This window comes from Mytilus edulis, chromosome 7 (genome assembly GCF_963676685.1).
Source record: "Mytilus edulis chromosome 7, xbMytEdul2.2, whole genome shotgun sequence".
Taxonomy (NCBI): domain Eukaryota; kingdom Metazoa; phylum Mollusca; class Bivalvia; order Mytilida; family Mytilidae; genus Mytilus; species Mytilus edulis.
The window spans coordinates 69,786,441-69,858,529 of NC_092350.1; the positions used below are offsets into that span (position 1 = coordinate 69,786,441).

General features: G+C 31.3%; 3 protein-coding genes and 1 long non-coding RNA gene across 4 annotated transcripts; 3 read left to right on the forward strand and 1 right to left on the reverse strand.

Moving 5' to 3' along the window:
- The first annotated feature begins 6,145 nt into the window (after positions 1 to 6,145).
- On the forward strand, positions 6,146 to 11,719 carry LOC139482079 (dual specificity protein phosphatase 3-like). The gene is made up of 4 exons (XM_071265732.1): positions 6,146 to 6,253; positions 7,514 to 7,629; positions 10,282 to 10,493; positions 11,150 to 11,719. The coding sequence occupies exons 1-4, from the start codon at positions 6,251 to 6,253 to the stop codon at positions 11,350 to 11,352; spliced, it is 534 nt and encodes a 177-aa protein (XP_071121833.1). The 5' UTR covers positions 6,146 to 6,250; the 3' UTR covers positions 11,353 to 11,719.
- Positions 11,720 to 15,144: 3,425 nt separating this feature from the next.
- LOC139482080 (BET1-like protein) lies at positions 15,145 to 22,210 on the forward strand. Its single transcript, XM_071265733.1, has 4 exons — positions 15,145 to 15,219; positions 17,218 to 17,303; positions 17,847 to 17,903; positions 19,609 to 22,210. The coding sequence occupies exons 1-4, from the start codon at positions 15,192 to 15,194 to the stop codon at positions 19,774 to 19,776; spliced, it is 339 nt and encodes a 112-aa protein (XP_071121834.1). The 5' UTR covers positions 15,145 to 15,191; the 3' UTR covers positions 19,777 to 22,210.
- Positions 22,211 to 24,920: 2,710 nt separating this feature from the next.
- Positions 24,921 to 26,850, reverse strand: LOC139483608 (complement C1q-like protein 3). The gene is made up of 3 exons (XM_071267603.1): positions 26,751 to 26,850; positions 26,278 to 26,361; positions 24,921 to 25,320 (listed from the first exon to the last, which is right to left on the reverse strand). Exons 1-3 carry the CDS (start codon positions 26,824 to 26,826, stop codon positions 24,941 to 24,943), a joined length of 540 nt encoding a protein of 179 aa, XP_071123704.1. The 5' UTR covers positions 26,827 to 26,850; the 3' UTR covers positions 24,921 to 24,940.
- A 7,609-nt stretch (positions 26,851 to 34,459) lies between these two features.
- Positions 34,460 to 52,119, forward strand: LOC139482081 (uncharacterized). The gene is made up of 17 exons (XR_011654765.1): positions 34,460 to 34,899; positions 35,644 to 35,712; positions 36,475 to 37,098; positions 37,843 to 37,911; positions 38,674 to 39,297; positions 40,042 to 40,110; positions 40,873 to 41,496; positions 42,241 to 42,309; positions 43,072 to 43,695; positions 44,440 to 44,508; positions 45,271 to 45,894; positions 46,639 to 46,707; positions 47,470 to 48,093; positions 48,838 to 48,906; positions 49,669 to 50,292; positions 51,037 to 51,105; positions 51,868 to 52,119. It is a non-coding gene; the product is annotated as an uncharacterized lncRNA (long non-coding RNA).
- The last annotated feature ends 19,970 nt before the right edge of the window (positions 52,120 to 72,089 follow it).

The window sequence follows — 72,089 nt, forward strand, 5'->3', positions numbered from 1 at the left end:
TTTATAAATTAATATTATATGATTTCATCTGTTTTACTACATAATTTTACAAATTTTAATTCGCAAATTCCTATGCTAGAAAATCGTGATATGTCTTGAATAAGGCTTATTGCTAGAAATTCCGGAAACATACTTATTATATGCACTATATATAATGTTTTTGTCGGGTTGTTGTCCCTTTGACACATTCTCCATTTCCATTAAGATCAATTCAAATAGAAATAAGTTCGAATATGTCTTATTTTGTAAAAACAGATAACGTTCGTATGCCTGATCATATGAAGATCTTCAAGGGCAGACGTGTTGTCTTATAATATATTTGTATTTTTTTAAATATTTAATTGTGATATCTTATTTATTGTAATGGATCGTTTGACACAATATCATGGTTAATTAAACTCACTTACAATACCTTCTAATTAAGAATAGACTTTAATTTTCAAAAGGCATTATCACAATAGTTTAAGTGATAGATACAATGGATAAGCGTTGATTCATGAAAAACAAACCATTCGCCCTGCGGGCTCATGGTTTCTTTTTCAACAATCAACGCTTATCCATTGTATCTATATCACAGAGCATACATGTAGACCTACAAACGATAAGTTGTTTTCAAGATAGGGTTCGAATCTCGCTCAGACTTTTTGCATTTTTTGTGTTGTTATATTATATTTTATTGTTTCTGTCATGTTTTGTCGGATGCTTGCTTAATTCATAGAGTCATTCTGGTTCATTTTGACTTTAGTTACAGTATAAATCATTTTATCAAAAAAAAAATACTGTATCGCTTATTGTGTGCATTCCTATGACTGTCAATACTCTTGACTTACTTTCTATTCATGTGTTTATATTGATAACATATATGCAAGGAACAACTGCCGTCAAACTGAAGTAGGTGCCTATACATAATAAATAAAAAGAGAATTGATTTTATAGCAATGAATCCCAAATGTTGCGTGTGTAATATACACATAACATAAAAATAAGGCCATTGTATACAAGTTTCAAAACAACACAAACAATTTTTCGAAACTTTTTTTGAACATGGTGTAATATGTAACAAATGCAGTCAACAGCAATCAGTTTTGTCGCCAATTCACTAACTGCGTAGATACTAGTGCTGAAATTCTTACTACCGTCCCTACACCGGTACCTTAGTCATCAGAAAATAAGACAACACCACAGAACAAATCAATTACACTACAAATCGTGATTGTAGGTAAAACATCAAGAAGCTGTTGCATCTGTATCACAACGAAGGGCCGATTTGTTAAAATGCCAGAAAAGGCCATATAACATGTGTTAGTAACACAATGTGTTCTATGGCCAGCTGATGTAAGATGTTCTCCGGTTAAAATATAAATTATCTTATCTTATTTTATAGACGATATACCTTAAAAAACTAGGACAAATATAGATATAGATACGTGTATATTCAGAATGAGAAAAACAACATCCCATTTGAATTTGTTCAATATTATTTGGCTTCTTGACAAGTTACGTGGTATATATGGTACCTTATGCGCATAAAGGGTGTTAACAAATAGATAAAATCAATATAAAATTAGCATCATATTATATGTAAAACTTGGCTATTTAAAACATGATTTACCTATCTTATCGAATAAAAAGAATTGAGGGGAAATTGGCCATATCTCAAATTTCAAAAATGTTATAGTTTATTCAAAGTAAACTGATATGATTCATTTAACATCACAATCATACTGATGAAGGATATCTGTGTATCCGAAATATTTATAAATATTTACATTTATAGTTTCCTTTTTTTACCGACGTAGTCGGTATAGTTTCGGTTTGTGCCCTTTGAACTTAAGGACGCTTAACTATGGCAACAGAATACGCATGCTCGAAAATCCTTTCTGTGATTGGACAAAATGCTGTCATGGTGATTTGGTTGTGTTTGAAAAAACGTCTCGTTAATTATATCGTGATGGAAAGCAAGTGAAAAACTATAAATATTTGAACTAGATCTTACAAAGATTTATATTTTAATTTCTCCAATAGCTCTTTGCATCTGTGGCAGCTGTTTATTTGGGACAATTATATAATTTTTAATGTAAACTTTGTTGTACGAACGTACATGACTTTTAGAACGCACCTACGCATGTGAGATTTCCGCGAGGTTTTGGTGAATGTAAACAGAAAGATACGAGGACCGAGAATACTGAACACAAACAGAGAAAACGTTATTTAAATGGTATCTTCGTGCTTCTGAAGGTTATCGAAATGATAGTTTTAAACATATACTCAAATTTATTTATAAATACGTCGGATATCTTTTTTAAAGATAGTTCTTGTTGTTATTGGTGTTGCTTTGTACACTTTTTAGGCATTTATATCACTTATTTGTACATTATATATATATTCTCATATATCAAATTTTTATTCTCAATATGTGTGCTTTACTCTATAATTGAGATTTACGATGATAGTAAACATGCATATTAAGAGTAAAAATATGATATATTAGTAGTGGCCTGTGTAGGCAAGAACAAAATGCATTGCTAACGAATTGCCTCCAGAAATGGTTCACTCCTCTCACTAAATGTGTTTCATCGTTCAGAAACGAATAAATTTATTATATGGTGATCGATGATACGAATCGAATTGTGTTAGACATAAGGTAAACTCGGAACTCGAGAAAATGCATGGTGTTCTTGTGTAAACGTACAAATCATTTGGAATATGGTTAAGATTGACTTTTTTGCGATTGGCAGTTGTTCTATTCACACGAACCTGAGTAAAAGGTTTTATAACAAATTTTCAAGTAAAAGACATAAAAACAAAACATAAACTTGACATCTTATAGGTTTCTCCTCCATAAAATTGTCGTTGGAGAATAAAATCCTTATTATTGCACAGAGTACAGATAGTAAAACAAAGTGGAAAGCAAGATTGAACTCATCAATTCTGCAAGATGAAAATACTAGGAATCAAGATTTTTGCACATTGTAACAAGAATTGCTTATAATTGATTGATTGTTTGTTTGTTTTTTAACGTCCAGCGACAAATAGTTCATGTATGTCTAGGACAAGAACAAATTTACAATAAGTAGAATAGATTGGTGCTGTAACAAAAATGCCGATGTTGGATGAAGATCCTGGAAATTTGGAATGCAACTGTACAATAAAGATAAATTGATAGATACCGAAGCACTCTCTTTACAAGAGGCATCAGCTTTAGAGTCCCAATTTAATTGTACGTGGCTGCGTACTTATACATCCTAGAGCGCTAAATGCAAGCCCAACAGTGGCAAGAGTTATACTACCGTCGCAAGAAAACCCAAGCATTCATATTTATAATCCCATCACAAATTGAAAGAACTGTAAATTGTGTATTATTTAGAATAATCTACATAATATGTTAAAGATTTATAATAAGAGATGGATTTAGAGGGGCCACCCATAATTGGCTTTTCCTGGAAAAAAATAGGGAATTACTAAAGCATGACCGGAGCGGGCCCCCTCTTATGCAGTCAGTGGGCCCCCACTTATGACAACTGCTGAATCCGCCACTGATAATGGTTGCATTTTTATATCCTTGTATCTATGGTAAACGGAAAAGCGAAAGTAGAATTTTAAATTGAACTTACATTTTGCTGAATGCATACGACACGTTTAAGTTATATTTTATCATGTTTCACCTCACCATATGCATGTATTACTTATTACTTATACTTTATAAATGATTAAGCTTAAAATACGTTCGTTATACCTGATATATTGAGCAAAATAATTGTCAACAAACTAACAAAACTTCATATTTGCAATGTCCCATAATTCCTTTATTTACCGGTATCTTTTGTGGATTTTACCTGGTCGGCCAAGTTAAATTGTCATCTATATCAGATCATAATCATATACATACGTTTTGAACCTTAGACTATTTAAATTTAAGTAATATGTATTTCGTCACGCAGTGCATCAAAGTTAAAAAAAAAAATGAATAAATATGCAGCAAATTGTTCGTAATGCAGTTTACCTTGTTTTGAACCACATAAACACAATTTTTTAAATAACGTTCAAATGTCTCATTAAAAAATTAAAACTGCTATATTTTCAAAGTAAACAAATGCTCAATTTCCATTCTCAATCTTATTCTGTGATTGTTTTTTTATACATAAGACCTCCCATTTTTGGGGGGAGACAACTATTTGTTTCTCTTCCTTTGTAATAACTTGTGCTATCATATTTAGCACTTCGTCAATTTTGTGCATACTTTAAATGCATTTTTTAACTAGACCAAGTGCAAAAAATTGTTAAAATTGGGATTTTCACTTTTGACTTCTTTTCTCAACGTTTGAAAAAGGAATAACTGTCTAATTTGATCAACATATCTGTAAGTTTTGTAAAACATAAATTATTATCTTTGTATCTTCATGCTTGTCTTGAAGTTCCATCCCCATTTTGGCAGTATTGGAATTTTATTTTACCTTGAAAATACGACAATTGCCGCTGTAGTAGAGCAGATTTCTCTTCCAAGACTATAGAGTTTGCCTAAACTATGTTTATGATCTTGTTTAAGTATTCAGTTTTGAATGGTGATAATTGCCGCAAGAGATTAGCAGATTACCCTTCTATAGCAAATGAGTTTGCCCCAACCATTTTTATGTTCTTGTTCAAATCTTCAGTTTGAAAAACGACAGTTGCCACTATAGTAGAGCAGATTACCATTCTGAGCAATTGAGTTTTCCCTAACTATTTTTATGTTCTTGTTTAAATCTTCGGTTTTGAATGACGACACCTGCCACAATAGTAGATAAAATTGAGAATGGAAATGGGGAATGTGCCAAAGAGACAACAACCCGACCATAGAAAAAAACAACAGCAAAAGGTCACCAACAGGTCTTCAATGTAGCGAGAAATTCCCGCACCCGGAGGCGTCCTTCAACTGGCCACTAAACAAATATATACTAGTTCAGTGATAATGAACGCCATACTAATTTCCAAATTGTACACAAGAAACTAAAATTAAAATAATACAAGACTAACAAAGGCCAGATGCTCCTGACTTGGGACAGGCGCAAAAATGCGGCGGGGTTAAACATGTTTGTGAGATCTCAACCCTCCCCCTATACCTCTAGCCAATGTAGAAAAGCAAACGAACTTTACCCTTCCAGAGGAATTGAGTTTGCCCAAACCATATTTATGTTCTTGTTTAAATCTCATTTTAAACAATGGGCACTATAGCAGAGCAGACTACCCTTTAAGAGCACCTGAGTGTGCCCCGAACTATTTCTATATTTTTGTTTAAATCTTTAATTTTGAATGACGACAATTGTCACTAAAGTGGCACATTACTCTCCCGGGGTACACTCAACCCAGGGCAATTGAGTTTGCCCAAACTAAGTTCATGCTTTTGTTTAAATATAAACTGTTCTATGTTTTTGTTTGCTATTTTCTTACTTTGTATTCTTTTATATTTTTCCGAAATAAAGTTTTGACAGCATCATTTGGTATAATATAACTTTAAAAAGCAAAATCTGGATTTTTTAAAACTGAACTAAAACTAATGGGTTTAAAGAAATCAGATAAGCAAAGGCAAACAAAAGACAGCTATCTTAAGGAACGAAATTAATTCAATGAACGTGCGCCTGAAAGTTGAAAACAGCTCTATTTTGTCTATAATACATGACCATAGTTTATATTTATTTCATATCATCAAAGCCAAATCTGCAAAGTTTCTACTGTCATTGGTAAGTCATTATGCGAAGTTTCTACTGTCATTGGTAAGTCATTATGCGAAGTTTCTTTTATATTATTTCATATCATATCGATCACAAGTGCAAAATGACCGACTTTTGTTAAATTTTCTGTGTGAAAGAAATGTTTTGTCCGAATCGTATACCCAATATGTAGAGTTGTATCGCGTAATAATTAATGTGTTTCCGTTTTATTACGAACACTCTCGATTAAATCATGTAATGTTGTATTTATTTTTAAATACCATTTTTAAATGGTAAATTAAGAATATTAAATATCGCCAATATAGAGTAAACAGGCTATCGATTTCAAATTTAAATTTTTTCATGGTTTTCATTTTTCAATTAACTTCATTGAAAATTAATGATCCAGTCATGGAGATAAACATTTTATTCAAATTAAAACAATAGGCTTGTTTATACCTTCTTTCTAACTTGAAAGGAACTGGTTTATTTTTGGACCTATCTACAAATTTAAACACTGACCGAATTCTTGTGGACCAAATGAGAAGGATTAATAGAACAAAATGGTGAGTAGGAATATATATACGTGTTAAATTTTACATTTTAAGTGTTAACAGAAGCTGACGTTTTTATCGAAATTGTGATTGTGAGTTAAATTGAAAGTCATGATATTATGTCTCATTCTTAAGGAATCATTTTATCATGGTGTTTTTTTAGTTTTATGTATTTATTGCAGGTGTATAGCTCTGCTCGTTTGGAATTTTGATCTTAATAACCTTTTAATATATTTTTTTTATCCATTTTCATTTCATTTTTTTTTTTCACTTTTTGGAAATCGTTAGCAAGTATTGTCTTCTTTGTCCTTTAGAAATTAATAAGTGTCTTCAAATGTTAAATTTTAAAGGTTTGTGTTATTATAATTTGAAAAGGAAAAACAAATACATTTATCAATTGTATCCCACCAGTTATTTCGAACACAAAAATGGCACAACTCTGTTATTGACGTGTCTATAAATGTTACTTCAAAGAACTACTATTTAATACGACTAATTACCAAAATCAGTCATATTGATTGTTCTGATTTGTAAGCACCATTTTGCATAATTCCGGAGTAATGATACGCGAGGAAGGAGAAAAAGATGGGGGGAAAGGGCTCCGGGCTAGATATAAGTTGTATCGTTGAGCGCCAGGCTCAAAAGTATGAACTGCACCGGAACGTTCCTTTTCAGCAATTTAGGGAACAAGTTCGGGGCAAAACTTTAAGTACTTCGGTTTTCTCTGAGCTGTCTCTTCGCTCCACTAATAGGCTTCGAGCTTCAGGGGATTGCCAGAAAAGTAAAGCGGTTGTACTTTTTTACACCACATACATGTAGCAATGAATCCATTCATTATTTATAACCACACTATAGAAGAATATCAAAATGACCTTGGTAAATGACAAAAAATAACCAAGATACGGGAAAATATGTAACAGCACGAATTCAAATTCCCAATAGCATTTCTTTACATTTGTACTAGTATACTAAATCAAACAAAGTATATAAAAGGTAAAGAGAATTGTCTCATTAGCAATCTTCTTATTTTTATATTAAGATTGCCAACAAATTTAACAAAATTTGACATAAAGATGTGAATACAGAGTAAATCATGATGTACATTTGTGTACACCATGCGGGGATTAATGGTTGCTAACTTCCGCCACATTCGGTCTCTTCTAAATAGCTGTCATTCTCATTGGTATAATATTTATATTGACTTAAAATATGCATGATGATTTTTCATATATTGATAATTTACAAATAAACATTTTTACGTTACACTTGTAGGAATCGTACGATGTCCAACTTTGTAACGAAGTTTTAATGTATTTTATGGACAGGAAAGCTGATGGCGCAGACTCAAACATAAATGAAGTCTACAAAAATCTATTTGTAGGAAACGAGTAAGTAAAAATAGTGTCCTTTGGTTATTTTTCTATTTTCCTTCTTCTTTTTTTTTGGGGGGGGGGGGGGGGGGTGCTTAAGTAATAAAAAGAAATGCGACGTAATAGTATGTGCCGGGGGGTGGTGCTTAAGTAATAAAAAGAAATGCGACGTAATAGTATGTGCCGGGGGGGTGGTGCTTAAGTAATAAAAAGAAATGCGACGTAATAGTATGTGCCGGGGGGGGGGGGGTGCTTAAGTAATAAAAAGAAATGCGACGTAATAGTATGTGCCGGGGGGTGGTGCTTAAGTTATAAAAAGAAATGCGACGTAATAGTATGTGCCGGGGGGTGGTGCTTAAGTAATAAAAAGAAATGCGACGTAATAGTATGTGCCGTCGTTGCGACACCAATAAAACAACACAATTACGTCAAAAAAGACATCTAGTCAAAATTCAATATTCATTGTTCTACTAAAGGTAACTGCCCATATGTCAAGCTCTAAACTCTACTAGTGTAGTACATATAAGTTGTCAGTGCATTGAACTGATTCTTAGAATAAAACAATGTTTTGACAATTTAACACTGCAAAATACGTGCAGGGACTATGTACTTCATTTGTGGTTTAGATCATGATAGTCATGGACGCATTGATTACTAAAATTCCGCCAGCACATCTTCAAACTCATTGCTATAGACGGATACAAATGGTAATGATGTCAGTGACGCTTTTTCATGCCCGTAGCTACGTTTACGTCAAAACGCCCGGGCGTACACTTGAATTTTGAAATAAAACAAATAAATAATCGACATAGAATAAGAAAAACTGGTCAAAAGCACATCAGCCTTGTGCTTCTTTTTTCAATGGATTGTAATTTTGAACAAAAAGGGACTAAATTTACTCAAATAGATCATTAAATATATTTGTTCGAATCTTTTGTAAAAGTCTTAATCTACTATGAATTCTACGTACTTTTCTTATATTTAAAGCAATTCACTATCTGCTCAGATTCGATATGCTGTTTTTATTTTTGTCAAGCCTGTGATTTATGTCCCAAAAGCGAGACAAAGCTGCGTCAATATTTAGGTTCCGAATGTGGATAAAGTCTTTTGTATGACTTTCCGTGAAATTTTACGAAAGTTGGACAGAAACTGTTTATGATCAAAAGAGTTTTCAGAGCAATATAATAATACAATAATATCTTTAATTTTCCCGCATTTTAAGGACAAAATGTATTTCTTTCTGCAATTAATAAGTGGTCGCAGTTTGGGCTTACATTTTGTTATTTCTCAATTACATGAACTACTTGTCGAACCTTCATCGAATTTTATGAAAATGCCGAAGAAGCCTTTTCTATGACTAATGTCTAAAGCAGTAAAATTTTCAAAGCATTTGTTTTCGTTCATTTTTCTGTTCTTCTCTGATAGACAGATAGCTATAGCTGGACTCTTTTTTACGCAATTAATTGTTTTACATGCTCAATTTATAAACCTTCATAAATATTTCGGATCAAGAAAAAATTAACAAAAGAAAATTTTAGATTTTTTTTAAAAATCCCTATAAAGGAATGATAAATTGATTCACTCTTTGTGGGAAGAAATCCTAGGTGTTCCAGAATTTTTTTATATTGCACCTCTTAGAATTATTTTTTTGTGTTCATTAAAAGGTGCTTTTTTCGATTATATGCTCGCTCTCGGCACCCTTTAAACTTATTTAAAGTAATATTTGTTTGGACATTTTCTCTAAAACCAATGACCATTAGGCTAGCATCCAGTTTAACACGATGAATAAGTTAACATATTACAAAATTTAAGCAAAACAAATAAACCATTTAGATTCAAAATAAAATTGAGAATGGAAATGGGGAATGTGCCAAAGAGACAACAACCCGACCATAGAAAAAAAACACAACAGCAGAAGGTCACCAACAGGTCTTCAATGTAGCGAGAAATTCCCGCACCCGGGGGCGTCCTTCAGCTGGCCCCTAAACAAATATATACTAGTTCAGTGATAATGAACGCCATACTAATTTCCAAATTGTACACAAGAAACTAAAATTAAAATAATACAAGACTAACAAAGGCCAGAGGCTCCTGACTTGGGACAGGCGCAAATATGCGGCGGGGTTAAACATGTTTGTGAGATCTCAACCCTCCCCCTATACCTCTAGCCAATGTAGAAAAGTAAACGCATAACAATACGCGCATTAAAATTCAGTTCAAGAGAAGTCCTAGTCTGATGTCAGAAGATGTAACCAAAGAAAACAAACAAATTGACAATAATACATAAATAACAACAGATTACTAGCAGTTAACTGACATGCCAGCTCCAGACTTCAATTAAACTGACTGAAAGATTATGATTTCATCATAAAAGTATGTTGTTATCAATGATTTTTTACTGACAGGAATCATTACGGTATCTCATTCTCGATAGCTTTCAGGGGCTACGTTCCTTTCGAACCCACTACCAGCAGGTGCTTTAACATTGAGCGGTTGGCTACCCTCATATTCCTCGCCAAGGTTCGGGCGTACACGTAAAAATGACCCAGCTACGCCACTGTTTTTCGGTGGATACCAAACAGGGGATGTTTATAATCAAGTAAACAGAACAGCCAAAACAAAATACAATTTATCTCACAATGTTTTATAACTCCATATTCCTTTTTTCAGGGTTATTGCACGGGATGCGACAAAACTAAAGGAACTTGGGATAAATCTAGTTATAAATCTATCTCCAAATGAAGTGAAAACGAACCCATTAATTTATGAACCTTATGACATAAAATACTGTCCACTAAGTTCGGATGATAACGTATACACATGCTTATTGAATATTGTTGAAGATGGTGCGGACCTGATAGAGGACACAATAAAAGATGGAGGTAAGCTAATCTACTCAGACTTTTTTCCTACTGTGTCGTACACTATTCAGGTACTCTATCAAGTGAGAGCTATAAATGAAAGTAAAAACCAAGCTAAAAATAGATGCAATTTACTTATCATTCAGGGTATAACGGTATCTGTTTCTCTATATATACACGAGCAAAATTATCGACAGCTAGTTAATTGTTTTCTTTATTATTTTAAATAAAATCTAAAAATTAGCATTGGCTGTTCCAGCCCCCCTTTTTTGTGGGGAACATTTGTTGATTATATAGGTGACCACAGAAGCATGTCTGTAGGGGGCTCCTATTATGGCAGTCAGTGCCTCCTTTTCTATTTCAAATTTGTGATCATTCATTTTGAGTTACATATAAATGAAAAGTCTGGAAAACCAAATTCAGCAAGTTTGCAAAAGTTGTGAACAAAATTAGTACGATGTTATAATCATATTTACCTGTGGAAGATAAAAGCGGGTGTTAGAAATGGAAAACAAAGGTTTCGTCATCAAAAAATTCTTCCTGGACCCCATTGCCCCCTGATATCAAATAGCGACCCTTTATATTTTATAACTAAACAAACTTACACTTTATACGATATTTTTTGTTTCATATACTGTATCTAAGGGGAAAAATACAATACCATTTTATTATTGCAGGTAAAGTCTTGGTTCACTGTTCAGGCGGAGTCCGAAAATCGCCCGCAATGGCAATTGCCTATCTCATGCTAAAGGAACAGTTGCCTATCTGGAATGCCGTAAAGTGTATCAGAAGATGTCGTAAAGTGTGTCCTAGCAACGGTCTCATTATGCAATTGTGTATTCTGAATAAAGAAATATTTGACAAAGTTACGCACAAATAGATAACATATACAATGTATATTGGAAGAAAACATACAAAACATATGGCTGCATTTACATTTTACTTTAGTGCGCATGCAGGCATGCAGTATGGTAAAAAGAACAGTTCAATACATTGCCATTGCATACCTAAACGTTTGGAGTTCTTGTTCAAACAAGTCGTTTGGGCAGGTACATATAATATACATGTATGTATTACATGTCTCTAGTTTGAGAATGTAGAACATAAGATTTTATTCTTATGTATGAATTAGTTGTGCTACTATTTGTATAAGCTACCTCAATTTTATGTGACACTATTTTAATTGGAGTTTGACCAAAACATACTTGTTGCTTTAAGTATGTAAATAAATAAAAATATGACTCAAACGCATGTGTTTCATAGTATAATAAGCCATATATATATATATATATATATATATATATATATACTTAAGAATTATGGTCGATGGTCTTATTATTGATTTATTAGATGTCTATAGGTACAGGAGCAGCTTTTGTAAAATTACTACCAACGAACATGTATACAATCATTTGTGTATCAAATGTATGTTTTATAAACAATTGTTAAAGAAATTCATTCCATATTTCCTGAGTGTAATATATGATAGACAATTTTAGTTGATTGATTGGTTGGTTGGTTTGTTGGTTATAAAATGTTTGCAATGTATCAAGTGACAAGTTCTTTATATCGAGTGGTTGGAACCGCTGTATTGGTCGATTTGTTGTTACGTTTAATGGTTGATGGATTGAATTTATAAATATTGACTGTTTTCTAGGTTAAAAATACGCATATTTTATATTGTCTATTTATTGATTAATGATTTATGTACGTGACGTCCAGTGAAAAATAGTTGACGATTTTTTTTTTACTCGGAGAAATAGGCAAGGTGTTTTCCTCATGAATAAGAGAAATAGGACGGCGACAACTTCCTCGATTCAATGAATAGGCGAAAATCTAAAATTCAATGCTATTTTCAGATTCACACCAACACGTAAATAACAAATACGAAAGTTCTGATACGGGTTCGATATAAATTGCAATTAAAAACATACACTACAAATAAATTGTAAAGTCTGATGAGTTTAGAAAAGGGAATACAATGTATAAAACAAGATTCAATGATATTTCATGACGAGTGTTAAGCCTAGCATGTCCAAATGCAATTTATGATATTCAAACTAAATTTGGTGTTTGCGCATGGCCTGGGAGAGATAGATTTTCTCTATTATTTGTAGTTGCCATTTTATGGACTTTCATAAAACATTTTGACCTTTTTAGCATTGTTTATAGCCTGGTTGAACGGAATATTAGCGTAATACAGTTAAAGCATAATTTTATTTATCTATCATAACATAATAGTAAAGATTACAGGCAAAAAACGGAAAAAAAATTATATAAAAACAAACCGTCATTCAAGGACATAATTCCTATCAGGAGTTGATTAAGATTTCGACTAAGTGATAACCAAAAGTTCCAAGTGGTGAAGTTATAAAGTCATGCCCACGAAAAAATAACAGACACCATCACGAGTTGGATGACCAATATGGCATATCAGTTTCACAGACCGACAACGAATATGTTCCGATCATCGTAAACACAACCCCGGTCTCATTTTCCATCAATGTAAATACCCAATTAGACTTATCATGCGTAGATATTGAACTTAGAGCAACATGACTGGAACTACATGTAGAGAAAGATCAGTTTATTCTTCCGGAGAACCTGCGATCACCCCGGTTTTAGTGGGTGTTAGTGGTGCTCATTCTTTAGATTCATCGATTCTGCGTTTTGTGTGCTGCTGTAATGAGACTGATGTGGTGTGATTGCCAATGAGACAACTATCATAAAAAGTTTAAATAAAGTAAAATGAGCAACTATGTGCAAATGTACGGGCTTCATCAATGAGAAAAACCCTTACCTTAATGTATTGCTATAAAGATCCCGACAGAAAATAAAATTAATTTGGAACAATTCAATTTAGAAATCTTAGTTTATTTTCGACTTGATATCGATCACTACTCTTCTTTTTTTTAGCCTTGCTGAACAGATGATTAGCTCAAAACAGTGAAAGCATAATTTTCTTTATCCATCATATCATAATACAATTATTAAGATAACGTACAAGCCATCATATTACAATTATTAAAATATCAGACAAAAAAAATGAGAAAATTTTTGAAAAAAAACGTAATTCAAGACTCAATTCGACAATGTGTTAACCAATAGTTCCAAATGGTGAAGTTAAAGTCATGCCTACAAAAAAATTACGAAGATCATAATGAGTTGGATGACCGTTATGGAGTATCTGTTTCACAGATGACGAACACCATGAACACTGAATATGCAAAACACAGAACAGCGCTAAGATAACTCGAAAGGCAGGATTTAAACGTGCATGCTTCGATGGTCTTAGCCAGAGTGTAATTATGTCTCCATTCATTGAAAAATCGCAGATCTCAGAAAGAAAAAAATCCGAACAGATCTTAGAATCATATTCAAAACAGTGTGGCTGTGGACATTGATTGACGACCTAAATTATCCCATTGACTAGGACAGATTAGGTGAACGTTTGTCTGTAACGACCACTGCTCACTACTTGCTTATTATAGAATTTAAACTGTGGGATCACCAAAGGTTCTTAAAGTTTTTAATATTAAAATAATTCGAAAAATTAACCAGAAATAACCTTTATGTTTTGATTTATATTATTGATATAAATCAAAACATCGTGTTATTCCTGATTAGCTTTTCGAATTACTTTATTCAGGCATTGAGAACCTTTGGTGACCCCACAGTTTAAGTGTCTTTAACAAGTACACAGTGAGCAGTGGTCGTTACAGACAAACGTTCACATAATCTGTCCCAGTCAATGGGATAATTTAGGTCGTCAATCAATAGTCACAGCCACACTGTTTTGAATATGATTCTATTTAAATTATTGATATCAGAGGTATCTTTTTTTGAGATACCAGATCAATCGCCAACCATTCTAACATTTGCAAAGAAAGAAAAATGGATATGAAAATTTCACAAGATAATGAATGTAAGCATTGTCATTCAGATAAATCGCCAATAAAATTGTGTTCAGTACAAAACATTATGGACCCTTAACTTAAATATTCCAATTTATTATTCTATTTTAGATCAAAACTACCGTAAACTGTATGTAAGGACATAGTTAATTATATTGGCTTCATTAGCTGGTAAAGTTAAGATAACGCCTTAATTCCTCCTGAGAATCTGAGACTGTTTTAACACAGTAGTCTCAGCTTCCTCATATTATAAATAAAACTTTTAAGGACCCGTCAGCTGAGTGTCCGATTGAGGGCTCTTTTTCTTGTTATTTAAGGAGATTATGTTTCATATTTCTTTTTGATTATAAATCTAATGAAAAAGATCTTAAATAAACGAAAAGTGCAAAACTCGTCAGCAATTAAGTACCCTCTTGGTAAATAGTCAGTTTACTGAGTAAAACTTTATACCGTGAATGCCAATCGGTTATATGACAGTCTTCACTATACCTACACAATAATTTATATTTTATTTGCGATCTTGTTTTTATAGGGGGAAATGTGGTCCATCTTTAGAATAAAGGTGTATAAAACATGTAAAAGGCATATAAAAACACACTGTAATATTTGGTGTCTAATCAATGTTATTCTTTTCCGGAAATTTTTCAACCTTTTATCCGAGAACGGATAAAGTATTAAAAATGAAAAAGTTATGTCATTGAAACGTTTTATTAATCGCAATCTATCACTCTTTGTTTAGAATAATTTTTGACATTGTACAAATGTTTTGCTGGAGATTTTGACACATCAACACTCCGAAAAAAAAATGACAGATAACAGGAACAACCGGAATGGTAATAGTTATCTGCGTCTCTGTCTGTATCTGTATGGTTACGTCGTAGCTACCAATTCTGGCTTTAATACAACGGGGTGAAGGCGCCGTCGATTTACTGACGTCTCGTGAGAGCAGCTTTAAAGCTCTCAACGCTCGTTTCGCGCACAATAGTGTACCCATAGTTATCTGCGTCATTTTTTTTATTTCGTTTCTTCAATCAAAACATTGTGACTTGGATTGAGAGTTGTCTTATTGTCATTCATACCACATCTTCCTATATCATGTACATGTATGCTGAGACTACTATAGCATTTGTATCACACAGTGTTATAGTAGTCTCAGATGTATGTATCCAGATCATGTTTGCATGAAAGTGTTAAAGCCTGATATGTCATAATTGTCTATAACCCTTACTCTAAGAGGGCGGTTAAGAGTTATTTCGTACAACGTTTTCCGCCTTTTTATTTGTGTTTTGATGTTTTATTTCCCGTTTACTCATGTTTGGTTTCGTGTGCGTGCTAATGTTCCCCCAATACACCATATCACTATTCCTGGCTGGCCCTTAGAATCTGTACTACTTAAACTATTGACGTCACACAACAATCACTTTTCCATTGTGGAGTCGGATATTTTGTATTATGGCGTCAAAATTTTACAGGAACCTGTGTGATGACATGTAATGGCGGACAAAACAAATACATGTAACTACATGTATAAGATCTATAAGGTGTATTCATATCATACTATTATGACCATTACATTTGGGACCCATTGAAGAAAAATATAATTACAGAATAACTAATCGAAGAATTCAAGTGGAGAAAAATATTCAACAGGTGACTGAACAACTGTAATTCACAAATGAGTGTAGCGCATGAGTTAATTATCAATGTTGTTCCGTCAAGAGTTGAATATTTTTCCGATATTTGAATTCTTTTATTAGTTAAATAGATACACATGTAACTCTATAGCATGTACCAGGTCATTACAGATAATACCTTTCTGAATTTACAAAAAATGATCATGTACTCATCAAAGTGAGAGGGTTAGCGCTATAAAACCAGGTTTAATCCACCATTTTCTACATTTTCTACATTTAAAAATGCCTGTACCAAGTCAGAAATATGACAGTTCTTGTACATTCGGTTTTGATGCGTTTTGTCATTTGATTTTGCAATGTGATTATCATGATTATGGACTTTTCAAATTGATTTTCCTCTATAGCTAAGTTTTGTATTTTTGTGATTTTACTTTTTGCATATGGTTTCTTCATTCAGATGATTCTAAAATTTGTACAAGCTTTTAGAAATGTATATACTTGCACTATGTATAAAATGATGTACATGTATGTTTATTATGGTTTTATTTCTAAATTTTTAATTTCTCTTTGATAACTAGATTTAAGGAAATTTTGATATCTTTCTTAAATCATGTAAATAGTATTATTAATATAGCTTAACAAATGCTTGGAAAGTAAATTTAATATGTATTTCAGGCAATCAATTTTTATAAATTTCCTTTGTATTTTACTACAGTTACTCATATAAAATGGTAGTATACAAAAAAATGAGTTAACTCTCCTAATAAATATATAAGTCTAGACATTGCTAGAGTGCCTGCCAAGAAATAAATATATTTCAAAAAGTATTTCTACATGTACAAATGTAGGTATACCCTTGATTAATAATGGGGTAGAATGGAATACATACATTCATGTAGATTTAGAAACCATTTTAACTAGGCCATAAAAAAGAATAGGTGTGTTTGCCCTAACCCTACCTACATGTACCCAGAAAATAGCTGCCTTCTCATAATCTTTTATTGTCCTGATGTGAAAATATTTTTTCATTCTGATAGCCATGAAGAATTATAAACATCTGATAAATTCTCTTTTCCAAAAAAAAAAGAAAATGCCTACCTACATGTTTGGGTAGGGTTTGGGCAAACCAAAATAATTGTGGCCCTAGGCAATGACATGTAATTTTTTTTAAATTGACCATATACTTTTACATTTCAGGATTGTCTAGATCAGAAGAAATGCTTGATTCTGAAAACCAAAGACGAGTTGATGGATTATCAGACAAAGTATCAAGACTGAAATCAGTATGTGCTAACCTGACTTAATACAGAATACTGTAAATTCAGAAATTATTGCAATGTTTTCATTATTGCGAAAAATTGGACAGTGTTATACATGTACATGTTATAATTGCAATAATTCAAACTTCAAATTCAAATTTCTGAATTTACTGTAACTTGTGCAAGGTGCATGAATCTAATATCTGTTCTAAAATATCATATTTTTGTCATTGTTGAAGATAGCTTTACAATTGAAGTTTAACCTTCCTCACTCCAAATAATTGTAGTTGAATCAACTAAATTCAATTCTTTATAAAATGTAATATTTAATTTCGCTTCCCACTGATAAATTTAAGCAATTTGTACCCATCAGTGCATACAAGCACTTAATTATTGAATGAAACTGATAATATATATAGCAAGCAAGTAAAGCAAAACTGGAAGATTATATGCATAACATGATAAAAAAATATGTTTTTCAAACAGAGGAGTTGTAGGCCCTCTAATCTGTTACTGATTCAATTTTTATATACCGGTAGTTCTCTTTCATAATTTTACTATTTTCAGCTTGCGTTTGATATAGAAACAGAATCAAAAGACTCTAACAGATACTTGGATGACATGGTAGGTTCTAAATCTTCTGGGGCGGATCCAGCCATTTTAAAAAAATGCTACAACTGCTGGAACCCCAAATCTGGATCTCCAACTAATCTTCTTGTTTTCTCACAATTTTTATCATGTTGATTAAAAACGTCATTTTGTCTTTTGCTGTTAAAATAAAAATAAGAAGATGGGATATGATTGCCAATGAGACAACTCTCCTACAGAGACAAAATGACATGGAAGTGTACGGCCTTCAACAATGAGCAAAACCCACAATACCACATAGCAAGCAATAGACTGGCATTGTTTTCTCTAGTAGAAAGATGATAAATTTCCATAATCTAAAACCATGTTGTTATATCTTTTATTTTCTTACTAGTATTTTGTTTTAGAATTTTTCATCATTGAACCACTACTAGCATATTGGTATGCAGTTATATTAGCCTTGCTCATTTCCTAACAGATTATTTAGCCCTGCACCTTCAGTCATGATTTATTGACTTTAGATGTCTTGCATAGACTACATGTTAAAAGTATTGCAGCCATTTTGATATCAACAATTGCATTTTACTACATATATGTATCAAAATTACATTTTAAAAGGCAAGACATATATCTGTGTCAACAATTTATTGCATAAATATTTGTTGCATATTTTATTTTTACCAAGTTTAATATTGGTTAAGCCTAACCATGTGCTTATCAACCTTCTGTTGTCCTATCAATGTGAGGCCAAATAAAAAAGTATGTGTGGTTCAAGTTGCATCTAAAAAAAAGTTAGGGTAGGTAGGCATGGTAGGTAGGGATTTTTTTTTTATTTTATGTTTTTTTTTTACATTGAATCTATGGGAGCAACATTCTGACTTTAACAGTGCTTAATGAAAAATGACAATAAAATCTTTAGGGTAGGCTATTTTTAAGCAGAAAAAGTAGGGAAGGTATGGTTACTGGAACCACACATATATTTTTATTTGGCCTGAATATCTCTTTAGTATCTTCTGCCCTTTTTGTGAAAGATTTATTTTGCTCATGCCATATCTTTTGCTATATACACGATACCATATAGTGGGTTATTTACGCAGGTGTAAAATTTGGCAATTTTCAATGAATAAGGTATACTAAATATTTTGGCGGTTATTATTTTGGCAGATTCAAAACTTTTATCAATACATTTGCATGTGCATTTTTAAAATCGGCTGAAAATTTTTTGGAGATTTTGTTCTATCCTCGAAATTACATCCCGCAAAAAATCACCCGCTATACAGTATAAATATATACTTTGCAAGAGACAAATTTAAATAAAATTTAAAAACTTGTTTCAGATTGACTACTACAATGTAATATATGTCAACTTGTACTGTTCAATTGTTATAATTTTAAATAATAAATACTGTTTAAGGTGGTACCAAACACCTTGACTAAAATTCATTTTGGCTCGTTTAATTTTCATAAAACTAAATGTCAAAATATTTACTTCATAAAATTACCTTTTGACAAAAATAAATAAATTTCAAAAAACTTGAACCTGGCGCTCTCTCAGAAAAATTTTATTGACATTTAGCAGTTTGACAAACACTAATTTTGATAATTGAGCAGCTTAATATTTCCTTAACAGTACAATTTGATTAAAATGGTTAGCTTATTTTACAGAGTTATTTCCCTGAAGTGTTATGTACCACTTTAAACTAAAAAAATGTTAATAACTGATAATGATTTTACATTGCAGGGTAATGACTTTGAGAGTACACATGGATTATTAGGAGGAACAGTTAATAGACTTTCTCATATGGTGTCCGCCAACAAGGGAAACAGGAAGTTAATGTGTTATATGATTATAGGACTTGTGCTGTTGTTTTTCTTGGCATATTATCTCATTACAAAAGTGACTAGTTGAGAAATTTTGTTTATATTGTTTTGCAATGAGTTTTAAAATTCCACTGAATGTTGATTATTTAATAACACCTCTGCAGTTTCTCCCTGTAATCTGTAGGATTTCTTGTCTGTAGATATTTGACAGAGGCCATACAAGCTTGACTTCTATCATGGAGTGGCTCATGTGATTTATTTTGACAATAGAGAATCATTCTATGTAATGTTCTTTCATGTGGAGCATCTGAAAATTTGAGATGTTTTATGTACAGCTCGTGAGGGAATTTATTTGGATGGTGGGTATGGGTACATGGGTATATATTGGAAAAAGCTCTAGTATGATATCCCCATTGTTCATCCTGTGTTGAGGATACACTCCTTTTATCAATCATAAGAGTTGACACATAAAACGTCTTTAAAAAATATTCAAGCTTTTGTTAAGATGTGCTCCAAAATTTAAATGTTAATTTTTTTACCTCAGGAAGGGGCTTGATCAGGAAAAATTGTCAAAATTCACATTAACTGTAGTGTAGTTGTTCATTAATTTTGATAAAGAACATTCAATGGTATTTTTAAATGCTGTGTAATTAATTAATATTTATTGTGCATTATTGTTATGTAAATGGGGTAATCTTTTTTAAAGATTCATGCATTTTCTTCAGTGCAGGACACTGTTGATATCAATCTGATTTCGATAAAATCATGTGTATGGACTCCCTAGGTTGGTTCCCTCCATGCAATATTCATTATGCTTCGGAATATACAAATGTTTGTTATTAGGAAGAATTTCAATAACAGACTGGTACCAGTCTAGCACTTCCCTTACTAAGCTTTGACATTTCAATCTGTTTACCAATGAAATAATATTTGAAGATTTACTGTGTACCATTACAATGAAACTGGAGGAATCAGAAACAAAGAGGATACCAGACTATTGTCAGATCCTTTAAAGGGAACAACCATTTAATTGCAAGGGGGGTTGATTTTTTTCCTAAAACAATTATTCTGATCCCCAATTTGATGAAAAAAATATATTATTGTCAAGCAGATGACAAAATAAGAACATTCTGAATCCAAAATTTCCCCATAACTTATAGTGTTAAATATTGAAAAAATAACAATTTTATAGCATTGAAGAACTAAAAAGCAACCCCCTTGAAATTAAATGGTTTCTCCCTAAGTTAAACATTGTCACATGTACATGATCAGCATTACAATCAGGTTGTTGTCTCATTGTTGGGGTGCACAAGAAGCTTCTGTATGCCAGAATAAATCAAGATGGGGTGAATAATAAATTATTAATAATATTGTTACATATACAAATGTAATGTTTATGTTTTTTGTTCAAAATTTACAAACCCTTATCATGGTTAAGCATAAAAAGCAATTGAATATTATATTGTGTCTTTTATTTATTATTGTGCTTGGGGTGCTGATATATTGATGGGATATTCAAACCTCCTTTTATTCATTACTACTACAGTACTGTTACTTTCAACTCAGAAAGTATAGTAAGAATTTAATATTTCAAAGGAGTAGGTTCAGTAAGACCCCTTTTTGGCCCCAAAATATAGCAGTTTTAGGAAGTTGTAAAAATGTAATCTTTAAGTTATATTTTGGAAAGTAAAATGCTTCTGCTACATACATATGAGCTGTTTTTGACATACAATGCACGTGCACACATATCGCGTTCTAGCATCATTAAGTCATGCTAAATTACTGAAATCTTCAAACTTTTAGCAATTTGGGTAATTTTTAGACAGTTTACGTCTAAAATGAAAGTGGCCGCATTCGTGTTCATTCATGATATTGCATGATATTGAAATGTCAGTTGTATTTGATGATAATACAAAACATATATAAAGGTTGAGGATGAACACGGATGCGGCCACTTTCATTTTTGACAAAAACCATCTGAAAAGTGACATTTTTTGGCATATTGATAGATTTTTCATATTTAAGCTTGAATCAGAGCGTTTTTAATGTCAGACCAAATCAGTTAAAATCTTTCACATAAACTAATCAAATCAATTGAAATAGACACTTAAGTGTTTAAAAAGTGTCCAAAAACTTTCGTTAGATGAACCTGAAATTTGAGGCCAAAATCAGCCCTTACCGGACCTACTCCTTTGACATATTACCGACTGAAATTTTTGATTGATTATTGCAATTTCGGGAAAAGCTAACTGCATATAGATATATGTATCATATATCATATTCAAGCTTTTGATATTGTGATATTTTTGCAGTTGCAATATTTGCATGAATATAAAATCTTGCAATTGTTTATGAATTTATAGTAATAAATTTGAATGCCAATCAATTAATTGTGATAGTAGAAGATTGGGAAGCCATTTCAAAAACATGAAATATTGTTTTAAAGTTGCATGTATATTTTGTTGTAATATGTGCTAAACATCTTGTATAAAACAATCAGTGTATTTTATATTTGTAGTAAAGTCGACCAATTAAATATCATTAAACATATGTTTTGTTATCACTTGCAGTATTATTGCACATTTTCATTTCTCTTCTTTTTTCACCATTTTGTGAATGGACAAGGAGTTGGTAATTTTTAATTGAAATGAAAGGGAAAATAAAGATGTAATGAAAGAGTGTTTCAACAGTAGTACTGTGCTCATCACATTCATAATCAATTCCATTTTCAATTGTAATGTTTTTTATTTTTTCTCTCAGTTTGGTTGAATATGCTGCTTCCCATTAATAAGATTCAGCAATAAGCCCCTTTTAAAAAATTCTTCAATTGCCCCTGGTCAAAAATACAATTGAAGAGTAAAAAATGATATGCAATCAGATGACGAATTTTCAATGGTGTTTTTAAAAACTACTAGAACACACCCGTGATATCGCGGGTCCGTGACTGAATTAAAGTATATAACTATGCGCAAGCCTTATTTTAGTATTACTTTTTATTTGATAAAGTCATGCCGATTATAAGATACACAGTTTTCTCTGCTTTCAAATCTTTCTGTTTGAACCCGTCGAACTGTAACTTATCAATTATTGGTAATATTAATTATTTAAATAACAAAAGGTCCTGGAATGGAGTATTTTTTAATCAACAGCATTGTCCTATGTTAGTTATAAATAAAGTTGAATTCTTTGATTCACTGTTTTATGTCAAGCCCGCTAACAAATTGAAAACGGTTCCTTATTTTTAGTCCAGATTTTTAGTATTCGTATTGTTATCTTAGAAAGTCTTACCATGGAAGTAATATTACTTCCATGGTCTTACTGATTAAAATACTACAATAGGTAACAATTTGACAATGATTGAATTCAGTAGTGTCAAAATTAACCCTGTGATTATGATCCGTGTATATAGCATAATCCTAAATACACCGTTTGGTGGTGCACCTGTTAGATGCGGAACGTACAGATAAGGTAATAGGTAACAGGTGAATATACTTTTGGTATCGGTATCGGATCTGACCCGGAACTTCTTAATTATTGGCAATATTAATTACGTGCAAAACAAAAGGGCCTGGAGTGGTGTAATTTTTAATCTACACCTTTGTACTATATTAGTTATATATAAAGCTGAATTCTTTGATTCGTCGTTTTTACGTGATGACGGCTGACAAATTGGACCTCGTAATTTTAGTATTATAGATACAATCTTGGGAGTACATAACACAATTCATGTACTTTTGTTACAATCTCTAAGAAAATCGGAAATGTAATTTATATTAAAGGAGATGTGGTATAATTGCAAATAAGACCTCTATCCACCATAGTTCAAATGACGAATGTAAGCAATGATCGGTCACTTTACGGCTATAACAATGACCAGTCTTTACTCTTATTCCTACATGCAGCATCCTTAGCAGTAGTAGTAGCAAATTTCCGAGTTATTTGTTTGATAAATTAAAATGAGAATTGACACTCGAAATACTAGATATCGTTGCCAGATTTGCTAACTTTCTTGTTCGATGGATCAGATACCAATAACTAACAGTCAAGAAAACCCAAATCTTACTTTCTTTTAAATGTATAACCATATTTCCGTGTTACAAATGTTTTTTCAAACGCATTGTAATTATGTCACCTAAGGTGTTTTAAGGCTTCTTCATCATCCTACTAGACTCCCTTTTCTAAGCATTTTATTTTCTTTTTAGCTCCCCTGGTCAGAAGGTACAAATGAGCTATTCTAATCTCTTGGTGTCCGTCGTCGTTTACTTTTTAAATTTTTGAACTTCTAGAGAACTACTGAATAGAAATGAAACCCAACATGGCATAGATGTTCCTTATGAGGATTCAGGTGCTAACCAAGGGTTGTTACTTTGAAGCCACCGGGGCATTTAATTAATCAAAGACACTAAGGAAACATACACATGTCTTCTTGAAGAGAATCACGGAATAAAATGAAACTAAACATTTCACGAATGTTTCTGAGGAGGTGCTGACAAAGTGTTGTTACTTTGAAGCCGATCAATCATCCAAGATTGCCGCCAGCAGGGGGACTTCATTTTACATAGGACACTATAGACAATACATACAAATGTCTTTTCAAGAAAACCACTGAATAGAATGGAACCAATTGAAACATGGCATGATACTCCATCTAAAGTGCTGACCAAAAGCTGTAACTTTGAAACAGATCCATTATATCCAAGAAGGCCGCCAGCAGAGGACTTAGTTTAACAAGGGACAATATGGGAAATACATAAAAAATGTCTTATTTTAGAGAACCACTGAATGGATTGAAATCAAACATGGCATGAATGTTCCTTATAAGGGGCTGATCAAGTGTTGGTACTTTGAAGCATATTTACTGTTCAAGATGGCAACCAAATTTTTTTTCCTAGATTACAGGGCCAATATTTCACCAACTTTTGCCTCAATCATCATTTGCATGATTTCCAAAACGAAAGTAGAATCAGGTGACACATGCTCTTGAGAACCTCTAGTTTACATAATACTGAATCCGCTATAATTGTATATGTCATAATAATTATCATAGATTGAGGGAACGAGTCGTTAACTTTTACAGCCGTACGATCATCTATTATGTGACAATGTTGGGCGATTTCGTTATTGATCGAACGATATTTATTTTAGTGAAAAAAAGACATATTTATTTAAACATGTACTATGCAGTTAAAGCACACTTGGAAGTTGGCACTTAAAAAAATAGCAAAAACTTAGTAACGACTTTACTTTATTTATTACAAAAGATATCCAGAAATGTAGGAGTAACGACCACCATGTAAAAGACCTCCACTCACTAACTTGATGTGCATTCGGTCTCCTTTTTTCAAATATACAACTATGTTTTGTGTCTGCGAGTTTGCATGTTCTGTTTTAGCGGCATACCCATTTGAGAAAAAAGCATCATTCTTCATCCATTGGAAGTGAACATAGTAATTTCCGGCAGACATGATCATACAACCCAAACTATAAAGTCCATTATGTGGTACTGTAAATACCCCGGTTGAGGGACTGTAGTGTTTTCCTACGTTCGTGGCTACATCTTCAAACAAAATGACACTGCCAAGTTTTGGAGAAGTTTTAGCATATGCCAAGAATGCAGGTCTGTCGACTGAAACTAATAAAATACATTTTAAATTATATCTTAATTCTTCAGAAGCCGAATAGTGTAAGGCAGTATTTTAATTTCAAGCCGTTTTTATGACTTAGTCATTACTACGACTAAGCTTACGCACTATATCTACTAAGCTCCGATTCGTTATCACGACTAAACTAACTTAAGTCGTTTTAAAGATCAAGCAAAATCGTTATGGAGAGATTTTTAGTTGTTAAACTAAATCGACGTTACTAGTGACTATGTACTGTAACAGGGTACATGGTTTTTTTCCCCGAATGCCGGTTTTTATGTTGTTATGGCCATGTATAATTATAGATTCAACGTCGTACTTGATATCAATTTGCGTTTAAAAAAACATTGATTTGGTTAGAGAACGGGCAGAGGCGAGTTGAATTCGAGTTCGTTAAGAGGCCAAGTACGCTGAACTGGTTACATTTAACCACAATCATACAATCAATAACTTGGAACTTATATAGAGATCATTATTGATGAAGGTTGCAAAAGTTGAATTGATTTTGTCAAATTTTGTTAACTAAGTAACGAAGGAAGACAAAACATTAAACGTCTTTTTTAGTCTGTTCAACCCGAAGTGCTCACTCAATTTAAAGTGTATACGCTTATTTCTTTAAATTAAAAGCAGTAGTGCTAATTTTCTTTGTACCTATATTTTACACCAGAGCCATGTTCAAAACGTCTTTAAATCTTTACTTAAATATAGAGGATTGCAGCTTATGTTTTCCTAAAAAACAAAATGACGAACATTGTATTAAAACCAAATGATAACTAAAAATTACAATTTCGATAGATTTTGACAAAATAATATACATGTATATAAAAAAACAGAATAGATGGACAGTTCTAATGCAAACTAAAATCCAATTTGAAGAAAAACTGTATTTTGTGTTTCGTGTACAAAGTAAAAACCATTAAAATAAGGCGGAAAGTTCATCTACTTACCGTGTTTTCCCGATTGACCATCACAACATCTATCTGTTTTCATCAACAATTTAAGGAGGTCCTCTGTCATGCATGTCCTTTTATCTAAAGTATCCAATAAAGAGTTAGGTGAAGTATCACTATGCTTTACTTTAAATGAACGCATATGAATAAAAAAAAAATATATTGTTACACTGATCAAACATAGGTATACCTAACTATTACAATCGTTTTGCTATCCTAGAGTTATCTCCCTTAACAAAGATATTATTCTCTTTTTTTTTAAACTTTATATCTTGTAAATTATTATACGCAGCGGCATTATTAACCGTTTTTTTGTTATTCGAAATGCAAATATATGGTTTATAATCTATATATAATGGATTTATATGATCCTGTTTATAACGTCGAGGTTATGATACATTATATACATTGTAGACGGTATAAAAAAAAATATAAAAAATGATGAAAATCAAAGAAATAAATTTACTCACCCTCAAGAGCACCAGTCAAAACTCCCCAAAAATTTGCAGAGACGGCAACAAGAAACATACAAGTTTTCATCAGCATTTTCGTAGATAATACAAGAATGAATAACTGTATGATAAAACAACAGTTGGTTTATATTTTTCAAGAACTCTGATTTCTTTTATTGCGTGTTTATTTTTTTTGAAAATTGTAACTTGATATTCAAAATTACGATATGGCATGTCATTGTATAAATGGCATCTGCAAGAGTAAATTATAGGTAGAATTTGTCTTTTTCTAAGAAAAAGAATTTTATTACAAAGGCACGTCCCTCTTTTAATTAAATTTATCAATCCACAAGTCGAATAATGTCTTACACCATTTCATAATGCAAAACAAATAAAAACAAACAAAAAACAATATATAAACCCGACCATGTTTCCTTTGCGGCGCATGCGTTTTTAACTCGGGAACAAGAGAAAGGTTTTTTTTAACTTAAGTTTGAAATTATTTTTTCTCTTACTGTCAAAAGAAAAAAACTATCTCACTTACCCTAAAACAAACTATTCTACTTTATGAAACCCTCTATACATTACCAATAAAACGACAGAATGCAACATCAATATTAGCTAATTAAATAAATCACAGCAGGTACTCTGGAAGGACATTATCATACTGTATCCATAGTGACACCAATCACAATAAGGCATCCTAACCGACTTTTTAAAAATTGTAGCACACCCCATCATATCAGAAAGTGATAATAAAGACAAGAATTAAATTTTAAGAATATATTACAGGCTTTCCTTAAAAGTGTCCTTTTAACGTAGAAGTCACAAAGTCTAAGTTTAACATTACAAATAACGCGTTGTTCTTGTCGTTTCTTATGGAAATTCAAAGTTCATACTGCTTGTATCCTGATCTTGTAAAAAGTAAAACAACAAAAATACCGAACTCCGAGGAAATTTAAAACGGAAACAATTGATACAATCAATAGCGTAAGAACATCAAAAAACGAAAAACAACTATCAAACTTCGGACTTGGTGCCCGCATTTCCGTATGTAGAAAATGGTGAATTAAACCTGATTTTAAAGCTTGCTAAACCTCTCACTTGTATGACTTTCACATACAATTCCATTTAAATTCTGACAACATTTTGTGAAAACAAACCCAGACATAACTAGTAAAAATGTAAAAAAAAAATGGGTACAGCAGTCAACATTGTGGAAATTATAGTCTCGATCACTATAAACACAAGCAAAGTTTCTTTGACATAACCCTGGGTCACCAACTTTCTACTCAGAACTTCGAGTTGCAGATGCAAGCTGTTGAATACTGAATTAGTTGGGAAATGTACTGGTATATCCTAAATGCAGATGAAGTTGGTATATTATTACTGAGGTGGGGGAAATTGATCATTTCAAAATCAAAATAGTCTCGTTTGTCATAGATTCTTGTACTGTGATGACCCTGTTGTTTCTTAAATTTCAAGTTCTGGAGGATATACCAATGGAACCCAATCGGAAATGTTTTATTGATTACATCTTAAGAATTGCTTCTGGAAAGAATATCATCAATAAATATGAATGTAAAATTAAATGTTCTTCTTGTTTTTGAACACCGACTCATATGCAGGGGCGTAGCTACCTAAGGCTCGACTAGGCACGTGCCTATACATAAATTTGCTGATTATACCCGTATGCGTATTATTATTTATACCCACCTGTATTCGAATCCCGATACTAGTATCCTGGTTAAGTAGGATAACTCGTGCATAGGTAAACAAAATTTCAACATGGATAAATTTGTTGTTCGTTCGAAACGAAAGAAAGATGAAGAAGAGAGTCCAAATTGTCAGACTAGGACTGCAACTGACGATAGTGGAGAATCATTTAAGACTGAAGCTTCTCGGACAATTAATACATCGTCATGTACACAACACCATCCCCCTTACCCAGATATCGGGTCTTTACAAGACCAACAAACAATACCTGACTTCTTGGTGTCCTTTCGACTTTTAAATCTATCTCTTCTTCATATACACCGACACCTCAATGTTGATGTTGATGTGAGTATAACTTATTTTATCGTCAAAAAAAAACTTCGACTTGACTTTGAGTAAATGTATCATTGTCTTTGTGTATAAAACTGGATCTGAAAGTTTAACCAATTTTTGCACAAATTTGAGATTTTAAAAGATTCTTCAAAAAAGTTGACAATCTTTTCCTTTGACCCTCTGTGGGCCTTAATCTAAAACTAGTCTGATCTACACTGGGCATATTGTAATATTTTTTTTTCTTTCAGATTTTTGATTGTACACTACTACGTTTATTCAGGTGTTAATGTAAAATTATTCATAATTCTTCAAACTTTTCTTCATTAATATTTTCATGATAAAAAAAAGTAAATATGATATTTTTGTACACAAAATTATGCAACTAAAATGCTGAAAACCGTTTTCCGTCGGGGGCTTCGCCCCCGCCCTGAACCCCCTGCCGATTTGTGCCTACAGTTGATTTGATACCTAGCTACGCCCCTGATATGTAAATATGAAGAGGTCGACAAGGTGAGGCGCACAGTTCATTCCCTTAGGATTTCCGATTATTTGTTGAAAAAAGTATATATCCAATTCAATAAATATATTATCAATAAGAAACTCCAGCATACTGAGCACTTATTCCTTTGTGTATATAAAAAAAGAAGATGTAGATGTAGCATATTTTACCTTTTTGTTCACAATTAACAAAAAATGCCGTATGATATCCCAAAGTAATACATTTATAGCGTATGCTAACATTTTAATATCGACAATTTGGCAAAAAAGAATTCTTAAAAACAGAATTCCAGCACGTTTAATAAAGGTAGTATACTAAAACAATATTCCCGACAAATATTATAAAAACAATCCTGAAACTATAGACGCAGCATTTACAATTACCAAATTTGAAATTTTAATTTAGGTATGTTTACGCGTATGTCGGTGTATAAGTACCACATTAATTTGCTTATTATAATTATTTAATCTTTCTTTTTTTTTTTATTTAGCAAACATTTTGCATCACTATCCAAACTTTAGAGAAGTATACGTTACACAAAATATTGCGAAATAAACCAAGATTATTTTATGTGGGGCGCTTAAATGCACAAGACAAATGTATTTCTAATTCTAACATCTATTGGAGTTTTAAGCTGATATTGAAGTAAGTAATGAGTTATTGGGAAAGGATACCCCTCTTTAAAAGTGCATGCGTTCAGAAAACTATAGTCTGTACAGATATATGTATCAGATTTGTTTTCTAGTTATTGCTTTAACCATTGTACCATATGATTTACTATAAATAAACGACCATTTAATGTACTAGTATTTGACTTTTCAGCGAATTTGTACTTACCAAGAACAACAAGACGGATGTCACGTTTGGAGCAGGATTTGCTACCCACCTGAGCACATGAGATAGTACCCGGGTTTCGTTGTTGCTGTTCTAGTTTTTTTGGGGTGTGGTTCCCGTAACTTGGTCATGTTTTTCTATGTTACGCTTTGTAAACTGTTGTTTGTCTTTACGTTTTTAATTTTTAATTTTTTTTTCGATTATGTTTTAATACTTATCAAAAGTACCAGGATTATAATTTTATACGCCAGACGCGCGTTTCGTCTACATTAGACTCGTCAGTGACGCTCAGATCAAAATAGTTAAAAAGCCAAACAAATACAAAGTTGAAGATTCTTTCTTCGACTAATGCAATTCTTCAGGCTCTCTTTCATTGTTGTAAGGTTGAAATTATCAATGTCAAAATAGAAAACATCTACATAAAAAAGCCAAGACTGGTTCTGGTGGGGTAGGACTGTTTGTTAAAAAATCTTATTACGAAATGTTTGATATTGGAGTGTTAGACACATCATTTGAGGGTATTTTGTGGGTCTCTTTCAAACATAAAAATTCAGACTTTAGATTTAATATATGTGTAGCATATTTGCCTCCGGAAAACTCAACCAGGCAGGTTGATAAAGATGTATTTTTTGACACACTAATTACACAGGTGTACGAGCATCAAAATTCTGGTCCATTTTTGATTTGTGGAGATTTTAATAGTAGATGTGGAGATGAAAACGATTATATTGTTGGTGTCGATGATCTATGTCCAAGAGATGTAGTTGATTTTAAACGTAATTCTTATGGTAACACATTTATTGATTTTTTAGTTAGCGTGAACTGTTGTATACTTAACGGTAGAAACTTTGTTAACAATGATTATACATGTGTATCAACAAAAGGCTGTTCAGTGGTAGACTATTGTATTGTACCATATGATTATTTACATTTATTTAGCAATTTTGCAGTGATAAGAGCCAATGACCTGGTGACCTTGGCGGGCTATGATTTATCAGGGGTGGATTTAAAGTTGATTTCTGATCATTCATTGATTAAATGGAATTTTGATCTGAGCTCATTTATTTCAGTAGAATTGCTAAAAAAAGAAGAATTAGAACTGTCTAGTTTTAATAAATATGATTGTAAGAACATACCAACGGATTTTATGAATACTGATTATATATATTTAGAAATTAATTCTTTTATAGAAAAGTTTGATATGATTAAACAAGAACAAAGTTGTGTAAATGATATATTTTCATCGTTTTGTAAAACTGTAGAAGGTGAAATGAATGACAAACTAACATGTAAAACTGTATGTATAGGTGGTAGTAGTCTTACAAACAAGAAACATAGAATCAAGAAACCTTGGTGGAATGATGATTTAAACAAGTTATGGGTTGATATGTGCAAGGCCGAAAAAACGTGGAATAAATTTAATAATTGTTCACGTGCTTCTGAATTGAAGTCGGTTTATGTACAGAAGAGAAAATATTTTGACAGGGAGGTTCAAAAATGTAAGCGAAAGTATTGGTTTAGTATGCAGCAGGACTTGTTGTTGGAATCAAAAAGAAACCAACAGCAGTTCTGGAAAAAAATTGGTAAAATTGGGGTAGCGGAAAACCGGAAGTCAGTAATTCCCATGGAGGTCATAGATCAAGATGGGAATGTTAATTCAAATCTGACAGCTGTTTTAGATAAATGGAAGTCGGAATATAGTAATTTGTTGAATCAAAAGATTTCAACCAAGGTTTCTGAAACGCAAAATCATGCATATACGAAAAATACTTTTAATGACTTTTTATTGACGGAACCCATTTCGTTTGCTGAAACAGCTAGTGTCATTGACAAAGCAAAGAAAGGCAAATCTGCTGGTTTTGATAATTTACCAGTTGAAGTTTTGCAAAATAATTGCTCAACTTTGTTTTTGTACCATTTATTTGATTTTTGCTTTAGGTTCCAAAAAACGCCAGAATTATGGAACAAAATTATTATCAATCCTATACCTAAAGCAAACATGACAGATCCGCGCGACCCTTTGTCTTACAGAGGAATTGCATTAGCTTGTGTTTCCTATAAGCTTTATTGTAATATTTTAAACGAAAGGCTTGTGCAATGGATAGATGACAATAACATATTAGTCGACGAACAAAATGGTTTCCGTCAAAATCGAAGCACTATAGACCAATTGTCTTCTCTTACAAACATAATTGAAGTCAGAAAGAAGCTTCGTAAATCTACTTTTTGTGCGTTTATTGATTTTAAAAAGGCATATGATACCATCAATAGAAATATACTATGGTCCAAGTTAAATGTAATGGGGGTGGCTGAAAATTTTTGTGCTGCTATACAGTCTATTTATTCAAATATATTATGTTCAGTACGATTAAACGGCCATTTATCAGAATGGTTTAATGTTAACAGTGGTCTTAAACAAGGATGCCCATTATCTCCCTTGTTATTTAATTTATATATTAATGACCTAGTTTCATTCTTGAAATCATATGAGTGTGGTATTGATATTGATGATGAAAAAGTTTGTATTTTGCTTTATGCTGATGATGTGGTTTTACTTGCAAACGATGAAAAAGAATTACAAATTCTGTTAAATGCATTAGATATATGGTGTGGAGATAATTGTATGACCATTAATTCCAAAAAGTGTAATATTGTGCATTTTAGAACACCTTCTGTTGATAAGTCACATGTTGAATTTAAATGTGGGAATGATATCATTGAATATTCTACTACTTATACATATTTAGGTTTAGTTTTAAGTGAATTTTTAGATTATAATGTAACTGCTAAAGCTGTTGCAGCTTCTGCAAATAGAGCACTTGGCCTTGTTATAGCCAAGTGCAAAATCTTAGGTGGTGTTACTCATAATGTCTTTTCAAAATTATATGAGAGTTTGGTGCTTCCAATTGTTGAATATGGTGCTGGTATTTGGGGTTGCAAAAATTTTTCTTTTATAAATGCCATCCATAATAGAGCTTGCATATTTTTTCTTGGAGTGGGTAAATATACTCCAAATGCTGCAGTTGCAGGGGATATGGGATGGATACCTATCTTTCAAAAACAATGGCAATGCTTAATTCGACTATGATGCCGTTTGAACAATATGAGTTCTGATCGTTTAAACAGAAAAATTTTCATATGGGCAGACATTATGAGTAAAAAACATAAGTGTATAAAAAATTGGAATTTTTATGTAAGGAAAACGTTTTCTGAGTATAATGCAGAACATTTGTGTATCATTACAGATTATGTTGATAGTACCTCAGTTGTCAATACTGTTATGTCTAAAATGTTTAGTAAATATGTCGAAAAGTGGCAAGGCAATTTACAATCAGAGAAAGCTTTATCTGGTAAAGGTGGTAACAAACTTCGTACATATAATTTATTTAAGAACAGTTTTGAAACGGAAACTTATTGTAAAATTCCAATGCCATTTTCGCAAAGGAGTTCTTTTGCCAAATTTCGATGTGGTGTAGCACCACTAAGAATAGAAACGGGGAGATTTGAAAAATTAATTTTAAAAGATCGAGTCTGTGATAATTGTATGAATATTTTAGAAGATGAAGCCCATGTTATTTTATCGTGTCCTTTGTATGATGATTTTAGAAAAAAATTATTTGATGAAGCAACACATTTTAATAGTGATTTTATGTCTTATGATGATAAACAGAAATTAGTGTTTTTATTTACAGATAATAATATGATTCGTAGCTGTGCCAAAGCCTGTAATCTTATTTTAAATAGACGTAGAAATGTTTTATACTGTAAATAATGTTAATGTCAATATGTTTTATAATAGATGCATACTTTATATAATTTTTAATGTTATAGTCTCTTGTAATTCTGTACAGAATGGCTCTCCTTTTATATTTATATATTTTTTACATTTAATGTAATGTTGTATTATATATTATTGAGAGATGAGACTTAAATAAAATATTGAATTGAATTGAAAATTGAATTGCGACTGATTTGCAAAAGGGATTTAATGGTTCCAATTATATTGTAGCCCAGTTCATTCCTTTATTTTTTAGCCAATCATTGATTTTTTTAACCAATTCATGCGTAATCATAAATTTTGTATTTTACATTGTAACACGATCGGAAAGATATAACACATTTTAAAAAGATTATATTTAATTGAGAATGAAAATTGGGATTGTTTTAAAGAGACACCAACCCGTCCAAAGAGCTAAAACAGCCGAAGTCTTCAACACAGCGACAAAATCCCGCACCTGGAGTCGTGCTTCAGCTGGGTCAGGATCCCTAATAGACCTTGAGATGAGGAACTCAGATGACGTAATTAAAAAAAAATATTAGTCCGCCATACAATTGTGGATGCTGTGATTTTAAAAATGGACATAAATGAACAATAAGAACTGTTTTATAGAGCTGATGTGATGAGAAAAGAAAGATGTAGATTTGACCTGAAATAAATTATTAGAAAGGACAATTTTTTTATTGAATTTTATGATCAGAATTTTGGGATTATTTCATGAGGAGAGTGACATTTTTCACCATCTTCCGGGGTCCAGCAATTTGCGAAACAAGTAATCTCACTTGCCACCCCGAAAATTTAACCAGACATGTATAAATGTATCAGCTTCGATATGAGCCATCATACATGTTCAAGTAAACGATATGGACTGAGCAACGGAGGAAAACGTTACCATTACGGCCTATGGAGAATTAATTGTAAATGTATACCCAAATTAGAAGCTTAATTCCAGAAGTTTTCAGGCTGATTTATGGATGATTTCACCTTGTACACCACCGAAAATGATGGTTAGTAGTTTTTTTATTTATACCTAGTTATTATAAATGGTTTAAGATAAATATTATTGATAAAGATCAGCAAAAACTCAATGAAATTTTCGCTTTTAAAATGCATTACTGGCACGGGGCTGAACACTTTTTTTAGGCACAATCATAACTTTGTTTACTTCCGAGATATCCAAAAGGAATTTGTTTACTATATTGAAAAAGGCAAGAAATAACTTTTAAATATTATTAAATTGTAAGTAAACATGACACAATATAGTCTTTGTTATGTAATTATCACTTCGGTCTACAGGAATACCTGATAATCATGGGAGATAACACACTTCATACGAGTAAAGTGAGATACATCATCGCATGTGGTTTTATCCAATGATTTGACCCCTGGTCAGTAGATATATGCAAAAAAACAGAAAACACATGTACATGTTTTTAGAAAATCATGAATTATTATTTTTAATGCACTTGAGCAAAACAAAAGATATTGTCATTTCTCAGTGAAAAGGGGGAGGGTCAAACCTTTTTAAAAAACAATATTTCTGCACCGATTCAACTATTAAGCTAGTTAGCTACTACCCATTGCTTCTAATATAAAAGGTTTAAATGAAGGTTACTAAGCCACAAGGGAGAAGCATTTGTCTTTCTTTGTAATTAAACTTTCAAGAAATAGATTTTTCTCTCTCAATAATACTTATGTATTTAAATCAAATGATAACACAGCCTGAGTAATTTTTTTTTGTCTTATTTCAGTTCCAGACATATCATTACTTTTTAACCTGAGATGGCAAACTAGAGGTTTTAAAAAGTCCTGAATAACTGGTAAGCATTTTGTTTTGTTAGGCAAGCTCTAAATTGTTTATTTATGGTATTTATGCAATTGAAATTACAGTCGGTATGTTAAAAATATGCAAATATGAAAACTGTTGCTATGGTCTTGATATTGAATGGAAAGGCTTAGTTACAGATCGTTTCGACTCAATATTTCGAGTTAAATCTTGCGGCAACTGTTTCTCACGTAACACTGCAAACTATATTTAGCACTATTTTGATCTGTCGTTATTTAATGACGCCATAATACATGTGATGTCACAATGTTTCCTTTAAAACCTCATGTGGATTTCTCACTGATAAAAGGTTTTCACTGAAATACATGTTAAAAACATTTTTTCTCAAATAGAATTATGTGAAAGGACAAGTTTTGAAAATTTGCACTATATTGCACTCTAATTATATGATAAGGATGACTTTCCCAGTAGTTTAGAGTGCTTTCCACAGTTTTAAATACCAGATTTCCACTAGTAAGAATAATTATTTTGGTGTTGGTTTTTTTATAAAATCTTCATTTTTGCATAATTTCTCTGCCAAAATGCACTTTAAGACACAAGAAAATTTTATAGAATGCTTTAACAGGGTCTGTGTATTGTAATTAAAGGTTATAATCAGAAGTTTTGTCCTTGTTTTGACTAGTGAATGTATTCTGGAAGAAATTAATTATACATACACATTGTATTCAAAATAAATGAATATAGCGACGAAAGTGTCATTGCCTTATAGTGCTAAAACAACTTTATTTTTTTTCAGAAATGGACAACAATACACAGATTTATTCAGAATGTTATACCGATGAAGATCACATAAAAATATTTGGAAAAATCAGAAGTATTGATTTCAATATGGGTCAGGATCCCTAATAGACCTTGAGATGAGGAACTCAGATGACGTAATTAAAAAAAATATTAGTCCGCCATACAATTGTGGATGCTGTGATTTTAAAAATGGACATAAATGAACAATAAGAACTGTTTTATAGAGCTGATGTGATGAGAAAAGAAAGATGTAGATTTGACCTGAAATAAATTATTAGAAAGGACAATTTTTTTATTGAATTTTATGATCAGAATTTTGGGATTATTTCATGAGGAGAGTGACATTTTTCACCATCTTCCGGGGTCCAGCAATTTGCGAAACAAGTAATCTCACTTGCCACCCCGAAAATTTAACCAGACATGTATAAATGTATCAGCTTCGATATGAGCCATCATACATGTTCAAGTAAACGATATGGACTGAGCAACGGAGGAAAACGTTACCATTACGGCCTATGGAGAATTAATTGTAAATGTATACCCAAATTAGAAGCTTAATTCCAGAAGTTTTCAGGCTGATTTATGGATGATTTCACCTTGTACACCACCGAAAATGATGGTTAGTAGTTTTTTTATTTATACCTAGTTATTATAAATGGTTTAAGATAAATATTATTGATAAAGATCAGCAAAAACTCAATGAAATTTTCGCTTTTAAAATGCATTACTGGCACGGGGCTGAACACTTTTTTTAGGCACAATCATAACTTTGTTTACTTCCGAGATATCCAAAAGGAATTTGTTTACTATATTGAAAAAGGCAAGAAATAACTTTTAAATATTATTAAATTGTAAGTAAACATGACACAATATAGTCTTTGTTATGTAATTATCACTTCGGTCTACAGGAATACCTGATAATCATGGGAGATAACACACTTCATACGAGTAAAGTGAGATACATCATCGCATGTGGTTTTATCCAATGATTTGACCCCTGGTCAGTAGATATATGCAAAAAAACAGAAAACACATGTACATGTTTTTAGAAAATCATGAATTATTATTTTTAATGCACTTGAGCAAAACAAAAGATATTGTCATTTCTCAGTGAAAAGGGGGAGGGTCAAACCTTTTTAAAAAACAATATTTCTGCACCGATTCAACTATTAAGCTAGTTAGCTACTACCCATTGCTTCTAATATAAAAGGTTTAAATGAAGGTTACTAAGCCACAAGGGAGAAGCATTTGTCTTTCTTTGTAATTAAACTTTCAAGAAATAGATTTTTCTCTCTCAATAATACTTATGTATTTAAATCAAATGATAACACAGCCTGAGTAATTTTTTTTTGTCTTATTTCAGTTCCAGACATATCATTACTTTTTAACCTGAGATGGCAAACTAGAGGTTTTAAAAAGTCCTGAATAACTGGTAAGCATTTTGTTTTGTTAGGCAAGCTCTAAATTGTTTATTTATGGTATTTATGCAATTGAAATTACAGTCGGTATGTTAAAAATATGCAAATATGAAAACTGTTGCTATGGTCTTGATATTGAATGGAAAGGCTTAGTTACAGATCGTTTCGACTCAATATTTCGAGTTAAATCTTGCGGCAACTGTTTCTCACGTAACACTGCAAACTATATTTAGCACTATTTTGATCTGTCGTTATTTAATGACGCCATAATACATGTGATGTCACAATGTTTCCTTTAAAACCTCATGTGGATTTCTCACTGATAAAAGGTTTTCACTGAAATACATGTTAAAAACATTTTTTCTCAAATAGAATTATGTGAAAGGACAAGTTTTGAAAATTTGCACTATATTGCACTCTAATTATATGATAAGGATGACTTTCCCAGTAGTTTAGAGTGCTTTCCACAGTTTTAAATACCAGATTTCCACTAGTAAGAATAATTATTTTGGTGTTGGTTTTTTTATAAAATCTTCATTTTTGCATAATTTCTCTGCCAAAATGCACTTTAAGACACAAGAAAATTTTATAGAATGCTTTAACAGGGTCTGTGTATTGTAATTAAAGGTTATAATCAGAAGTTTTGTCCTTGTTTTGACTAGTGAATGTATTCTGGAAGAAATTAATTATACATACACATTGTATTCAAAATAAATGAATATAGCGACGAAAGTGTCATTGCCTTATAGTGCTAAAACAACTTTATTTTTTTTCAGAAATGGACAACAATACACAGATTTATTCAGAATGTTATACCGATGAAGATCACATAAAAATATTTGGAAAAATCAGAAGTATTGATTTCAATATGGGTCAGGATCCCTAATAGACCTTGAGATGAGGAACTCAGATGACGTAATTAAAAAAAATATTAGTCCGCCATACAATTGTGGATGCTGTGATTTTAAAAATGGACATAAATGAACAATAAGAACTGTTTTATAGAGCTGATGTGATGAGAAAAGAAAGATGTAGATTTGACCTGAAATAAATTATTAGAAAGGACAATTTTTTTATTGAATTTTATGATCAGAATTTTGGGATTATTTCATGAGGAGAGTGACATTTTTCACCATCTTCCGGGGTCCAGCAATTTGCGAAACAAGTAATCTCACTTGCCACCCCGAAAATTTAACCAGACATGTATAAATGTATCAGCTTCGATATGAGCCATCATACATGTTCAAGTAAACGATATGGACTGAGCAACGGAGGAAAACGTTACCATTACGGCCTATGGAGAATTAATTGTAAATGTATACCCAAATTAGAAGCTTAATTCCAGAAGTTTTCAGGCTGATTTATGGATGATTTCACCTTGTACACCACCGAAAATGATGGTTAGTAGTTTTTTTATTTATACCTAGTTATTATAAATGGTTTAAGATAAATATTATTGATAAAGATCAGCAAAAACTCAATGAAATTTTCGCTTTTAAAATGCATTACTGGCACGGGGCTGAACACTTTTTTTAGGCACAATCATAACTTTGTTTACTTCCGAGATATCCAAAAGGAATTTGTTTACTATATTGAAAAAGGCAAGAAATAACTTTTAAATATTATTAAATTGTAAGTAAACATGACACAATATAGTCTTTGTTATGTAATTATCACTTCGGTCTACAGGAATACCTGATAATCATGGGAGATAACACACTTCATACGAGTAAAGTGAGATACATCATCGCATGTGGTTTTATCCAATGATTTGACCCCTGGTCAGTAGATATATGCAAAAAAACAGAAAACACATGTACATGTTTTTAGAAAATCATGAATTATTATTTTTAATGCACTTGAGCAAAACAAAAGATATTGTCATTTCTCAGTGAAAAGGGGGAGGGTCAAACCTTTTTAAAAAACAATATTTCTGCACCGATTCAACTATTAAGCTAGTTAGCTACTACCCATTGCTTCTAATATAAAAGGTTTAAATGAAGGTTACTAAGCCACAAGGGAGAAGCATTTGTCTTTCTTTGTAATTAAACTTTCAAGAAATAGATTTTTCTCTCTCAATAATACTTATGTATTTAAATCAAATGATAACACAGCCTGAGTAATTTTTTTTTGTCTTATTTCAGTTCCAGACATATCATTACTTTTTAACCTGAGATGGCAAACTAGAGGTTTTAAAAAGTCCTGAATAACTGGTAAGCATTTTGTTTTGTTAGGCAAGCTCTAAATTGTTTATTTATGGTATTTATGCAATTGAAATTACAGTCGGTATGTTAAAAATATGCAAATATGAAAACTGTTGCTATGGTCTTGATATTGAATGGAAAGGCTTAGTTACAGATCGTTTCGACTCAATATTTCGAGTTAAATCTTGCGGCAACTGTTTCTCACGTAACACTGCAAACTATATTTAGCACTATTTTGATCTGTCGTTATTTAATGACGCCATAATACATGTGATGTCACAATGTTTCCTTTAAAACCTCATGTGGATTTCTCACTGATAAAAGGTTTTCACTGAAATACATGTTAAAAACATTTTTTCTCAAATAGAATTATGTGAAAGGACAAGTTTTGAAAATTTGCACTATATTGCACTCTAATTATATGATAAGGATGACTTTCCCAGTAGTTTAGAGTGCTTTCCACAGTTTTAAATACCAGATTTCCACTAGTAAGAATAATTATTTTGGTGTTGGTTTTTTTATAAAATCTTCATTTTTGCATAATTTCTCTGCCAAAATGCACTTTAAGACACAAGAAAATTTTATAGAATGCTTTAACAGGGTCTGTGTATTGTAATTAAAGGTTATAATCAGAAGTTTTGTCCTTGTTTTGACTAGTGAATGTATTCTGGAAGAAATTAATTATACATACACATTGTATTCAAAATAAATGAATATAGCGACGAAAGTGTCATTGCCTTATAGTGCTAAAACAACTTTATTTTTTTTCAGAAATGGACAACAATACACAGATTTATTCAGAATGTTATACCGATGAAGATCACATAAAAATATTTGGAAAAATCAGAAGTATTGATTTCAATATGGGTCAGGATCCCTAATAGACCTTGAGATGAGGAACTCAGATGACGTAATTAAAAAAAATATTAGTCCGCCATACAATTGTGGATGCTGTGATTTTAAAAATGGACATAAATGAACAATAAGAACTGTTTTATAGAGCTGATGTGATGAGAAAAGAAAGATGTAGATTTGACCTGAAATAAATTATTAGAAAGGACAATTTTTTTATTGAATTTTATGATCAGAATTTTGGGATTATTTCATGAGGAGAGTGACATTTTTCACCATCTTCCGGGGTCCAGCAATTTGCGAAACAAGTAATCTCACTTGCCACCCCGAAAATTTAACCAGACATGTATAAATGTATCAGCTTCGATATGAGCCATCATACATGTTCAAGTAAACGATATGGACTGAGCAACGGAGGAAAACGTTACCATTACGGCCTATGGAGAATTAATTGTAAATGTATACCCAAATTAGAAGCTTAATTCCAGAAGTTTTCAGGCTGATTTATGGATGATTTCACCTTGTACACCACCGAAAATGATGGTTAGTAGTTTTTTTATTTATACCTAGTTATTATAAATGGTTTAAGATAAATATTATTGATAAAGATCAGCAAAAACTCAATGAAATTTTCGCTTTTAAAATGCATTACTGGCACGGGGCTGAACACTTTTTTTAGGCACAATCATAACTTTGTTTACTTCCGAGATATCCAAAAGGAATTTGTTTACTATATTGAAAAAGGCAAGAAATAACTTTTAAATATTATTAAATTGTAAGTAAACATGACACAATATAGTCTTTGTTATGTAATTATCACTTCGGTCTACAGGAATACCTGATAATCATGGGAGATAACACACTTCATACGAGTAAAGTGAGATACATCATCGCATGTGGTTTTATCCAATGATTTGACCCCTGGTCAGTAGATATATGCAAAAAAACAGAAAACACATGTACATGTTTTTAGAAAATCATGAATTATTATTTTTAATGCACTTGAGCAAAACAAAAGATATTGTCATTTCTCAGTGAAAAGGGGGAGGGTCAAACCTTTTTAAAAAACAATATTTCTGCACCGATTCAACTATTAAGCTAGTTAGCTACTACCCATTGCTTCTAATATAAAAGGTTTAAATGAAGGTTACTAAGCCACAAGGGAGAAGCATTTGTCTTTCTTTGTAATTAAACTTTCAAGAAATAGATTTTTCTCTCTCAATAATACTTATGTATTTAAATCAAATGATAACACAGCCTGAGTAATTTTTTTTTGTCTTATTTCAGTTCCAGACATATCATTACTTTTTAACCTGAGATGGCAAACTAGAGGTTTTAAAAAGTCCTGAATAACTGGTAAGCATTTTGTTTTGTTAGGCAAGCTCTAAATTGTTTATTTATGGTATTTATGCAATTGAAATTACAGTCGGTATGTTAAAAATATGCAAATATGAAAACTGTTGCTATGGTCTTGATATTGAATGGAAAGGCTTAGTTACAGATCGTTTCGACTCAATATTTCGAGTTAAATCTTGCGGCAACTGTTTCTCACGTAACACTGCAAACTATATTTAGCACTATTTTGATCTGTCGTTATTTAATGACGCCATAATACATGTGATGTCACAATGTTTCCTTTAAAACCTCATGTGGATTTCTCACTGATAAAAGGTTTTCACTGAAATACATGTTAAAAACATTTTTTCTCAAATAGAATTATGTGAAAGGACAAGTTTTGAAAATTTGCACTATATTGCACTCTAATTATATGATAAGGATGACTTTCCCAGTAGTTTAGAGTGCTTTCCACAGTTTTAAATACCAGATTTCCACTAGTAAGAATAATTATTTTGGTGTTGGTTTTTTTATAAAATCTTCATTTTTGCATAATTTCTCTGCCAAAATGCACTTTAAGACACAAGAAAATTTTATAGAATGCTTTAACAGGGTCTGTGTATTGTAATTAAAGGTTATAATCAGAAGTTTTGTCCTTGTTTTGACTAGTGAATGTATTCTGGAAGAAATTAATTATACATACACATTGTATTCAAAATAAATGAATATAGCGACGAAAGTGTCATTGCCTTATAGTGCTAAAACAACTTTATTTTTTTTCAGAAATGGACAACAATACACAGATTTATTCAGAATGTTATACCGATGAAGATCACATAAAAATATTTGGAAAAATCAGAAGTATTGATTTCAATATGGGTCAGGATCCCTAATAGACCTTGAGATGAGGAACTCAGATGACGTAATTAAAAAAAATATTAGTCCGCCATACAATTGTGGATGCTGTGATTTTAAAAATGGACATAAATGAACAATAAGAACTGTTTTATAGAGCTGATGTGATGAGAAAAGAAAGATGTAGATTTGACCTGAAATAAATTATTAGAAAGGACAATTTTTTTATTGAATTTTATGATCAGAATTTTGGGATTATTTCATGAGGAGAGTGACATTTTTCACCATCTTCCGGGGTCCAGCAATTTGCGAAACAAGTAATCTCACTTGCCACCCCGAAAATTTAACCAGACATGTATAAATGTATCAGCTTCGATATGAGCCATCATACATGTTCAAGTAAACGATATGGACTGAGCAACGGAGGAAAACGTTACCATTACGGCCTATGGAGAATTAATTGTAAATGTATACCCAAATTAGAAGCTTAATTCCAGAAGTTTTCAGGCTGATTTATGGATGATTTCACCTTGTACACCACCGAAAATGATGGTTAGTAGTTTTTTTATTTATACCTAGTTATTATAAATGGTTTAAGATAAATATTATTGATAAAGATCAGCAAAAACTCAATGAAATTTTCGCTTTTAAAATGCATTACTGGCACGGGGCTGAACACTTTTTTTAGGCACAATCATAACTTTGTTTACTTCCGAGATATCCAAAAGGAATTTGTTTACTATATTGAAAAAGGCAAGAAATAACTTTTAAATATTATTAAATTGTAAGTAAACATGACACAATATAGTCTTTGTTATGTAATTATCACTTCGGTCTACAGGAATACCTGATAATCATGGGAGATAACACACTTCATACGAGTAAAGTGAGATACATCATCGCATGTGGTTTTATCCAATGATTTGACCCCTGGTCAGTAGATATATGCAAAAAAACAGAAAACACATGTACATGTTTTTAGAAAATCATGAATTATTATTTTTAATGCACTTGAGCAAAACAAAAGATATTGTCATTTCTCAGTGAAAAGGGGGAGGGTCAAACCTTTTTAAAAAACAATATTTCTGCACCGATTCAACTATTAAGCTAGTTAGCTACTACCCATTGCTTCTAATATAAAAGGTTTAAATGAAGGTTACTAAGCCACAAGGGAGAAGCATTTGTCTTTCTTTGTAATTAAACTTTCAAGAAATAGATTTTTCTCTCTCAATAATACTTATGTATTTAAATCAAATGATAACACAGCCTGAGTAATTTTTTTTTGTCTTATTTCAGTTCCAGACATATCATTACTTTTTAACCTGAGATGGCAAACTAGAGGTTTTAAAAAGTCCTGAATAACTGGTAAGCATTTTGTTTTGTTAGGCAAGCTCTAAATTGTTTATTTATGGTATTTATGCAATTGAAATTACAGTCGGTATGTTAAAAATATGCAAATATGAAAACTGTTGCTATGGTCTTGATATTGAATGGAAAGGCTTAGTTACAGATCGTTTCGACTCAATATTTCGAGTTAAATCTTGCGGCAACTGTTTCTCACGTAACACTGCAAACTATATTTAGCACTATTTTGATCTGTCGTTATTTAATGACGCCATAATACATGTGATGTCACAATGTTTCCTTTAAAACCTCATGTGGATTTCTCACTGATAAAAGGTTTTCACTGAAATACATGTTAAAAACATTTTTTCTCAAATAGAATTATGTGAAAGGACAAGTTTTGAAAATTTGCACTATATTGCACTCTAATTATATGATAAGGATGACTTTCCCAGTAGTTTAGAGTGCTTTCCACAGTTTTAAATACCAGATTTCCACTAGTAAGAATAATTATTTTGGTGTTGGTTTTTTTATAAAATCTTCATTTTTGCATAATTTCTCTGCCAAAATGCACTTTAAGACACAAGAAAATTTTATAGAATGCTTTAACAGGGTCTGTGTATTGTAATTAAAGGTTATAATCAGAAGTTTTGTCCTTGTTTTGACTAGTGAATGTATTCTGGAAGAAATTAATTATACATACACATTGTATTCAAAATAAATGAATATAGCGACGAAAGTGTCATTGCCTTATAGTGCTAAAACAACTTTATTTTTTTTCAGAAATGGACAACAATACACAGATTTATTCAGAATGTTATACCGATGAAGATCACATAAAAATATTTGGAAAAATCAGAAGTATTGATTTCAATATGGGTCAGGATCCCTAATAGACCTTGAGATGAGGAACTCAGATGACGTAATTAAAAAAAATATTAGTCCGCCATACAATTGTGGATGCTGTGATTTTAAAAATGGACATAAATGAACAATAAGAACTGTTTTATAGAGCTGATGTGATGAGAAAAGAAAGATGTAGATTTGACCTGAAATAAATTATTAGAAAGGACAATTTTTTTATTGAATTTTATGATCAGAATTTTGGGATTATTTCATGAGGAGAGTGACATTTTTCACCATCTTCCGGGGTCCAGCAATTTGCGAAACAAGTAATCTCACTTGCCACCCCGAAAATTTAACCAGACATGTATAAATGTATCAGCTTCGATATGAGCCATCATACATGTTCAAGTAAACGATATGGACTGAGCAACGGAGGAAAACGTTACCATTACGGCCTATGGAGAATTAATTGTAAATGTATACCCAAATTAGAAGCTTAATTCCAGAAGTTTTCAGGCTGATTTATGGATGATTTCACCTTGTACACCACCGAAAATGATGGTTAGTAGTTTTTTTATTTATACCTAGTTATTATAAATGGTTTAAGATAAATATTATTGATAAAGATCAGCAAAAACTCAATGAAATTTTCGCTTTTAAAATGCATTACTGGCACGGGGCTGAACACTTTTTTTAGGCACAATCATAACTTTGTTTACTTCCGAGATATCCAAAAGGAATTTGTTTACTATATTGAAAAAGGCAAGAAATAACTTTTAAATATTATTAAATTGTAAGTAAACATGACACAATATAGTCTTTGTTATGTAATTATCACTTCGGTCTACAGGAATACCTGATAATCATGGGAGATAACACACTTCATACGAGTAAAGTGAGATACATCATCGCATGTGGTTTTATCCAATGATTTGACCCCTGGTCAGTAGATATATGCAAAAAAACAGAAAACACATGTACATGTTTTTAGAAAATCATGAATTATTATTTTTAATGCACTTGAGCAAAACAAAAGATATTGTCATTTCTCAGTGAAAAGGGGGAGGGTCAAACCTTTTTAAAAAACAATATTTCTGCACCGATTCAACTATTAAGCTAGTTAGCTACTACCCATTGCTTCTAATATAAAAGGTTTAAATGAAGGTTACTAAGCCACAAGGGAGAAGCATTTGTCTTTCTTTGTAATTAAACTTTCAAGAAATAGATTTTTCTCTCTCAATAATACTTATGTATTTAAATCAAATGATAACACAGCCTGAGTAATTTTTTTTTGTCTTATTTCAGTTCCAGACATATCATTACTTTTTAACCTGAGATGGCAAACTAGAGGTTTTAAAAAGTCCTGAATAACTGGTAAGCATTTTGTTTTGTTAGGCAAGCTCTAAATTGTTTATTTATGGTATTTATGCAATTGAAATTACAGTCGGTATGTTAAAAATATGCAAATATGAAAACTGTTGCTATGGTCTTGATATTGAATGGAAAGGCTTAGTTACAGATCGTTTCGACTCAATATTTCGAGTTAAATCTTGCGGCAACTGTTTCTCACGTAACACTGCAAACTATATTTAGCACTATTTTGATCTGTCGTTATTTAATGACGCCATAATACATGTGATGTCACAATGTTTCCTTTAAAACCTCATGTGGATTTCTCACTGATAAAAGGTTTTCACTGAAATACATGTTAAAAACATTTTTTCTCAAATAGAATTATGTGAAAGGACAAGTTTTGAAAATTTGCACTATATTGCACTCTAATTATATGATAAGGATGACTTTCCCAGTAGTTTAGAGTGCTTTCCACAGTTTTAAATACCAGATTTCCACTAGTAAGAATAATTATTTTGGTGTTGGTTTTTTTATAAAATCTTCATTTTTGCATAATTTCTCTGCCAAAATGCACTTTAAGACACAAGAAAATTTTATAGAATGCTTTAACAGGGTCTGTGTATTGTAATTAAAGGTTATAATCAGAAGTTTTGTCCTTGTTTTGACTAGTGAATGTATTCTGGAAGAAATTAATTATACATACACATTGTATTCAAAATAAATGAATATAGCGACGAAAGTGTCATTGCCTTATAGTGCTAAAACAACTTTATTTTTTTTCAGAAATGGACAACAATACACAGATTTATTCAGAATGTTATACCGATGAAGATCACATAAAAATATTTGGAAAAATCAGAAGTATTGATTTCAATATGGGTCAGGATCCCTAATAGACCTTGAGATGAGGAACTCAGATGACGTAATTAAAAAAAATATTAGTCCGCCATACAATTGTGGATGCTGTGATTTTAAAAATGGACATAAATGAACAATAAGAACTGTTTTATAGAGCTGATGTGATGAGAAAAGAAAGATGTAGATTTGACCTGAAATAAATTATTAGAAAGGACAATTTTTTTATTGAATTTTATGATCAGAATTTTGGGATTATTTCATGAGGAGAGTGACATTTTTCACCATCTTCCGGGGTCCAGCAATTTGCGAAACAAGTAATCTCACTTGCCACCCCGAAAATTTAACCAGACATGTATAAATGTATCAGCTTCGATATGAGCCATCATACATGTTCAAGTAAACGATATGGACTGAGCAACGGAGGAAAACGTTACCATTACGGCCTATGGAGAATTAATTGTAAATGTATACCCAAATTAGAAGCTTAATTCCAGAAGTTTTCAGGCTGATTTATGGATGATTTCACCTTGTACACCACCGAAAATGATGGTTAGTAGTTTTTTTATTTATACCTAGTTATTATAAATGGTTTAAGATAAATATTATTGATAAAGATCAGCAAAAACTCAATGAAATTTTCGCTTTTAAAATGCATTACTGGCACGGGGCTGAACACTTTTTTTAGGCACAATCATAACTTTGTTTACTTCCGAGATATCCAAAAGGAATTTGTTTACTATATTGAAAAAGGCAAGAAATAACTTTTAAATATTATTAAATTGTAAGTAAACATGACACAATATAGTCTTTGTTATGTAATTATCACTTCGGTCTACAGGAATACCTGATAATCATGGGAGATAACACACTTCATACGAGTAAAGTGAGATACATCATCGCATGTGGTTTTATCCAATGATTTGACCCCTGGTCAGTAGATATATGCAAAAAAACAGAAAACACATGTACATGTTTTTAGAAAATCATGAATTATTATTTTTAATGCACTTGAGCAAAACAAAAGATATTGTCATTTCTCAGTGAAAAGGGGGAGGGTCAAACCTTTTTAAAAAACAATATTTCTGCACCGATTCAACTATTAAGCTAGTTAGCTACTACCCATTGCTTCTAATATAAAAGGTTTAAATGAAGGTTACTAAGCCACAAGGGAGAAGCATTTGTCTTTCTTTGTAATTAAACTTTCAAGAAATAGATTTTTCTCTCTCAATAATACTTATGTATTTAAATCAAATGATAACACAGCCTGAGTAATTTTTTTTTGTCTTATTTCAGTTCCAGACATATCATTACTTTTTAACCTGAGATGGCAAACTAGAGGTTTTAAAAAGTCCTGAATAACTGGTAAGCATTTTGTTTTGTTAGGCAAGCTCTAAATTGTTTATTTATGGTATTTATGCAATTGAAATTACAGTCGGTATGTTAAAAATATGCAAATATGAAAACTGTTGCTATGGTCTTGATATTGAATGGAAAGGCTTAGTTACAGATCGTTTCGACTCAATATTTCGAGTTAAATCTTGCGGCAACTGTTTCTCACGTAACACTGCAAACTATATTTAGCACTATTTTGATCTGTCGTTATTTAATGACGCCATAATACATGTGATGTCACAATGTTTCCTTTAAAACCTCATGTGGATTTCTCACTGATAAAAGGTTTTCACTGAAATACATGTTAAAAACATTTTTTCTCAAATAGAATTATGTGAAAGGACAAGTTTTGAAAATTTGCACTATATTGCACTCTAATTATATGATAAGGATGACTTTCCCAGTAGTTTAGAGTGCTTTCCACAGTTTTAAATACCAGATTTCCACTAGTAAGAATAATTATTTTGGTGTTGGTTTTTTTATAAAATCTTCATTTTTGCATAATTTCTCTGCCAAAATGCACTTTAAGACACAAGAAAATTTTATAGAATGCTTTAACAGGGTCTGTGTATTGTAATTAAAGGTTATAATCAGAAGTTTTGTCCTTGTTTTGACTAGTGAATGTATTCTGGAAGAAATTAATTATACATACACATTGTATTCAAAATAAATGAATATAGCGACGAAAGTGTCATTGCCTTATAGTGCTAAAACAACTTTATTTTTTTTCAGAAATGGACAACAATACACAGATTTATTCAGAATGTTATACCGATGAAGATCACATAAAAATATTTGGAAAAATCAGAAGTATTGATTTCAATATGGGTCAGGATCCCTAATAGACCTTGAGATGAGGAACTCAGATGACGTAATTAAAAAAAATATTAGTCCGCCATACAATTGTGGATGCTGTGATTTTAAAAATGGACATAAATGAACAATAAGAACTGTTTTATAGAGCTGATGTGATGAGAAAAGAAAGATGTAGATTTGACCTGAAATAAATTATTAGAAAGGACAATTTTTTTATTGAATTTTATGATCAGAATTTTGGGATTATTTCATGAGGAGAGTGACATTTTTCACCATCTTCCGGGGTCCAGCAATTTGCGAAACAAGTAATCTCACTTGCCACCCCGAAAATTTAACCAGACATGTATAAATGTATCAGCTTCGATATGAGCCATCATACATGTTCAAGTAAACGATATGGACTGAGCAACGGAGGAAAACGTTACCATTACGGCCTATGGAGAATTAATTGTAAATGTATACCCAAATTAGAAGCTTAATTCCAGAAGTTTTCAGGCTGATTTATGGATGATTTCACCTTGTACACCACCGAAAATGATGGTTAGTAGTTTTTTTATTTATACCTAGTTATTATAAATGGTTTAAGATAAATATTATTGATAAAGATCAGCAAAAACTCAATGAAATTTTCGCTTTTAAAATGCATTACTGGCACGGGGCTGAACACTTTTTTTAGGCACAATCATAACTTTGTTTACTTCCGAGATATCCAAAAGGAATTTGTTTACTATATTGAAAAAGGCAAGAAATAACTTTTAAATATTATTAAATTGTAAGTAAACATGACACAATATAGTCTTTGTTATGTAATTATCACTTCGGTCTACAGGAATACCTGATAATCATGGGAGATAACACACTTCATACGAGTAAAGTGAGATACATCATCGCATGTGGTTTTATCCAATGATTTGACCCCTGGTCAGTAGATATATGCAAAAAAACAGAAAACACATGTACATGTTTTTAGAAAATCATGAATTATTATTTTTAATGCACTTGAGCAAAACAAAAGATATTGTCATTTCTCAGTGAAAAGGGGGAGGGTCAAACCTTTTTAAAAAACAATATTTCTGCACCGATTCAACTATTAAGCTAGTTAGCTACTACCCATTGCTTCTAATATAAAAGGTTTAAATGAAGGTTACTAAGCCACAAGGGAGAAGCATTTGTCTTTCTTTGTAATTAAACTTTCAAGAAATAGATTTTTCTCTCTCAATAATACTTATGTATTTAAATCAAATGATAACACAGCCTGAGTAATTTTTTTTTGTCTTATTTCAGTTCCAGACATATCATTACTTTTTAACCTGAGATGGCAAACTAGAGGTTTTAAAAAGTCCTGAATAACTGGTAAGCATTTTGTTTTGTTAGGCAAGCTCTAAATTGTTTATTTATGGTATTTATGCAATTGAAATTACAGTCGGTATGTTAAAAATATGCAAATATGAAAACTGTTGCTATGGTCTTGATATTGAATGGAAAGGCTTAGTTACAGATCGTTTCGACTCAATATTTCGAGTTAAATCTTGCGGCAACTGTTTCTCACGTAACACTGCAAACTATATTTAGCACTATTTTGATCTGTCGTTATTTAATGACGCCATAATACATGTGATGTCACAATGTTTCCTTTAAAACCTCATGTGGATTTCTCACTGATAAAAGGTTTTCACTGAAATACATGTTAAAAACATTTTTTCTCAAATAGAATTATGTGAAAGGACAAGTTTTGAAAATTTGCACTATATTGCACTCTAATTATATGATAAGGATGACTTTCCCAGTAGTTTAGAGTGCTTTCCACAGTTTTAAATACCAGATTTCCACTAGTAAGAATAATTATTTTGGTGTTGGTTTTTTTATAAAATCTTCATTTTTGCATAATTTCTCTGCCAAAATGCACTTTAAGACACAAGAAAATTTTATAGAATGCTTTAACAGGGTCTGTGTATTGTAATTAAAGGTTATAATCAGAAGTTTTGTCCTTGTTTTGACTAGTGAATGTATTCTGGAAGAAATTAATTATACATACACATTGTATTCAAAATAAATGAATATAGCGACGAAAGTGTCATTGCCTTATAGTGCTAAAACAACTTTATTTTTTTTCAGAAATGGACAACAATACACAGATTTATTCAGAATGTTATACCGATGAAGATCACATAAAAATATTTGGAAAAATCAGAAGTATTGATTTCAATATGGGTCAGGATCCCTAATAGACCTTGAGATGAGGAACTCAGATGACGTAATTAAAAAAAATATTAGTCCGCCATACAATTGTGGATGCTGTGATTTTAAAAATGGACATAAATGAACAATAAGAACTGTTTTATAGAGCTGATGTGATGAGAAAAGAAAGATGTAGATTTGACCTGAAATAAATTATTAGAAAGGACAATTTTTTTATTGAATTTTATGATCAGAATTTTGGGATTATTTCATGAGGAGAGTGACATTTTTCACCATCTTCCGGGGTCCAGCAATTTGCGAAACAAGTAATCTCACTTGCCACCCCGAAAATTTAACCAGACATGTATAAATGTATCAGCTTCGATATGAGCCATCATACATGTTCAAGTAAACGATATGGACTGAGCAACGGAGGAAAACGTTACCATTACGGCCTATGGAGAATTAATTGTAAATGTATACCCAAATTAGAAGCTTAATTCCAGAAGTTTTCAGGCTGATTTATGGATGATTTCACCTTGTACACCACCGAAAATGATGGTTAGTAGTTTTTTTATTTATACCTAGTTATTATAAATGGTTTAAGATAAATATTATTGATAAAGATCAGCAAAAACTCAATGAAATTTTCGCTTTTAAAATGCATTACTGGCACGGGGCTGAACACTTTTTTTAGGCACAATCATAACTTTGTTTACTTCCGAGATATCCAAAAGGAATTTGTTTACTATATTGAAAAAGGCAAGAAATAACTTTTAAATATTATTAAATTGTAAGTAAACATGACACAATATAGTCTTTGTTATGTAATTATCACTTCGGTCTACAGGAATACCTGATAATCATGGGAGATAACACACTTCATACGAGTAAAGTGAGATACATCATCGCATGTGGTTTTATCCAATGATTTGACCCCTGGTCAGTAGATATATGCAAAAAAACAGAAAACACATGTACATGTTTTTAGAAAATCATGAATTATTATTTTTAATGCACTTGAGCAAAACAAAAGATATTGTCATTTCTCAGTGAAAAGGGGGAGGGTCAAACCTTTTTAAAAAACAATATTTCTGCACCGATTCAACTATTAAGCTAGTTAGCTACTACCCATTGCTTCTAATATAAAAGGTTTAAATGAAGGTTACTAAGCCACAAGGGAGAAGCATTTGTCTTTCTTTGTAATTAAACTTTCAAGAAATAGATTTTTCTCTCTCAATAATACTTATGTATTTAAATCAAATGATAACACAGCCTGAGTAATTTTTTTTTGTCTTATTTCAGTTCCAGACATATCATTACTTTTTAACCTGAGATGGCAAACTAGAGGTTTTAAAAAGTCCTGAATAACTGGTAAGCATTTTGTTTTGTTAGGCAAGCTCTAAATTGTTTATTTATGGTATTTATGCAATTGAAATTACAGTCGGTATGTTAAAAATATGCAAATATGAAAACTGTTGCTATGGTCTTGATATTGAATGGAAAGGCTTAGTTACAGATCGTTTCGACTCAATATTTCGAGTTAAATCTTGCGGCAACTGTTTCTCACGTAACACTGCAAACTATATTTAGCACTATTTTGATCTGTCGTTATTTAATGACGCCATAATACATGTGATGTCACAATGTTTCCTTTAAAACCTCATGTGGATTTCTCACTGATAAAAGGTTTTCACTGAAATACATGTTAAAAACATTTTTTCTCAAATAGAATTATGTGAAAGGACAAGTTTTGAAAATTTGCACTATATTGCACTCTAATTATATGATAAGGATGACTTTCCCAGTAGTTTAGAGTGCTTTCCACAGTTTTAAATACCAGATTTCCACTAGTAAGAATAATTATTTTGGTGTTGGTTTTTTTATAAAATCTTCATTTTTGCATAATTTCTCTGCCAAAATGCACTTTAAGACACAAGAAAATTTTATAGAATGCTTTAACAGGGTCTGTGTATTGTAATTAAAGGTTATAATCAGAAGTTTTGTCCTTGTTTTGACTAGTGAATGTATTCTGGAAGAAATTAATTATACATACACATTGTATTCAAAATAAATGAATATAGCGACGAAAGTGTCATTGCCTTATAGTGCTAAAACAACTTTATTTTTTTTCAGAAATGGACAACAATACACAGATTTATTCAGAATGTTATACCGATGAAGATCACATAAAAATATTTGGAAAAATCAGAAGTATTGATTTCAATAAGAAGCTTAATTCCAGAAGTTTTCAGGCTGATTTATGGATGATTTCACCTTGTACACCACCGAAAATGATGGTTAGTAGTTTTTTTATTTATACCTAGTTATTATAAATGGTTTAAGATAAATATTATTGATAAAGATCAGCAAAAACTCAATGAAATTTTCGCTTTTAAAATGCATTACTGGCACGGGGCTGAACACTTTTTTTAGGCACAATCATAACTTTGTTTACTTCCGAGATATCCTAAAGGAATTTGTTTACTATATTGAAAAAGGCAAGAAATAACTTTTAAATATTATTAAATTGTAAGTAAACATGACACAATATAGTCTTTGTTATGTAATTATCACTTCGGTCTACAGGAATACCTGATAATCATGGGAGATAACACACTTCATACGAGTAAAGTGAGATACATCATCGCATGTGGTTTTATCCAATGATTTGACCCCTGGTCAGTAGATATATGCAAAAAAACAGAAAACACATGTACATGTTTTTAGAAAATCATGAATTATTATTTTTAATGCACTTGAGCAAAACAAAAGATATTGTCATTTCTCAGTGAAAAGGGGGAGGGTCAAACCTTTTTAAAAAACAATATTTCTGCACCGATTCAACTATTAAGCTAGTTAGCTACTACCCATTGCTTCTAATATAAAAGGTTTAAATGAAGGTTACTAAGCCACAAGGGAGAAGCATTTGTCTTTCTTTGTAATTAAACTTTCAAGAAATAGATTTTTCTCTCTCAATAATACTTATGTATTTAAATCAAATGATAACACAGCCTGAGTAATTTTTTTTTGTCTTATTTCAGTTCCAGACATATCATTACTTTTTAACCTGAGATGGCAAACTAGAGGTTTTAAAAAGTCCTGAATAACTGGTAAGCATTTTGTTTTGTTAGGCAAGCTCTAAATTGTTTATTTATGGTATTTATGCAATTGAAATTACAGTCGGTATGTTAAAAATATGCAAATATGAAAACTGTTGCTATGGTCTTGATATTGAATGGAAAGGCTTAGTTACAGATCGTTTCGACTCAATATTTCGAGTTAAATCTTGCGGCAACTGTTTCTCACGTAACACTGCAAACTATATTTAGCACTATTTTGATCTGTCGTTATTTAATGACGCCATAATACATGTGATGTCACAATGTTTCCTTTAAAACCTCATGTGGATTTCTCACTGATAAAAGGTTTTCACTGAAATACATGTTAAAAACATTTTTTCTCAAATAGAATTATGTGAAAGGACAAGTTTTGAAAATTTGCACTATATTGCACTCTAATTATATGATAAGGATGACTTTCCCAGTAGTTTAGAGTGCTTTCCACAGTTTTAAATACCAGATTTCCACTAGTAAGAATAATTATTTTGGTGTTGGTTTTTTTATAAAATCTTCATTTTTGCATAATTTCTCTGCCAAAATGCACTTTAAGACACAAGAAAATTTTATAGAATGCTTTAACAGGGTCTGTGTATTGTAATTAAAGGTTATAATCAGAAGTTTTGTCCTTGTTTTGACTAGTGAATGTATTCTGGAAGAAATTAATTATACATACACATTGTATTCAAAATAAATGAATATAGCGACGAAAGTGTCATTGCCTTATAGTGCTAAAACAACTTTATTTTTTTTCAGAAATGGACAACAATACACAGATTTATTCAGAATGTTATACCGATGAAGATCACATAAAAATATTTGGAAAAATCAGAAGTATTGATTTCAATATAGAAGCTTAATTCCAGAAGTTTTCAGGCTGATTTATGGATGATTTCACCTTGTACACCACCGAAAATGATGGTTAGTAGTTTTTTTATTTATACCTAGTTATTATAAATGGTTTAAGATAAATATTATTGATAAAGATCAGCAAAAACTCAATGAAATTTTCGCTTTTAAAATGCATTACTGGCACGGGGCTGAACACTTTTTTTAGGCACAATCATAACTTTGTTTACTTCCGAGATATCCTAAAGGAATTTGTTTACTATATTGAAAAAGGCAAGAAATAACTTTTAAATATTATTAAATTGTAAGTAAACATGACACAATATAGTCTTTGTTATGTAATTATCACTTCGGTCTACAGGAATACCTGATAATCATGGGAGATAACACACTTCATACGAGTAAAGTGAGATACATCATCGCATGTGGTTTTATCCAATGATTTGACCCCTGGTCAGTAGATATATGCAAAAAAACAGAAAACACATGTACATGTTTTTAGAAAATCATGAATTATTATTTTTAATGCACTTGAGCAAAACAAAAGATATTGTCATTTCTCAGTGAAAAGGGGGAGGGTCAAACCTTTTTAAAAAACAATATTTCTGCACCGATTCAACTATTAAGCTAGTTAGCTACTACCCATTGCTTCTAATATAAAAGGTTTAAATGAAGGTTACTAAGCCACAAGGGAGAAGCATTTGTCTTTCTTTGTAATTAAACTTTCAAGAAATAGATTTTTCTCTCTCAATAATACTTATGTATTTAAATCAAATGATAACACAGCCTGAGTAATTTTTTTTTGTCTTATTTCAGTTCCAGACATATCATTACTTTTTAACCTGAGATGGCAAACTAGAGGTTTTAAAAAGTCCTGAATAACTGGTAAGCATTTTGTTTTGTTAGGCAAGCTCTAAATTGTTTATTTATGGTATTTATGCAATTGAAATTACAGTCGGTATGTTAAAAATATGCAAATATGAAAACTGTTGCTATGGTCTTGATATTGAATGGAAAGGCTTAGTTACAGATCGTTTCGACTCAATATTTCGAGTTAAATCTTGCGGCAACTGTTTCTCACGTAACACTGCAAACTATATTTAGCACTATTTTGATCTGTCGTTATTTAATGACGCCATAATACATGTGATGTCACAATGTTTCCTTTAAAACCTCATGTGGATTTCTCACTGATAAAAGGTTTTCACTGAAATACATGTTAAAAACATTTTTTCTCAAATAGAATTATGTGAAAGGACAAGTTTTGAAAATTTGCACTATATTGCACTCTAATTATATGATAAGGATGACTTTCCCAGTAGTTTAGAGTGCTTTCCACAGTTTTAAATACCAGATTTCCACTAGTAAGAATAATTATTTTGGTGTTGGTTTTTTTATAAAATCTTCATTTTTGCATAATTTCTCTGCCAAAATGCACTTTAAGACACAAGAAAATTTTATAGAATGCTTTAACAGGGTCTGTGTATTGTAATTAAAGGTTATAATCAGAAGTTTTGTCCTTGTTTTGACTAGTGAATGTATTCTGGAAGAAATTAATTATACATACACATTGTATTCAAAATAAATGAATATAGCGACGAAAGTGTCATTGCCTTATAGTGCTAAAACAACTTTATTTTTTTTCAGAAATGGACAACAATACACAGATTTATTCAGAATGTTATACCGATGAAGATCACATAAAAATATTTGGAAAAATCAGAAGTATTGATTTCAATATAGAAGCTTAATTCCAGAAGTTTTCAGGCTGATTTATGGATGATTTCACCTTGTACACCACCGAAAATGATGGTTAGTAGTTTTTTTATTTATACCTAGTTATTATAAATGGTTTAAGATAAATATTATTGATAAAGATCAGCAAAAACTCAATGAAATTTTCGCTTTTAAAATGCATTACTGGCACGGGGCTGAACACTTTTTTTAGGCACAATCATAACTTTGTTTACTTCCGAGATATCCTAAAGGAATTTGTTTACTATATTGAAAAAGGCAAGAAATAACTTTTAAATATTATTAAATTGTAAGTAAACATGACACAATATAGTCTTTGTTATGTAATTATCACTTCGGTCTACAGGAATACCTGATAATCATGGGAGATAACACACTTCATACGAGTAAAGTGAGATACATCATCGCATGTGGTTTTATCCAATGATTTGACCCCTGGTCAGTAGATATATGCAAAAAAACAGAAAACACATGTACATGTTTTTAGAAAATCATGAATTATTATTTTTAATGCACTTGAGCAAAACAAAAGATATTGTCATTTCTCAGTGAAAAGGGGGAGGGTCAAACCTTTTTAAAAAACAATATTTCTGCACCGATTCAACTATTAAGCTAGTTAGCTACTACCCATTGCTTCTAATATAAAAGGTTTAAATGAAGGTTACTAAGCCACAAGGGAGAAGCATTTGTCTTTCTTTGTAATTAAACTTTCAAGAAATAGATTTTTCTCTCTCAATAATACTTATGTATTTAAATCAAATGATAACACAGCCTGAGTAATTTTTTTTTGTCTTATTTCAGTTCCAGACATATCATTACTTTTTAACCTGAGATGGCAAACTAGAGGTTTTAAAAAGTCCTGAATAACTGGTAAGCATTTTGTTTTGTTAGGCAAGCTCTAAATTGTTTATTTATGGTATTTATGCAATTGAAATTACAGTCGGTATGTTAAAAATATGCAAATATGAAAACTGTTGCTATGGTCTTGATATTGAATGGAAAGGCTTAGTTACAGATCGTTTCGACTCAATATTTCGAGTTAAATCTTGCGGCAACTGTTACTCACGTAACACTGCAAACTATATTTAGCACTATTTTGATCTGTCGTTATTTAATGACGCCATAATACATGTGATGTCACAATGTTTCCTTTAAAACCTCATGTGGATTTCTCACTGATAAAAGGTTTTCACTGAAATACATGTTAAAAACATTTTTTCTCAAATAGAATTATGTGAAAGGACAAGTTTTGAAAATTTGCACTATATTGCACTCTAATTATATGATAAGGATGACTTTCCCAGTAGTTTAGAGTGCTTTCCACAGTTTTAAATACCAGATTTCCACTAGTAAGAATAATTATTTTGGTGTTGGTTTTTTTATAAAATCTTCATTTTTGCATAATTTCTCTGCCAAAATGCACTTTAAGACACAAGAAAATTTTATAGAATGCTTTAACAGGGTCTGTGTATTGTAATTAAAGGTTATAATCAGAAGTTTTGTCCTTGTTTTGACTAGTGAATGTATTCTGGAAGAAATTAATTATACATACACATTGTATTCAAAATAAATGAATATAGCGACGAAAGTGTCATTGCCTTATAGTGCTAAAACAACTTTATTTTTTTTCAGAAATGGACAACAATACACAGATTTATTCAGAATGTTATACCGATGAAGATCACATAAAAATATTTGGAAAAATCAGAAGTATTGATTTCAATATAGAAGCTTAATTCCAGAAGTTTTCAGGCTGATTTATGGATGATTTCACCTTGTACACCACCGAAAATGATGGTTAGTAGTTTTTTTATTTATACCTAGTTATTATAAATGGTTTAAGATAAATATTATTGATAAAGATCAGCAAAAACTCAATGAAATTTTCGCTTTTAAAATGCATTACTGGCACGGGGCTGAACACTTTTTTTAGGCACAATCATAACTTTGTTTACTTCCGAGATATCCTAAAGGAATTTGTTTACTATATTGAAAAAGGCAAGAAATAACTTTTAAATATTATTAAATTGTAAGTAAACATGACACAATATAGTCTTTGTTATGTAATTATCACTTCGGTCTACAGGAATACCTGATAATCATGGGAGATAACACACTTCATACGAGTAAAGTGAGATACATCATCGCATGTGGTTTTATCCAATGATTTGACCCCTGGTCAGTAGATATATGCAAAAAAACAGAAAACACATGTACATGTTTTTAGAAAATCATGAATTATTATTTTTAATGCACTTGAGCAAAACAAAAGATATTGTCATTTCTCAGTGAAAAGGGGGAGGGTCAAACCTTTTTAAAAAACAATATTTCTGCACCGATTCAACTATTAAGCTAGTTAGCTACTACCCATTGCTTCTAATATAAAAGGTTTAAATGAAGGTTACTAAGCCACAAGGGAGAAGCATTTGTCTTTCTTTGTAATTAAACTTTCAAGAAATAGATTTTTCTCTCTCAATAATACTTATGTATTTAAATCAAATGATAACACAGCCTGAGTAATTTTTTTTTGTCTTATTTCAGTTCCAGACATATCATTACTTTTTAACCTGAGATGGCAAACTAGAGGTTTTAAAAAGTCCTGAATAACTGGTAAGCATTTTGTTTTGTTAGGCAAGCTCTAAATTGTTTATTTATGGTATTTATGCAATTGAAATTACAGTCGGTATGTTAAAAATATGCAAATATGAAAACTGTTGCTATGGTCTTGATATTGAATGGAAAGGCTTAGTTACAGATCGTTTCGACTCAATATTTCGAGTTAAATCTTGCGGCAACTGTTTCTCACGTAACACTGCAAACTATATTTAGCACTATTTTGATCTGTCGTTATTTAATGACGCCATAATACATGTGATGTCACAATGTTTCCTTTAAAACCTCATGTGGATTTCTCACTGATAAAAGGTTTTCACTGAAATACATGTTAAAAACATTTTTTCTCAAATAGAATTATGTGAAAGGACAAGTTTTGAAAATTTGCACTATATTGCACTCTAATTATATGATAAGGATGACTTTCCCAGTAGTTTAGAGTGCTTTCCACAGTTTTAAATACCAGATTTCCACTAGTAAGAATAATTATTTTGGTGTTGGTTTTTTTATAAAATCTTCATTTTTGCATAATTTCTCTGCCAAAATGCACTTTAAGACACAAGAAAATTTTATAGAATGCTTTAACAGGGTCTGTGTATTGTAATTAAAGGTTATAATCAGAAGTTTTGTCCTTGTTTTGACTAGTGAATGTATTCTGGAAGAAATTAATTATACATACACATTGTATTCAAAATAAATGAATATAGCGACGAAAGTGTCATTGCCTTATAGTGCTAAAACAACTTTATTTTTTTTCAGAAATGGACAACAATACACAGATTTATTCAGAATGTTATACCGATGAAGATCACATAAAAATATTTGGAAAAATCAGAAGTATTGATTTCAATATGGGTCAGGATCCCTAATAGACCTTGAGATGAGGAACTCAGATGACGTAATTAAAAAAAAATATTAGTCCGCCATACAATTGTGGATGCTGTGATTTTAAAAATGGACATAAATGAACAATAAGAACTGTTTTATAGAGCTGATGTGATGAGAAAAGAAAGATGTAGATTTGACCTGAAATAAATTATTAGAAAGGACAATTTTTTTATTGAATTTTATGATCAGAATTTTGGGATTATTTCATGAGGAGAGTGACATTTTTCACCATCTTCCGGGGTCCAGCAATTTGCGAAACAAGTAATCTCACTTGCCACCCCGAAAATTTAACCAGACATGTATAAATGTATCAGCTTCGATATGAGCCATCATACATGTTCAAGTAAACGATATGGACTGAGCAACGGAGGAAAACGTTACCATTACGGCCTATGGAGAATTAATTGTAAATGTATACCCAAATTAGAAGCTTAATTCCAGAAGTTTTCAGGCTGATTTATGGATGATTTCACCTTGTACACCACCGAAAATGATGGTTAGTAGTTTTTTTATTTATACCTAGTTATTATAAATGGTTTAAGATAAATATTATTGATAAAGATCAGCAAAAACTCAATGAAATTTTCGCTTTTAAAATGCATTACTGGCACGGGGCTGAACACTTTTTTTAGGCACAATCATAACTTTGTTTACTTCCGAGATATCCTAAAGGAATTTGTTTACTATATTGAAAAAGGCAAGAAATAACTTTTAAATATTATTAAATTGTAAGTAAACATGACACAATATAGTCTTTGTTATGTAATTATCACTTCGGTCTACAGGAATACCTGATAATCATGGGAGATAACACACTTCATACGAGTAAAGTGAGATACATCATCGCATGTGGTTTTATCCAATGATTTGACCCCTGGTCAGTAGATATATGCAAAAAAACAGAAAACACATGTACATGTTTTTAGAAAATCATGAATTATTATTTTTAATGCACTTGAGCAAAACAAAAGATATTGTCATTTCTCAGTGAAAAGGGGGAGGGTCAAACCTTTTTAAAAAACAATATTTCTGCACCGATTCAACTATTAAGCTAGTTAGCTACTACCCATTGCTTCTAATATAAAAGGTTTAAATGAAGGTTACTAAGCCACAAGGGAGAAGCATTTGTCTTTCTTTGTAATTAAACTTTCAAGAAATAGATTTTTCTCTCTCAATAATACTTATGTATTTAAATCAAATGATAACACAGCCTGAGTAATTTTTTTTTGTCTTATTTCAGTTCCAGACATATCATTACTTTTTAACCTGAGATGGCAAACTAGAGGTTTTAAAAAGTCCTGAATAACTGGTAAGCATTTTGTTTTGTTAGGCAAGCTCTAAATTGTTTATTTATGGTATTTATGCAATTGAAATTACAGTCGGTATGTTAAAAATATGCAAATATGAAAACTGTTGCTATGGTCTTGATATTGAATGGAAAGGCTTAGTTACAGATCGTTTCGACTCAATATTTCGAGTTAAATCTTGCGGCAACTGTTTCTCACGTAACACTGCAAACTATATTTAGCACTATTTTGATCTGTCGTTATTTAATGACGCCATAATACATGTGATGTCACAATGTTTCCTTTAAAACCTCATGTGGATTTCTCACTGATAAAAGGTTTTCACTGAAATACATGTTAAAAACATTTTTTCTCAAATAGAATTATGTGAAAGGACAAGTTTTGAAAATTTGCACTATATTGCACTCTAATTATATGATAAGGATGACTTTCCCAGTAGTTTAGAGTGCTTTCCACAGTTTTAAATACCAGATTTCCACTAGTAAGAATAATTATTTTGGTGTTGGTTTTTTTATAAAATCTTCATTTTTGCATAATTTCTCTGCCAAAATGCACTTTAAGACACAAGAAAATTTTATAGAATGCTTTAACAGGGTCTGTGTATTGTAATTAAAGGTTATAATCAGAAGTTTTGTCCTTGTTTTGACTAGTGAATGTATTCTGGAAGAAATTAATTATACATACACATTGTATTCAAAATAAATGAATATAGCGACGAAAGTGTCATTGCCTTATAGTGCTAAAACAACTTTATTTTTTTTCAGAAATGGACAACAATACACAGATTTATTCAGAATGTTATACCGATGAAGATCACATAAAAATATTTGGAAAAATCAGAAGTATTGATTTCAATATGGGTCAGGATCCCTAATAGACCTTGAGATGAGGAACTCAGATGACGTAATTAAAAAAAAATATTAGTCCGCCATACAATTGTGGATGCTGTGATTTTAAAAATGGACATAAATGAACAATAAGAACTGTTTTATAGAGCTGATGTGATGAGAAAAGAAAGATGTAGATTTGACCTGAAATAAATTATTAGAAAGGACAATTTTTTTATTGAATTTTATGATCAGAATTTTGGGATTATTTCATGAGGAGAGTGACATTTTTCACCATCTTCCGGGGTCCAGCAATTTGCGAAACAAGTAATCTCACTTGCCACCCCGAAAATTTAACCAGACATGTATAAATGTATCAGCTTCGATATGAGCCATCATACATGTTCAAGTAAACGATATGGACTGAGCAACGGAGGAAAACGTTACCATTACGGCCTATGGAGAATTAATTGTAAATGTATACCCAAATTAGAAGCTTAATTCCAGAAGTTTTCAGGCTGATTTATGGATGATTTCACCTTGTACACCACCGAAAATGATGGTTAGTAGTTTTTTTATTTATACCTAGTTATTATAAATGGTTTAAGATAAATATTATTGATAAAGATCAGCAAAAACTCAATGAAATTTTCGCTTTTAAAATGCATTACTGGCACGGGGCTGAACACTTTTTTTAGGCACAATCATAACTTTGTTTACTTCCGAGATATCCTAAAGGAATTTGTTTACTATATTGAAAAAGGCAAGAAATAACTTTTAAATATTATTAAATTGTAAGTAAACATGACACAATATAGTCTTTGTTATGTAATTATCACTTCGGTCTACAGGAATACCTGATAATCATGGGAGATAACACACTTCATACGAGTAAAGTGAGATACATCATCGCATGTGGTTTTATCCAATGATTTGACCCCTGGTCAGTAGATATATGCAAAAAAACAGAAAACACATGTACATGTTTTTAGAAAATCATGAATTATTATTTTTAATGCACTTGAGCAAAACAAAAGATATTGTCATTTCTCAGTGAAAAGGGGGAGGGTCAAACCTTTTTAAAAAACAATATTTCTGCACCGATTCAACTATTAAGCTAGTTAGCTACTACCCATTGCTTCTAATATAAAAGGTTTAAATGAAGGTTACTAAGCCACAAGGGAGAAGCATTTGTCTTTCTTTGTAATTAAACTTTCAAGAAATAGATTTTTCTCTCTCAATAATACTTATGTATTTAAATCAAATGATAACACAGCCTGAGTAATTTTTTTTTGTCTTATTTCAGTTCCAGACATATCATTACTTTTTAACCTGAGATGGCAAACTAGAGGTTTTAAAAAGTCCTGAATAACTGGTAAGCATTTTGTTTTGTTAGGCAAGCTCTAAATTGTTTATTTATGGTATTTATGCAATTGAAATTACAGTCGGTATGTTAAAAATATGCAAATATGAAAACTGTTGCTATGGTCTTGATATTGAATGGAAAGGCTTAGTTACAGATCGTTTCGACTCAATATTTCGAGTTAAATCTTGCGGCAACTGTTTCTCACGTAACACTGCAAACTATATTTAGCACTATTTTGATCTGTCGTTATTTAATGACGCCATAATACATGTGATGTCACAATGTTTCCTTTAAAACCTCATGTGGATTTCTCACTGATAAAAGGTTTTCACTGAAATACATGTTAAAAACATTTTTTCTCAAATAGAATTATGTGAAAGGACAAGTTTTGAAAATTTGCACTATATTGCACTCTAATTATATGATAAGGATGACTTTCCCAGTAGTTTAGAGTGCTTTCCACAGTTTTAAATACCAGATTTCCACTAGTAAGAATAATTATTTTGGTGTTGGTTTTTTTATAAAATCTTCATTTTTGCATAATTTCTCTGCCAAAATGCACTTTAAGACACAAGAAAATTTTATAGAATGCTTTAACAGGGTCTGTGTATTGTAATTAAAGGTTATAATCAGAAGTTTTGTCCTTGTTTTGACTAGTGAATGTATTCTGGAAGAAATTAATTATACATACACATTGTATTCAAAATAAATGAATATAGCGACGAAAGTGTCATTGCCTTATAGTGCTAAAACAACTTTATTTTTTTTCAGAAATGGACAACAATACACAGATTTATTCAGAATGTTATACCGATGAAGATCACATAAAAATATTTGGAAAAATCAGAAGTATTGATTTCAATATGGGTCAGGATCCCTAATAGACCTTGAGATGAGGAACTCAGATGACGTAATTAAAAAAAAATATTAGTCCGCCATACAATTGTGGATGCTGTGATTTTAAAAATGGACATAAATGAACAATAAGAACTGTTTTATAGAGCTGATGTGATGAGAAAAGAAAGATGTAGATTTGACCTGAAATAAATTATTAGAAAGGACAATTTTTTTATTGAATTTTATGATCAGAATTTTGGGATTATTTCATGAGGAGAGTGACATTTTTCACCATCTTCCGGGGTCCAGCAATTTGCGAAACAAGTAATCTCACTTGCCACCCCGAAAATTTAACCAGACATGTATAAATGTATCAGCTTCGATATGAGCCATCATACATGTTCAAGTAAACGATATGGACTGAGCAACGGAGGAAAACGTTACCATTACGGCCTATGGAGAATTAATTGTAAATGTATACCCAAATTAGAAGCTTAATTCCAGAAGTTTTCAGGCTGATTTATGGATGATTTCACCTTGTACACCACCGAAAATGATGGTTAGTAGTTTTTTTATTTATACCTAGTTATTATAAATGGTTTAAGATAAATATTATTGATAAAGATCAGCAAAAACTCAATGAAATTTTCGCTTTTAAAATGCATTACTGGCACGGGGCTGAACACTTTTTTTAGGCACAATCATAACTTTGTTTACTTCCGAGATATCCTAAAGGAATTTGTTTACTATATTGAAAAAGGCAAGAAATAACTTTTAAATATTATTAAATTGTAAGTAAACATGACACAATATAGTCTTTGTTATGTAATTATCACTTCGGTCTACAGGAATACCTGATAATCATGGGAGATAACACACTTCATACGAGTAAAGTGAGATACATCATCGCATGTGGTTTTATCCAATGATTTGACCCCTGGTCAGTAGATATATGCAAAAAAACAGAAAACACATGTACATGTTTTTAGAAAATCATGAATTATTATTTTTAATGCACTTGAGCAAAACAAAAGATATTGTCATTTCTCAGTGAAAAGGGGGAGGGTCAAACCTTTTTAAAAAACAATATTTCTGCACCGATTCAACTATTAAGCTAGTTAGCTACTACCCATTGCTTCTAATATAAAAGGTTTAAATGAAGGTTACTAAGCCACAAGGGAGAAGCATTTGTCTTTCTTTGTAATTAAACTTTCAAGAAATAGATTTTTCTCTCTCAATAATACTTATGTATTTAAATCAAATGATAACACAGCCTGAGTAATTTTTTTTTGTCTTATTTCAGTTCCAGACATATCATTACTTTTTAACCTGAGATGGCAAACTAGAGGTTTTAAAAAGTCCTGAATAACTGGTAAGCATTTTGTTTTGTTAGGCAAGCTCTAAATTGTTTATTTATGGTATTTATGCAATTGAAATTACAGTCGGTATGTTAAAAATATGCAAATATGAAAACTGTTGCTATGGTCTTGATATTGAATGGAAAGGCTTAGTTACAGATCGTTTCGACTCAATATTTCGAGTTAAATCTTGCGGCAACTGTTTCTCACGTAACACTGCAAACTATATTTAGCACTATTTTGATCTGTCGTTATTTAATGACGCCATAATACATGTGATGTCACAATGTTTCCTTTAAAACCTCATGTGGATTTCTCACTGATAAAAGGTTTTCACTGAAATACATGTTAAAAACATTTTTTCTCAAATAGAATTATGTGAAAGGACAAGTTTTGAAAATTTGCACTATATTGCACTCTAATTATATGATAAGGATGACTTTCCCAGTAGTTTAGAGTGCTTTCCACAGTTTTAAATACCAGATTTCCACTAGTAAGAATAATTATTTTGGTGTTGGTTTTTTTATAAAATCTTCATTTTTGCATAATTTCTCTGCCAAAATGCACTTTAAGACACAAGAAAATTTTATAGAATGCTTTAACAGGGTCTGTGTATTGTAATTAAAGGTTATAATCAGAAGTTTTGTCCTTGTTTTGACTAGTGAATGTATTCTGGAAGAAATTAATTATACATACACATTGTATTCAAAATAAATGAATATAGCGACGAAAGTGTCATTGCCTTATAGTGCTAAAACAACTTTATTTTTTTTCAGAAATGGACAACAATACACAGATTTATTCAGAATGTTATACCGATGAAGATCACATAAAAATATTTGGAAAAATCAGAAGTATTGATTTCAATATAGAAGCTTAATTCCAGAAGTTTTCAGGCTGATTTATGGATGATTTCACCTTGTACACCACCGAAAATGATGGTTAGTAGTTTTTTTATTTATACCTAGTTATTATAAATGGTTTAAGATAAATATTATTGATAAAGATCAGCAAAAACTCAATGAAATTTTCGCTTTTAAAATGCATTACTGGCACGGGGCTGAACACTTTTTTTAGGCACAATCATAACTTTGTTTACTTCCGAGATATCCTAAAGGAATTTGTTTACTATATTGAAAAAGGCAAGAAATAACTTTTAAATATTATTAAATTGTAAGTAAACATGACACAATATAGTCTTTGTTATGTAATTATCACTTCGGTCTACAGGAATACCTGATAATCATGGGAGATAACACACTTCATACGAGTAAAGTGAGATACATCATCGCATGTGGTTTTATCCAATGATTTGACCCCTGGTCAGTAGATATATGCAAAAAAACAGAAAACACATGTACATGTTTTTAGAAAATCATGAATTATTATTTTTAATGCACTTGAGCAAAACAAAAGATATTGTCATTTCTCAGTGAAAAGGGGGAGGGTCAAACCTTTTTAAAAAACAATATTTCTGCACCGATTCAACTATTAAGCTAGTTAGCTACTACCCATTGCTTCTAATATAAAAGGTTTAAATGAAGGTTACTAAGCCACAAGGGAGAAGCATTTGTCTTTCTTTGTAATTAAACTTTCAAGAAATAGATTTTTCTCTCTCAATAATACTTATGTATTTAAATCAAATGATAACACAGCCTGAGTAATTTTTTTTTGTCTTATTTCAGTTCCAGACATATCATTACTTTTTAACCTGAGATGGCAAACTAGAGGTTTTAAAAAGTCCTGAATAACTGGTAAGCATTTTGTTTTGTTAGGCAAGCTCTAAATTGTTTATTTATGGTATTTATGCAATTGAAATTACAGTCGGTATGTTAAAAATATGCAAATATGAAAACTGTTGCTATGGTCTTGATATTGAATGGAAAGGCTTAGTTACAGATCGTTTCGACTCAATATTTCGAGTTAAATCTTGCGGCAACTGTTTCTCACGTAACACTGCAAACTATATTTAGCACTATTTTGATCTGTCGTTATTTAATGACGCCATAATACATGTGATGTCACAATGTTTCCTTTAAAACCTCATGTGGATTTCTCACTGATAAAAGGTTTTCACTGAAATACATGTTAAAAACATTTTTTCTCAAATAGAATTATGTGAAAGGACAAGTTTTGAAAATTTGCACTATATTGCACTCTAATTATATGATAAGGATGACTTTCCCAGTAGTTTAGAGTGCTTTCCACAGTTTTAAATACCAGATTTCCACTAGTAAGAATAATTATTTTGGTGTTGGTTTTTTTATAAAATCTTCATTTTTGCATAATTTCTCTGCCAAAATGCACTTTAAGACACAAGAAAATTTTATAGAATGCTTTAACAGGGTCTGTGTATTGTAATTAAAGGTTATAATCAGAAGTTTTGTCCTTGTTTTGACTAGTGAATGTATTCTGGAAGAAATTAATTATACATACACATTGTATTCAAAATAAATGAATATAGCGACGAAAGTGTCATTGCCTTATAGTGCTAAAACAACTTTATTTTTTTTCAGAAATGGACAACAATACACAGATTTATTCAGAATGTTATACCGATGAAGATCACATAAAAATATTTGGAAAAATCAGAAGTATTGATTTCAATATAGAAGCTTAATTCCAGAAGTTTTCAGGCTGATTTATGGATGATTTCACCTTGTACACCACCGAAAATGATGGTTAGTAGTTTTTTTATTTATACCTAGTTATTATAAATGGTTTAAGATAAATATTATTGATAAAGATCAGCAAAAACTCAATGAAATTTTCGCTTTTAAAATGCATTACTGGCACGGGGCTGAACACTTTTTTTAGGCACAATCATAACTTTGTTTACTTCCGAGATATCCTAAAGGAATTTGTTTACTATATTGAAAAAGGCAAGAAATAACTTTTAAATATTATTAAATTGTAAGTAAACATGACACAATATAGTCTTTGTTATGTAATTATCACTTCGGTCTACAGGAATACCTGATAATCATGGGAGATAACACACTTCATACGAGTAAAGTGAGATACATCATCGCATGTGGTTTTATCCAATGATTTGACCCCTGGTCAGTAGATATATGCAAAAAAACAGAAAACACATGTACATGTTTTTAGAAAATCATGAATTATTATTTTTAATGCACTTGAGCAAAACAAAAGATATTGTCATTTCTCAGTGAAAAGGGGGAGGGTCAAACCTTTTTAAAAAACAATATTTCTGCACCGATTCAACTATTAAGCTAGTTAGCTACTACCCATTGCTTCTAATATAAAAGGTTTAAATGAAGGTTACTAAGCCACAAGGGAGAAGCATTTGTCTTTCTTTGTAATTAAACTTTCAAGAAATAGATTTTTCTCTCTCAATAATACTTATGTATTTAAATCAAATGATAACACAGCCTGAGTAATTTTTTTTTGTCTTATTTCAGTTCCAGACATATCATTACTTTTTAACCTGAGATGGCAAACTAGAGGTTTTAAAAAGTCCTGAATAACTGGTAAGCATTTTGTTTTGTTAGGCAAGCTCTAAATTGTTTATTTATGGTATTTATGCAATTGAAATTACAGTCGGTATGTTAAAAATATGCAAATATGAAAACTGTTGCTATGGTCTTGATATTGAATGGAAAGGCTTAGTTACAGATCGTTTCGACTCAATATTTCGAGTTAAATCTTGCGGCAACTGTTACTCACGTAACACTGCAAACTATATTTAGCACTATTTTGATCTGTCGTTATTTAATGACGCCATAATACATGTGATGTCACAATGTTTCCTTTAAAACCTCATGTGGATTTCTCACTGATAAAAGGTTTTCACTGAAATACATGTTAAAAACATTTTTTCTCAAATAGAATTATGTGAAAGGACAAGTTTTGAAAATTTGCACTATATTGCACTCTAATTATATGATAAGGATGACTTTCCCAGTAGTTTAGAGTGCTTTCCACAGTTTTAAATACCAGATTTCCACTAGTAAGAATAATTATTTTGGTGTTGGTTTTTTTATAAAATCTTCATTTTTGCATAATTTCTCTGCCAAAATGCACTTTAAGACACAAGAAAATTTTATAGAATGCTTTAACAGGGTCTGTGTATTGTAATTAAAGGTTATAATCAGAAGTTTTGTCCTTGTTTTGACTAGTGAATGTATTCTGGAAGAAATTAATTATACATACACATTGTATTCAAAATAAATGAATATAGCGACGAAAGTGTCATTGCCTTATAGTGCTAAAACAACTTTATTTTTTTTCAGAAATGGACAACAATACACAGATTTATTCAGAATGTTATACCGATGAAGATCACATAAAAATATTTGGAAAAATCAGAAGTATTGATTTCAATATAGAAGCTTAATTCCAGAAGTTTTCAGGCTGATTTATGGATGATTTCACCTTGTACACCACCGAAAATGATGGTTAGTAGTTTTTTTATTTATACCTAGTTATTATAAATGGTTTAAGATAAATATTATTGATAAAGATCAGCAAAAACTCAATGAAATTTTCGCTTTTAAAATGCATTACTGGCACGGGGCTGAACACTTTTTTTAGGCACAATCATAACTTTGTTTACTTCCGAGATATCCTAAAGGAATTTGTTTACTATATTGAAAAAGGCAAGAAATAACTTTTAAATATTATTAAATTGTAAGTAAACATGACACAATATAGTCTTTGTTATGTAATTATCACTTCGGTCTACAGGAATACCTGATAATCATGGGAGATAACACACTTCATACGAGTAAAGTGAGATACATCATCGCATGTGGTTTTATCCAATGATTTGACCCCTGGTCAGTAGATATATGCAAAAAAACAGAAAACACATGTACATGTTTTTAGAAAATCATGAATTATTATTTTTAATGCACTTGAGCAAAACAAAAGATATTGTCATTTCTCAGTGAAAAGGGGGAGGGTCAAACCTTTTTAAAAAACAATATTTCTGCACCGATTCAACTATTAAGCTAGTTAGCTACTACCCATTGCTTCTAATATAAAAGGTTTAAATGAAGGTTACTAAGCCACAAGGGAGAAGCATTTGTCTTTCTTTGTAATTAAACTTTCAAGAAATAGATTTTTCTCTCTCAATAATACTTATGTATTTAAATCAAATGATAACACAGCCTGAGTAATTTTTTTTTGTCTTATTTCAGTTCCAGACATATCATTACTTTTTAACCTGAGATGGCAAACTAGAGGTTTTAAAAAGTCCTGAATAACTGGTAAGC

Bases quoted from the DNA above. Each gene is read 5' to 3' on its own strand.
- LOC139482079 (XM_071265732.1), top strand. The intron at 7,630-10,281 runs GTAAGTAAAAAT...TCCTTTTTTCAG, and splicing joins AATCTATTTGTAGGAAACGA to GGTTATTGCACGGGATGCGA. The intron at 10,494-11,149 runs GTAAGCTAATCT...TTATTATTGCAG, and splicing joins GGACACAATAAAAGATGGAG to GTAAAGTCTTGGTTCACTGT.
- LOC139483608 (XM_071267603.1), bottom strand. From the start codon at position 26,826: ATGCTGATGAAAACTTGTATGTTTCTTGTTGCCGTCTCTGCAAATTTT. The intron at 26,362-26,750 runs GTGAGTAAATTT...TGGATACTTTAG, and splicing joins TTTGACTGGTGCTCTTGAGG to ATAAAAGGACATGCATGACA. The intron at 25,321-26,277 runs GTAAGTAGATGA...GTATTTTATTAG, and splicing joins TGGTCAATCGGGAAAACACG to TTTCAGTCGACAGACCTGCA.
- LOC139482080 (XM_071265733.1), top strand. From the start codon at position 15,192: ATGACAGATAACAGGAACAACCGGAATG. The intron at 17,304-17,846 runs GTATGTGCTAAC...TACTATTTTCAG, and splicing joins AAGTATCAAGACTGAAATCA to CTTGCGTTTGATATAGAAAC. The intron at 17,904-19,608 runs GTAGGTTCTAAA...TTTACATTGCAG, and splicing joins ACAGATACTTGGATGACATG to GGTAATGACTTTGAGAGTAC.